This window comes from Balaenoptera musculus, chromosome 17 (assembly GCF_009873245.2).
Source record: "Balaenoptera musculus isolate JJ_BM4_2016_0621 chromosome 17, mBalMus1.pri.v3, whole genome shotgun sequence".
Taxonomy (NCBI): domain Eukaryota; kingdom Metazoa; phylum Chordata; class Mammalia; order Artiodactyla; family Balaenopteridae; genus Balaenoptera; species Balaenoptera musculus.
In genome coordinates, this window is record NC_045801.1 from 52,240,056 (window position 1) to 52,305,279 (window position 65,224).

Sequence of the window (65,224 nt, forward strand, 5' to 3'; positions counted from 1 at the left end):
TTCCATTGGTCTGCTCTGTATAACAGGGGGATGACCTTTCATGGTTCCATGTTATCGGACTTCTGGATAGGTTCTACCAGTGGGTATCAGTAGGAGTTTAGAGGATGGAATAAAGGGAGAAGCCACAATATTTCTCCTCCTCTCTCTACTTCAAGCAAGGACTCAGGTAGTGGCTGTGTCTCTCCAAAAAATAACCAGATCCTCCTAGTCAGGACAACGTTTAGTTTAAACTCCAGCTTTCAGCTTGATGGTCGTGGCTCCTGGGCTCCAGGAACATTTCCTCCTCCTGAGGAAATTGAGAGCTTCCTGCTCTTGCTAATCTCTTGGTTGCCTGTCCACTTTCGTTTTTCAACATCTTCCATTACTTGTATAATCAATTCCAAACATTTAATACCCTCTGCTTGAAATACTGGGTGGTTCTGTTTTCCTAATGGAACCTGACTGATACTGTCATATTTTTTAAATGCCAGCACCACTGAATTATGTGTTTGTGTATGGGGCCCTCCCACACCCTCCAGTATAAGCCGATAACAGATCAAGAACTACCTCCATAAGGACAGTTATTCTCAGAAGTCCCTGTTAACATACAAGTCCTTTGTGTAACAAGTCCTTTTTTCTAGGTCATATGTTCCATAAGGAACTCGGGGTTGACTTATGATTCATCTGATCTCATTGAGTCACAATCCCAGAATTTCTGCAACTCTCACTCCATGAGCACAGCTAAGACAAACTGGCCCTCTCCCCATCCAAAGGGGCTTGTAATGAAAACACACTCATTTGAAACAAGAAACTTTAATGTACCCACTTTCTTGCACCGGGTGACCTATGGAGGTGGAGTGGTGAAGCAAGGACAGGTCGGGAAAAAAGACACCTCTCAGCCCATGACAGGAGTTGGGGGGAACTCTGCTTGTTATCATTCCTCTCTAGGAAGGTAGAGGTGAGTTCCTAGCCACATCAGAGAAATCTCCAATTACTTCAATAAAGAATGCATTCCATTTACCGACAATGAGTATTTGTTATACATCAATCATGGTGCAAAGTGTAAGGGTGCAGATAATAATGAGGCATGTAAGCAAAATTGTGACGTAGTTCAAGTTCATCTCGGTTATCCAAACACTCAGACCATTGACTCTTTTATATCATGTTGACATTCCGCTGTCAGTCTTTATTCCCACCAAAACCTGTCATGTAAAAATCAGTTATACTAAAGTGTAAATGATTTAAAAAATTATCCTCTGAGGGGAATTTACATTTCAGTGGGTATCAAAAACCTCAACATAAGGGATTTAATCTTCTTCAGTAAATGTAAAATAAGAACAACTTGTGATACTTATCCAAGTGCCTGGACGGCTTTCTAGCCTCTGAAATGAGCCCACTATTCCTTGGTCTACATTTTCTGCAGCTCCACTCAGAGGTATTAAAAACCTTTTACAAAATATTGCATTTCACTGCCACCTATGATAAAATGTGTATAGGCAAAGCCACATTTTCAATAACCTTGTGTTAGAAATAAAGAACCTCCCCGTGAACAGTCCAGTGAGTATTTCAAAATGTAACCTTGCTTTTCACTTTCCCCTCCTTGCCCCACCTCCTCTCAGGGGACAAGGCAGCCCAGTGCAGGACATCACAATCCAAGCTGAGAGAAGAGGGCATCCATGCCTGTGGGGGTGAGAGATCGGAAGTGGTGATGGGATACTGGTTACACACAGAAGAAGTGGCCAAAGAAGTAAATGTATTGAGGATAATGGGAGCCAGGTTTCTCACTGTTGGAGAAGGGGATTAGAAATATGGAAATGGAGAACTAGAATGAACCCTGTAGTATTGGATTGAAATTAGAGATATGAGTGTGAAATTGTGATTTTTTTAAATATAGATGTTGTACATGTGAGTACACATTGTGCGTGTGTGTTTGTGTGTGCATTCCTGACCTCTGTTCACTGAGAGGATCCAGGAGTAGCAGTGTTCCAATAGCCATGCACTCGTCTAGCACCCAGATGTTAGTTTTTTCAATACTATTTTCCACTAAAAGAAACCAGGGTTCCTTGGAGAAATGTTAGATTCCAGGGCAAGGGAAGGTGCAGAATGAGCTGAGCCAGGAACATCACACTGCTGTCAGAAAGTAAGAACGTGGGGATGAAGTGTCAAAAGGGCACAGAAGCCAGCTTGGAGGTGCTCCTCCTGGCCAATTAAGAAAAATATGCATGGGAGAATAGATGGTAATAGTCATAACAGTCTTACAGCCCACTGAATAAAACAGGGATCCCTTAAATCCATAGTAGAAACAAATGAATAAATTGGAGGTTTAATCAGAAACAGGATATTTACATAGTCTCAAACCACATCCCCACACAAATATTTGTTAATTACAAAGGAAAAAAGAGTAACTTTGCAGTGGAGAAGCCTAGCAGACACCATTTTAATCAAGTGCTGAAGTGAATATACTCCATTAGAGGACAAATCAATGTGCCTGATAGGATCCAGCATTGCTTTTGTGATCTTCCTGCCGACAATGCAAAATTTGGATCTAATCACAAGGAAATCTCGAACAAACCCAAATTGAGGGGCATTCTGTAAAATAACTAGGCTATCATCTTCAAAAGCATCAAAATCATAAACAGCAAAGAAAGACTGAGGACCAGTGCCCGACCAAAGGAAACACAACTAAATGAACGAGTTACCCTCGAATGGCATAGTCAGTGATAATAAAACAAGGTTAACCTCATGGTTGTTTTAGCTGTACTATGGCTCTGTAGGATAATGTCCTAACTTGTGAAAATATACACTGAAGTTTGTGGGATGATGCATTAACAGGTTGGCAACTTACTCTCAAATAATTTAGCGGAAAAAATTGTGTTTGCAATTTCTCTGTGAGTTTGAAATTGTTTTCTAAATAAAAAGTGTAAAAATGTAATCTCATTCTGTATCTTGCATATACAAGTTCAAAGTTTGTCTTGTAATCTTTATTGTGGTTGAATCCAAGTTAAGTTAAAATACAAAATGCTTAACAAATATAAATCCAATACAGGTGGGAAACAAAAGATTATCCATGCTAGTATTTACAACTCTTTAATCTTTTCAAAAGATAACAACTTAGACTTTAGATAACACTTAGACAATTTTGCCTCTAATTATCAGACAATCTTCAAGGAAATCAGTGCTGTGTAGACGTTTCTAGTCTACTAAAGTCCAATCTGTAGCATAGAACTGATGGAATACTGTAGCAGAAACCATAAATTACAAAGTGGTAATGCTCATACACAGTAATTAGAATCCCCATCCTACATGCTATTTACTTTCTCTGAGAAAACAGACTTCTTTCTCTGACTAGGATACTTCACAACATGTCTTTCCAAACTAAAGAAATTCATTCAACACTGGTATTTTTAAAACCAGTGAGAACTTCTCGTTACACAGGTAGATTTAACAAGTATTCCTTTAAGAAGAAACAATGTTAAAGGGATAACTTGCGCTTTACTTGTTACACGAACTTACAGTGCACTTGATTGCAAGCAGCAAGATAATTACCAAAGACACAAAATAAAGTTTTTTAAATATTCAATTAATTAAATATTTGCTACTTGTCAATCTCCTGCAAGGCCTCAAGCTAGATACTGTGAAGGGGAAACAAAAACCAAAGGAGCTTTCATCTTCAGGAACTCATCTTAATGCAATCATATCTATCATTATTACACAATTGACTGATAATCAGTGATCCTATCAAGAACTATCACAGGGAATTCCATGGTGGTCCAGTGGTTAAGACTCGGTGCTTTCACTACTATGGGCCCAGGTTCGATCCCTGGTCAGGGAACTAAGATCGCACAAGCCGTGTGGTGCAGTCAAAAAAAAAAAAAAAGAAGACGATCACAGAATACTTCCAATTATTAAAATCTACATTCAGGGGAAGAGAAGTGTCTTAATAAATCATCAAAATTAAGGAAACTCAGTTAAACTTTTCTCAGAAGATGACAGAAGTGTAGCATGTGTTCAAGTCTTAAACGTGATTATTAAGTTAATGCTTAGTGTCACTGTATTTGTACCAGAAAGAGCAGAAGGACCTCCCCCATCCTCCTTCACCAAAAACAAACAAAAATATACAAGAGATAATAGGTTAGAGTGAATATCTAGAGCCAACTTACAAAATTAAGAGATGGAGGGACACGTGTGTAAGGGGAGAGGGGTGTTGCCATGGAAATGGTTTGAAGGGCTTGTGACTGATTATATCTATGAAACTCAAGTAATTTTTCCCCATCAATTGACAAAACAATGACCTTCACAGGACTGCTCCCTGCTCTGTTGCCAAAACACAGGACAAAATTAGCCAACCTGTGCCTCATGCCCATGGGCAGCTCTGCCTGCACTGGTAATTTGCAATCTGTTTCAAACCATGCTAATGCCATAAATTGACAACCACTGTGTCTGATCAATTATTAGCCACTTTATCATTAACATCACCAAGTGAATGAGATGTATGGCATAAGTCATTAAAGTTTAAATAGTCATTTATATCCTGGGGAATTCCTCACCAAAATTGTATTGACTCTTTTTGAGCTGTGGAATAGATGCTTTAATTCGCTATATCCCACCCCAACCCCCATAACTCTCCTCTTGTTCATTTTATTAGAGGTATCCTGCAGTGAGAATCAGCAACATGATCCAAACGAAAATTCACTTTAAAAGGAAATAGTATCTACTTTTATGAATTGGAATGATATCAAGATATTAAGCGGAATCACTTGTTTAGGAAAAGGTACCACAATCCTATCATTCTGGGAATGAATTTAAGTTTTTCACCAAACATCACTGAGAGACGTGACTGATCAGTCTTTATGGCAAGGGAAGATTTTTAATACATTCTGAGGTTTGCAATGCCCACCACGTTGCCACGCAGGTTGAAGTAGATGTATTCCATGCATTTTAAAACACACCAGTGTTTACTGCTTATATACCCAAGTATATACTGCTTATATACTGCAAATCTGAGACAGATGACTTAAGTTAGTTTGATTAAAAAGATCTGATCTTCTTTGTGTTGAAGCTGATAGCAAAATGGCACCCCATAAATTAGAATTCTAGGAAAGAACTGTTAGTATGGATGTTTGTGTTTGTTTTGTTTTGTTTTGTTTTCTCTCCACAGACACGTTTGGGGTGGTCTACTGGTGACAACTTTTAATGGAAAGAGGCTCTCACTTTTCGGCCCTTCAGAGGCTGTGGTGGACGGTGATTGCTCAACAAAAAAGCCGCTGCTTTGCCCTCCCCTGTACACAAGAGGGTGCGGAATGTGGCCAGCTGTTGAAGAAAAGAGAAGAGTTAGTTTTAGCGTAGAAAGTCACACCAATGTTAATGAATTGCCCTGCACAGAAAGTTAAGAAACTTATAAGCTTTCTTCTACCAGGAACTAAATGTATTTCAATGAAAATTTTCTAAGTTATGGGTCATACATCATAAAGCAACTCTTCTGCTAGATTCTTATCACTATACAAATACCTATGGGTTCAAAAATTAAGTATATAAGCTTTCTTCATTTGAAGATCAAAGTAATAAGAGGAAACAACATTTAGAATGTGGTTTAAAGAGTACATAGCTAGAAATCAGAGAATGTCCCCTGCAAAGGCATAATGGGACAGTGGAAAGGGTTTTCCAAGCTGGGTCCCAGTCCTGGTTCTGCCACTAGTGAGCTGTGTGACCTTGGGAAAATCATTTATTGTCTCTAGTTTCCTCATCTATAAAGTGAAACATTGGATTAGATTACCTCAGTAGGTGTCATCCAGCTCTTGGAATTACACTGAATACTCACCAGCACACCAATATAACATGGCCCAAATTTTCAAGGGGACCATGTGGTACTCATCCTACAGAATTTTCATCTTTTATGCACTGTTTTCCTTAAACAGTGATTTTTCTCTCACCATATGTGTGCCTTGTCAGCAACTAACTCTGGGAAAAGACTAGGAGTCTTCAACCACTTATAATACTTCAATACAATTTAAGCGATATAGGCATATTTCTCAACACAAGGGCTTACTTTTTCTTATCTCACACACACACACACACACACACACAATGCTTAATTATCTTATAAACTTCATATAGTACACAAAGTGTCAAGAAGAAAATAGAAATTATGAGAAATCACATCACAAAATATAACCACTGTTAACATTATGGAGTATACCCTTCTAGATGTTTCCTTATGTACAAGCACTATATGCACATGCACCAGTACACACGCTTGACATGTTTTATTGCAAAATAAGCTCAACTATATTTACTCTTCTGAAACCTTATTTTATCACTTAATATATATCCTTCACATGTCAATAGATATATCTATGTCACTATTTTTAATTGCTGAAAAGTTTTCTATTATAAGCTTGTTTTATAAATTATTTAGCAATTCCTTTGTGATTTAATATTATTTTTTAAGACTAAGCACAGGTCTATAGTAGTAAAATGAAGACTGGGTAAATTACCTGAATAATTCTACTGTCTCAAAAACGTTCACTAAAAACATATTGCCACACAAGTAAGTTTTTGGTGTCTGTTTTGCTGTTTTGAGTGAGTACAAAGTATTAAATTGTTGAGAATGAGAGCCTTCATTCTCTAAGTTTTGTTAGTCACCTAATCAAAGAGTCAAAGAAATTCAGACTAGGACACATATATTAGGTTTCCATCATCATCATTTACCTGAAGCCTAAAATATTTCTCTTAACAGTACTAGCCAGGATGGGAGACAGAGGTGATGCAAGTCCTTCATAATAAATAGGCAATAGTTTATAACCGCACTCTATGGAGATATGTTCAGGTATCATATACAAGCAGCTGTGTATTTCCACAAGTCATATTTTGAGGTGTCTTTTCAAAGAGTATAGATATGGGAAGAATAAGACAAATATTTACAACTTGCTATTACTCATGTTTCATTAGACCAGATCATTATGGCTAAAGCCAGACGAGACATATATAATTCTCTGGTAAAGTCAAGTAGCAGAGGCTAGTGAAATCTAATCTCCACAGCCACAGAGAAGATGTCCAGCCTTCTGCAGATCATGACGATCCAGGTCTATCTGGAGTGGCCACTCCAGGTGACTGTGCTGGAATCCCAAGTCCTGAATCAGGGCACTGATTTACCGGCCTCACCGAACACAACTAGCCTCCCAGGGAAACTGCCTATTCCTCTGAAGATCTTGGCTTTATTTATCCCCCTATCCCCCTTTGACTCCTCTGCAAATTGATCATGGCTCCCTACCTCTGCAACACCTTAGCCTCATCCGTCTGGAACTAGAACTTACTCTAGATCTTTCTCTGACCAGCCTGCTCATTTTGGTAAGAGTCTCTGAACCTGTCCTGATGTCTCATCAAACCCCTTCCCTTTTTGGTGCTGGATCGTCCTCCTGTTCCCTTAGCCCAGCTAGGTGGACCCTGATCTGCTAGGCTCTGCTTAGATTGGCCCCTATCAGTGTCATGCCCTCACCAGGCCTCTGGCTTCCTTTAGGCAGAAAATCTGTCCCCTTGTCACTAAGGCTGACTCAGTACCTACACAGTTCCTGGCAAGAATCTCCCCAGCTCAGCGTGAAGGCTCTTTTGCTGTTTTCTTTGGCTCTACTACTGAAAGTTTAAATTTCTTCTGTAGTGACCCCAGTAAGCAGAAATATCCTTTTCTAATGTTTTGTAAACAGCTTTGATTAGCCACTCTCATGCTCAAATGTCTTTACTAGCTCTCCACTGCCTGCCGAAGTTGAGTAATAATAAAAATAAGCTCTCTCTTACAGAACATGGCGGGCCACATATTATGCTAAGTGTTTTACATTACATATCACATTTAATCCTCCAAACAAGCCTATCAATAATATACCATTATACCCATTTTAAACATGAGGAACTCGAGGGAGAGTTAGGAAATTTCAATAAATAAGCCATCTGGCAAATAAGCCATGCACTAACCACAGCACTACACTGTATCTGTAAGTGTTTTTCTTTTTTCTTTCTTTTTTTTTTTTTCCATTTTCCCCTAATCTCTTCTTATTTGCTTCTTATTATGGAAACTGGCAGATATACAGAAGGGTAGATAGAGTAACATAATAAACCATCACCCAGCTTCAACAGTCATCAACACGTGGCCAATTCTCTTTCATCCACACCCTCACCCATTCTCTCTCACCACCTCCGAATCCTGCCCAAACTATTATTTTGAAGCACATTCCAAATATCACATCATTTCAGGTGTAAACATTTCAAAATATATCTCTAAAATATATAACATTTCAAACCCTATAAGGCTCTAAAACAAAGTTGTTAGCATGGCTTCCAAGCCTCATGACCACCCAATTCCAACTAATCCTTCTAGATTATTTCCTATTATTCCACACACAGGTCCCACTCTAGGTCAGTTTTGTGAAGGGGGGTCCAAGAGCATCTGAATGAAAAGATTTTGAGGTGATTCTTAAAACTTGAGATTCCTGGACCCCCCCTCAGGCTTTTGAATCAGAGTTTCTAACAAGGCCCAAGGATCCACATTTTGGTAAGCTTCATCAGGTGATTCTTGCATACTCTCTATTTTGACAACCACAGGTACAAAGTTGCCCACATATTTTTTGCACTTCTCTTTTTTGCCTTTACGTATGCTATTCCTTCTTGAAATTCCCCTTTCCTTTATACCCCCAACCTGTCCCCACTTTTTGAACCAACCTAAATGTAAGCTCTTTCATGAAGTCTCTTCCTGATTGTTCCACTGAAAACTAGTCTCTCCCCTTCTGAACTTCCCTTACACCTTATATTCTCTTACAGTACCAAGCAAAGCCACTGTGTTACAGTTTTTTATGCATTTATTTTATCCCCTCTGTTACATTATAAACTATGGGAGGACAAGGGCCTTTTTAACACTTGTTTATACCTCTTGCATCACGCCTTGCAAAAATTGGCAATTATTAAACAATTCTAGAATTGACTTATACTGTCTTCTAAAATTTAAAACTTTAATTTCAAAGATAATTAGACAGTTTTACATAGTAAGTCAAAATTAATATTCAAGTGAATGAATTCTTTCCTCAATTCACACATAGTCTGAAGATACAGAAGTTAGGGAAATTTTCCTAGATTGTTAATTATCATTAATTACAAAATAAAAAATTTTACTATTAAAGAAGGACATTAGATTTTTGACTCCAGATATACTGGACTAAGACTCTGCAGACAACCTTCCTGTAGAAAAAGACAAGTGTAAAACCCAGACACAATACAAAAAAACAACTAGCTGCAGGTACTAAAGAGTGAACATAAGTAAAGGGATTCAGATGGGGAGTTCATGTTCACTTGGAGAGATGGGAGCCCTCACGTGAGTTCCTGTCTCTCCAGTTTTTCACTTGGACAAGGTGGAGTCTGCAAGGTGCATAGAGCTGCTATGGGGCATACCTGTCTTGCAAGGAAAGAGCCAGAGAGAGGATCCCCAAACTCATACCCAAGAACCACACATGTACTGAGACTGAAGCTACTGCACAAGAAGGAAAATCTGCAACTCAAGCCCAGCCAAGAAAATTACCTGCCAACACAAAGGAAGCAGTACTGATCAGAGAAAAATAACAGATCCAGAATCTCCACAACTTAATGTTCATAACATCTAGAATGCAATAGAAAATTACTCAATATATAAAGACTCAAGAAAATGGAATACATGCTTAAAGAAAGAAAAATCAACAAAGTGAGACTCAAGATTACCCAAATTTGGAACTTACAAGGATTGTAAAGTGGCTACTTCAACTACCTGTGGGTTATATGAAGTTAAACAAAGCATACATTTTAGTGCATGAGAAATCTCAGCAGAGTAATGGGAAGTCTCAGCAGAGAAATAGAAATAATAAAAAAGAATCAAGTATAAATTTTAGATCTAAAAAATGTAATTTCTAAAACAAAAATTCACTGGATAAAATTAACAGACAAACTGACACGACAGAGAAAGAGCAAATGAACTTGAATATAGGTCAATAGAAATTATCCACAGTGAAGAACAGAGATTTTTTAAAAGATTTCAAACTAATAGAGCCTCGGAAGGAACCTGTTAGATGTTATTAAAAGGTCAAATGTTTGCATAATTAGAATATCATATATGAAAGCAACCTAAGTGTCATCAACAGATGAATGGATAAAGAAGATGTGGTGTGTGTGTGTGTGTGTGTGTGTGTGTGTGTGTGTGATGGAATATTACTTAGCCAGAAAAAAAGAATGAAATTTTGCCATTTGCAACAACATGAATAGACCTGGAGGGTATTAGCTTAGTAAAATAAGTCAGAGAAAGACAAATACTATATGTTTTCACTAATATGTGTAATCTACAAAATAAAACAAATGAACAAGTATAGCAAAGCAGAAACAGACTCAAGATAAGAGAACAAAGTAGTGGTTACCGGAAGGGAGAGGGGTTGGGGAAGGGCAATATAGGGGTAGGGGATTAGAGGTACAAACTACCAGGTATAAAATAAAGAAGTTACAAGGATGTAATGTACAGCACAGGGGAATATAGCCAATATTTTGTAATAACTTTATGTAGAGTATAATCAATAAAAATAATAAATCACTATGTTGTATACCTGAAACTGATATAATATTGTAAGTCAACTGTACTTCAAATAAAAAAAAGAATATCAGAAGGAATGAAAATGGGACACAACACACATAAAAATTAACTCATAAATAATAGAACACTTAAATGTAAAAGCTAAAACTATTACTTAAAGTAGGAAAAAATATTTTGTGGTATATAGTTAGGCAAAGATTTCTTATCAGGAAACCAAAAGCACAAGTGATAAAAGATAAATTGATAAAATGACCTTCATCTAGATTAAGAACTTTTTAACTTTTGCTCTTCAAAGGATATAGTGAAAAAAAAAGAGAGGCAAACCACAGACTGAGAGAAAATACTGTCAGAGTGTTTTGAATGCTCCCTCTTGGAAAAGGCCTTTAACTCCAAACCTGGAGGAGCAGGAGTGTTTATGTACTATATGATTCCATTTAAATAAAATTTTAAAAAGATAACATTCTAGTGACAGCATCTCAGTGGTTGCCTGGGGCCATGGGTGAGGAAGAAGATGGGGTACAGAGGGGCACAAGGAAACTTTTTCAGCCAAGGGATCCATTCTATATCTTGATTGTAGTGGTTGTTACAATAACCAAAATCATCAGCTGCACACTAAAATTCATGAATTTTATTGTATGCAAATATCGTAATAAACAAAAAAGAAAAAAATTTCTTTAAAAAGGAGTACAGAATTAAAGTCAAGTATTCTACACATCAAATTTCAGCAGGTCAGTAAGCCACTTTTGATAATCTGGCATAAGCCAAAGAGATTGGCATGAGAAGTCAGCCTTCCAAAGAATGACAGATCTGTTATCGGAAGTAGCAAAAAACAGTGTATCTGTTTACTGGCCTGGCAGTTAAATCAAGCATTCCTGTAAATGACTCTTTTTCTTTGGGGAGAAAAATAGGCTTGTACCAAGAAAAAGAAAATGAAAACCATCTGATTTGCCCTTTAGGTCAAACAATGACTTGGCAAGAAATAGCAGCAGGAAAAAAACCTAGAAAAAAACTGGCACCAACTTACTAAAAAGAGGATTTAATCTTCACAGACAGTGACATTATATGGTGGAATTGAAAAATAAATAAAAATACTATTTTCCAGTGGTTTCTAAAATAAAGAGCTGCTTAAATTGAGATTAAAAATTATCTTTTGAAAAGTAATCCTTAAATCAATGGTATACACAAAAGACATTTTCATTTTACTTTATATAAAAGAGTTAAGCAACTAAATAATCTTATCAACCCTTTCATGCTTTGGATTTTTAAAATATGCTTTTTATTTTAGAACAGTTTTGGATTTACAGAATTCTTACAAAGATAGAATAATTAGTTCTCGGATACCCCACACTCAGTTTCCCCTTTTATTTTTTTTCATTCACTTTTAAGGACGCACACAAAAGTTTCCCGTTATTAACATCTTGCATTAGTATGGTACTTTTTTCACAATTCGTGAACCAATATTAATATGTTATCATTAACTGAAGTCCATCCTTTATTCAGGTTTCCTTTGTATTTACCTAACATCTTTTTCTGTTCCAGGATCCTATCAAGGAATGGCATCATATTTAGCTGTCTTGTCTCCTTGAGCATTTCGTGATTATGACAGTTTCTCAGACTTACCTTGTTTTTGATGACCTTGACAGTTTTGAGGACTACTGATCATGTATATTGAGAATGTCTCTCAACTGGGCATTTTCTGATGTTTTTCTCATGGTTCAAATGGGATTTGACTCTTAAAATAACTTTTGCTTCATTCTTTAAATCTTAAAATCACCATAATAATTTGGATTATTACGATATTATAATCATCATAATAATTTGGATTATTAAGATATTATAATCATCATAATAATTGGGATTATTACTCAGATAATCATTTCAATCTGGTTAAAAATAAAATGTCTCAAAGTGTTCCTGCTACAGTAGATTTAAGTGAATTCCTCAAAGTGAATTACCACTCACACTAAACCTCTAAAATACAGCTATTATTTTATAAACTCTTAACTGCATAAAAACCACATTAATAATTAACATTAATGAATTAAGCTTCAAATAAGATACAGTAGTGAATTCACAGCTAGGCAGTCAGTCACTCCTAAACTTGCAGGGAGTTATTTTTGATTCGGTTAACTTTATGTATTTTAAGTAACTAAATATATATTTTGATATATATTGTTTTCCAAATCACAGGTGGATTGAAAAAAAATTATTTTCCAACTGGCTTTAAGGAATAAAGAAATTCTTGAAATACGAGGGAAAACATGATTCCCTTAATATTACTAACTTGATGTTGTAATGTATTAACTCTTACTATTAACCTATTCAAATTTAATAAAAGAATGTAAAAGTAAACAGTTTAGCACGTGAAGGGGAGGAAAATTAACCCCATTAATAAAGCCACTGAATCTGTGACAGGTCATTTTTCTCATGATGCAACTCACCTTATTTCTGATGGAAAAAATTCACAGGAATTTCTGTGTCAGTCAAGCTCCGGATTTCTACCCAGGCTTTTATAAAATGTTTTAATAAGTATGCCCCAGATTATTATTTGGCTTTCATTCTAAAGACAAGGTCGACAGAAGTTGGATGTGTTCAACACCCCAAGGGGAAAAGTTACCTGATATGATATGACCTTCGTAAAGGTGAACCAGCTCTAGTCTTTGATTGGAGGAAAGATATAAATCGCTAGGCAGGTGGGCCAGCTCAGGATAGGAGTACTTTATTAGATGCAAAAATTACTAGGCTATGTTCTTACTAAGAATTTCGCAGCATATAATTCGAAACGGAAAACAAAACAAAACCCGTTAGGTACAGCATCCCAGAGCACAGAGCATCCACCCGGCAGATTCGTCAGTCACAGGACGGATTCACAGCTCTGACCAGAGTCTCTGGGCATCAAAGACATTCCGAGACTGACTGACCGACTGACCATGGGGGCTCTGTAAGCATTTATCAGAAGAACCAGTGAGGAAATGTCTTCACAAGAAGAGCACAGGCAGCCACCCACAGCCTCTTAGCAAATGCTTAAAGCCCCTCAGGCAGCTTCACAACAGTTTTGTCAATAAAAGCCAAAAGATCAGATGGACTTCTAAAATTTAACAAGTACACACATGTCTTAGGGTGCTGTTCTCGCCGTTCCCCTTCTAAATGTGAGATCTGTAGGAGAGGCAGGTCCAGGGACTGAGGTCAAAAAGGAGACTATCATCTTTTGAGAGAAGCCTCTCTCCTGATTTTCCCATTTGTATCCCAGACTGTTAATATCTCAGACCTCACAAAAGAAAATAAAAACAAACAAGTATAGTCCTTAAAGTGGCACTTCACTTCCATCCGTGTCTGTTTGCACATTGCATTTCTAGGAAATGGGAAAGAAATCATCTAATCATAGAAGGTCAAAAAGAAAGGGACATAAATCTCATCTGGTCCAACCACCCATCTGATTAATGAAGAGAAAGGTAAAGCCTTAATTTCAGGCTTCACAACAGCAGAAATTAAGGGCAGGGTTTGAAGAAAAACACACACACACACACACACACAAGATTAAGCCCAGTTTCCTCTAGTGAATCAGGATTAATATGGAAAAAGTGATATACCTGTTGAGAGCTGATGTTTATAGGTTGTTTTAAAACGATCCATGTGACGCTCTCTAGAAGAGGTGGGACTGTAAGGGAACCAGGATACGTCCAATAATCCCAGCATGGAGGAAGCAGAGATAATGGGTCAAAATTTGTGAATCGAGTTTGTTTACCCTGAGGAAGAAAAGAGAATTCCCACAAATTACAATGGGAAAGTTTTACACAGACCTCAAAAAAACATACACCCATTGAAATATTATTTCACTGGAATTCTGTAATTCATGGAATTATTTAGTATCTGCTTTTCATATCTTAAAAAAAAAAGAATCTGCCTTAATCTAAATATTTAAGATGAAGTAGCGCATCACCTAGATTTATTTAAGAAGCTCAAGATTTATTTTTTAATGTAAGTGGTCTTTAAAATGTGTTGCAACTAAAGGCTTCCTCTGCAAAACTCCAGTAAAAGAAACTAATTATGCAAAAATAGATGTAATAGTGATTGTTTTAGATAACTTAAGACCCCTTCATAATTTTCAAGAGATAAGTGGTAATAAGCTACTTCTGTTCTATTGGTCAAATATGTTCCAAACCTGCTTCCAAGCCGGCAGCATATGCTATGTCAAAGTCTGAATTTTTAGAAGAAGATAAGAGAATTCAGGAGAAACCAAGGAATATATTAGTCACTAGTAAATAGTAATTAATTTTACCTTTTCTTTAATGGAATCCAAAATGTCAGTAATCTTTTGCAGTTGGGGATTATGCTCACCAATCTGAAAACACAAAATTTCAGAAGAAATGGTTACTGTAGAACATCAGGTCTGAATCACTCCATTTCAGTCACTATTTTTAAATTCTTTTTTTTTTAAAAAAAACCTAAGCCAGCCCAGAACAAACAAACAGTGATTGTTCTATAGTGAGGCTCTCTTTCACCTGGCAGCCTTATCACACCAGAAAAATCTAAACAACAAGATAATATTACAGGGCTCCTTGGCTGAACTATAACTTCTATTCCAAAACTAGCAGTAACAGCTTCATATTTGTCAGCTTTATGAATGTTCAGGGTACAGATTCTCTTGAGAGAAACTTTGCTTAGGAAACTCTTACATAACACCTGCACTATTAAACCATATGTGACTTTCAGACCTTAGATCCAAACCGACTATTGGTGACAATCAAAACATTAGATGAAAACATCTCCCACTTTCAGCTTAAAATGACTTGAGGTCCTGAATCAAGGGAATATATCATCATGAGGAGACTCCTTCAGAAAAATATATGTACTTCTTTTCATATATTTGGGGTGTTCTGAATCTATCTGAAGGTTTTAAGTCCTTGGGATTCAAGTATAATGCCTTGCCCCACTTGGATCTCACTGCCACCACCAGACTTGGGGGCCGAAAAAAGGAGCTGCTGCTATGCATGCCAGTCTCTGCTCTGCCCCATGCTTCCCCCTGTCCCAGTGCAACGACTTACAACATCAACATCACACAGAGTCAGGGGCATATCGAAAATGCACACCCTAAAGAATGTGGTCGCAGTGGGAGTTGAGCGGCCCAGCCCACCCACAGGTGTTCTGACTGTGATACCTCCTGTGAATATCAGACAAAGAAAAATACAACAGAATCTTTTAAAATGGTCAGTGTGTTTGGGACAAAACACTATTGTGGTCAAACTAGTGTTTCAAGAATCAGGAACTTGAATTTTACCCTACCCTGTATCTCCAAATATTGAGCAGTCAGGAAGAGCCTATTATAAAGATTTTCTTCTCAAGATCTCAGTTGTTACTTCTGCTACTATTGTTGCTGCATCTGCGTTTGCTATTCACAAAAAAATGATCAATGGACAATGAGACGTATCATAAGACAATGTTCCTAGGGTAGTTCTGGGCCCTTAGATGAACCATAAACTAATATACAAAACTTTAAAATTCACTTCAAAAGGAAAACATTAAACCTAGAACTAGTTTACTATTAAAAAATGGTAAAAAAGTGAGTAGAGTAAGCAAATTACTAACAATTTAAAAAAAAGTTAAGTTTAATAGTGTAATGCATATGTTCCTAGTTGGTCTTTGCAGCATATAACAAATGACAGAAATCCTTTTACTAAGTTATTAAAATTTTCTCAGACTTTAAAATTAACTCTGGGGCTTCCCTGGTGGCGCAGTGGTTGAGAATCTGCCTGCCAATGCAGGGGACACGGGTTCGAGCCCTGGTCTGGGAAGATCCCACATGCCGCGGAGCGGCTGGGCCCGTGAGCCACAATTACTGAGCCTGCGCATCTGGAGCCTGTGCTCTGCAACAAGAGAGGTCGCGATAGTGAGAGGCCCGCGCACCGCGATGAAGAGTGGCCCCCACTTGCCACAACTAGAGAAAGCCCTCGCACAGAAACGAAGACCCAACACAGCCAAAATAAATAAATTAATTAATATTAAAAAAAAAAAAATGGTAGACTGTCTACCCCATGATTGAAACTCTACCCAACATGGTTGACTAGTTATTCAAAATGAAATTAGTGATTCTCACCTGCAAAAATACACCCAAGACAGCTAGTCCATCTGGCTCATGAGCTGCCTCAACAAAGCTGGGGTATTTGTCTGAATTCCAGTGAACAACGTGGAGCTGAAAGGGAGGAACACAACATAATTCAAATGTTTTTTTTTAAACACCCTTAAAAAATAAATGCAAATAAAACATTTATATAGATCGTCTGGTATTGTGCACTTATATGTATAATGTCCAGAATCCTCCTCTTTACTTTTGTCTAAAAACTAAAGTACACAGGCGAAGGACCATGTCACTTTGGTCTGTGGTGTTCTGTGCTGAAGTCCACATCACTAGAAGGCTCTGGAGCATCCTGTCAAGCCTCTCTAGCCCTAACAATCTCCAACCATTGCTCCCAAGTGACTCAGGGATCCCCCATGTCCGCAGATGGGACTGCAATTGTGCAGCCTTCAATTAGACCCCAGCTGGCGGCTGAGTCCAATGCACGAGTGCAGGGTCATAGGCAAGTGGAGAAGTCACCCTCCACACAGTAGGTATTCGGGGACAATCCTGCTGCTGAGGACAGTGCCAGTTGTTCCTGAAACTGCCAGTCAAATGTTCATCACTGGAGGTTAAGACTTTTTATGGCTTGAAAATGCAAATTCTCCTTAGGGGTAATTATTTTTAGTGGTATTTACACATTTTCTAATTTCTAAGAATATGTTCAGATCCTCTGTTGAGAGCAAGTTTTAATAGGGAAAAAGAGGCTTCAGGGTCTTGTAAACAGAGGCATCTGAGGAAGAAAATGAGAGGCAGCTGGTGTTACTGATGAGAGGGAAGAAAGAAGGAAGAGACAAGGAGTTGGAGAACCCGGAACTCTAGAAAACAGGCTTCACCCACTTCACAACTTCCAAAGGTGTCCTAAATGTCCTACAATAGTAAACAATGCAGTATCCCAAACTCACAAACAAGTGTGAAGGGTTGTAGAATAACAATAAGGCAGAAGACCATTCTTAGAGGGTCTTCATTCCTGGTTAAGGGAAGGACAAACTGAGATAGAATCCAGAGGGCAATGCAGGTACCCAAATGACTTGGCCAAGATCATGACTCGGCCATGTTGTCCAAGGACCCTCCATGAAGGATGGACTTCAAATAAGATCTCTTTCAAATGAGTCCTTTTGGCACCTCGGGGAGGAAACACTTATTTATGAAGGGTTTCATGCACAAATCACCTTTCTGGCTGTTACAGAGAGAATTTAATACATTCAAATGAATGTTTTTACCCCTTCCTTTAAATATAACTTCACATCTTACAGGCAACTAATATGGGAGGATTTCTAGATAAATAAGAGTTACCATAAACTGGGAACTATAAAACTATAAAATAGTGCACCATTCACAAACAATCAAGGAAGACTGTGGCATATCCAGGTGGAAAATACAAAAGCGGATTCTTCTGGTGCCATGTTCTATGTTGATGTCAGATAGCTGGGAGAGGCACAAAGCCTGAAAATATTGGATGATGAAACAAAATTCATTTGGCTCACATGAGACAGATGATATTCCACTGTAAGGGAGAGGTAGGAAAGTATGCTAAAGTTGTTTTAAGTGGCTCCTTGCCAACATAGTTCACTTAGTAAGAGATGACACCAAGGAGATAGAAAGATGTGAAATGCCCTCTCTATGTTCACAACTCCAACGGATTAGAAAATGAATGTGTAACTAAAGAGACATAAATCTATCTGTATATCCTTCCACTGGTTAAAAACAACAATTGTTTGAAATATTATAGGAGACTAAAGCAAGAAAAATGTTTTGTTTTTTTTAAACAAGTCCTTCTCTCTGCCACACACTTTGCTTAACTGGCAGCAGTATCTTCAGAGCAACTGATATCAACTTTATTAGCATTTGTATTTGAACTAAAACTCAAACAAACAACAAACTCACATTTCCTAACAGTGACAGCCACAGTGATTTGAACTGAATGACAAGAAGTTATAGTAGCCACTGCAAAAATGGAAATAAGATTCTTCCCTATTGGAAAGCAATTTCTAAATAATAGTATTATTCAACTTTAGTATTTTTTTTAAATTTATTTATTTATTTATTTATTTTTGGCTGTGTTGGGTCTTTATTTCTGTGCGAGGGCTTTCTCTAGTTGTGGCAAGCGGGGGCCACTCTTCATCGCGGTGCGCGGGCCTCTCACTATCGCGGCCTCTCTTGTTGCGGAGCACAGGCTCCAATCGCGCAGGCTCAGTAGTTGTGGCTCACGGGTCTAGTTGCTCCGCGGCATGTGGGATCTTCCCAGACCAGGGCTCGAACCCGTGTCCCCTGCATTGGCAGGCAGATTCTCAACCACTGCGCCACCAGGGAAGCCCTCAACTTTAGTATTTTTAAATTGCATACTATTGCTACATAAAATGTGCTCATTAATGTTGAAATCGTAATTTTACTATCAACTACACATTTAATATGCTCATTATGTATTTGGCATAAATTGTAATCAGATAAAGTTCCAAATATGCAGTGAACTATTAGCCTACTTTTTGTAGATAGATGACTCTCGGGATAAAGTCTTTCATGATTTAGATTACTTTAATCTCTGTAATGTCACAAATCATTAGATTAGGCTCCAAATTAAATTTTTAAAGGTTACAGCTTTGAATGTTTTTCTTCCTTTCATTTTTTCTTCATATTTTTATTTTTTAAGAGGACACAACTTGATGGTAGTCCTGAAGTTAGGTACAAAGGCAGCTGGAAAAATTAAACAACCCCTAGGAATCACTTCGATAGCCAAGCACAAAGGGATCCTTTTGAACCTGAAACCGAATGCAAATGACTCCCAAATACCTTCATCTCCCACCCTGACCTCTTCTTTAAACTCCAGGTTTGTATCCAGTAGCCTACTTGAACACGAGACTAGAATATCTATAGTTGTCTCTCCAACTTAACATGTCCAAACAGACAGTTCATTCCTGTCTGCAGCCTGCTCCTCCCTGGACTTTCCCATCTCAGCAAATGGCACAACCATTCTCATGGTTGCTCAAGCCAAAATCTTAAGAGTGTTTCTAGATTCCTCTTTTTCCTTCCTTCAATCTTGACATCCTTCTCCTTGGCAAGTCCCATGGATTTTACCCCCCAAACATATGGATTCGTCTAGCTCTCTTCATCTCCACCACCCCACAGTACAAATCACCATCATCGCTCATGTGAACACGTTCATAGCCTTCTAGTTTGTCTCCCTGCTTCTTCAATGTTTGCCCAAACTCTTAGCCACGGAGCCCCTAGTTATATTTTATAAAATATAAAGCAGAACATGCCATTGCCCTGCTCGAAACCCTCCATTGTCTTTGTCCTGCTACATGAAGATAAACTCCAAACTGCTCACCAAGCCCCCCAAAGCCCAACGTGGTATGGCCTCTGCAGGCCTCTCTGGAACATGGCTAATAATTTCTCCTCTCTCATTAATTCCAATCCTAGAAGCCAATGTCTTTCTCTTCTAGAACATGCCAACCTCATTTCTGCCTGAGACCACCTGTACCTACTGTTCCCACTTACCAGAAAGATCTCCCTAGGTCTCCTCAGAGTGGCTTCTTCTGGTCATTCAGTCTCAATTCACTGATCATCTCAAAGAGGCCTTTCTTAAGCACCCAGTCACTCTACCAGATCATATGGTATTGTTCCTATCAAAGAACTTACCACGTCCAATTTATTTATTTGTTTATTGTCGACCTCAAACACCCACCAACCCTGAGGTCTGACCCAGACTTCCTCTTCTTCCAGTTACATTCCTATCTCAAGCCAGAAACACTGACTCCTTCCCTCCCTCACCCTCAACCCCAAGTAATCACCAAAGCCCACTGAAGTGGCACTTCCAGCTAGCCAGCCCTCCAGCTGCACTATGTCCTATTACCTGGAACATTCCCGAAAGCCTCCTGACTGGTTCCCTTTATCCATTCCTGCTTCAATCCAATCTATTCTCAAACTATAGCTTGAATGATATTTTTAAAACACGTGTATGATCACTTCCTGATTCAAAGCCAATCAGTGGCTTCTTGTTGCACTTAGAATAAAGTTTGCAATACTTACGTGACTTACCTTAGTAAGATCAGATGCCTCTAGCCTCCCAACTTTACCCCTGACAACTCTCCCCTTTTTACTTCATGATCTAATCACACTGGCCATTCTGTTCTTCAAATATGTGATAATATGTTATACTCTTCCCCACCCCCAGTCCTCACACATGATTCTATGCAGGTGCTCTCCCCTTTGCCTGGCTCACTCCTGCTCCTCCTTCAGGTTTGGGTAAAGCCTTTTCCATGAGGAAGTGTTTCCTGACCCATCCCTCCTCCTTCCCAGCACTCCCTTCAGGATGAGCACGAGTAAGTTGGGCCAAGATGGGGACATGCTAGGACCTCAATGAATTCTTAAAAGAATGAATGAATGCATATATGCATGAACAAATGAAATAAATAGCCTTAAACATACATTAAAGAACAGTGTGAAATTCCAGTCAACGCTTCATCTTCTTCAGGAAGGAAAACCTACAAAGATGGCCCTTGCTCTGCAAGTAAGGACTCTGCACCTCTGACTAATTTCAGGATATGAGGGCCCTTTCCAGGAAACCACTTGCCAACTCAGAGTCAACCTCTCTGAGAGTATACTTTCAAGTTTATGAAGTTAGAAGGTGTAAACATAAAGTAATGTGACCAATTTTCCTAAGTGGCTTAGGAAAATTACAGTTCAGTGATCCAAAGCCAGTTCTTAATCTGCACAAAACTTTTGAAATTTAAAACATGTCAAATTTAGAACACAAAACTTTAGAAAGCAAACATGAAAACTATTCAGTAGGTGATATAAACTGAGACACTGTACAGGTTCAGGAGTCCTGCTTTGTGCATTCTTGGCATCTTTTGTCCACTTTGGATGTAGATTTTATTCCTCCACCCCAAGGACAGAGCAGGTCCCATACCCTAAGCACTCGGCCTCAAGCAAAAGTGTTTTAGTAGGCAAAAGGACGTTTTGGTTGATAGTCTCAGAGAGCAGATGTATAAGTCAACAGAAAAATAAAACTGGAAAGAAGTCTGTTTGCTGAATCTCTCTGAGCAGCAGGGCTATAAAAGAGTGTCTCAACTCCACAGCTCCGTAATCACAAGAAACATGAAGAAAAACTGTACTTGCCTGGTAACATTTGCTCTGTCTTGCCTAGACGACTCACAAGCTACATTATATATTTTCACATAAGTAGCTTTGGTTGAGTCATACAATAATTCACTTTCCTCTCATGGTAAAGCTGGGTGTTAGCAATATTTAACTGTATTAAAACTTGAAGTATATTATGCTTTGTCCTTTAACCAGAGGATTAGAAAAAGTAGAATATTATTAATGAATATGATTATAAGGAAAAGAAGTTAACTCCCCAATGGAAAAAAACAAGTCAATGAACACTTCATCCTATTCTGCTTTACCAACGACCTGAATAATTACAGACTCCATTTTAATACCTGGGGTTGTAGAGGTAATGTAGAGTTTAGGAGAGTTTGTGACTTTACTTTTTTTTCCCTAAGAGGAACTTGGCCACTTACTATTAACTATATCATATGGACTTTACGTGATCTTAGTATATATTTGTGTCTGGACCAAATGTGTACACAGTTGGGCCTAAACCAAATGTTTCTTTCTCTCCCTTCTCACTGGCTTTTCAGGAAATACATCAGAGTTTATAATTGGTATCAGACAGACATGGGTTTCAAGCCATCTCAACTGCTTCCTAGCTGGATAAGTTACTTAGTCTCTCTAAGTCTCCAGTTTATTCATTTCTAAAATGGGCACAAAAACCCTAATCTCTAAGACTCAGAAGGGCCAAACGTGTGGCTCTCATGTTGATAAACTCTCATGCTGAAAGAATAAAGCAATTTCAGCCACTGAGATACCTAATCTGGCATAAAGAGAGTTGTCTTCTGTGTCCCCAAAATCCCGTCACATAGAAAAACTCTGAATGATGAATACAAGTCTGATGGCTCACCTCTGCGGCATATCTCACGCCGTCCACCACGTGTTCAGAGCCATGATCATCGGTGGACCCCCAGTGAAGGTGAAACTGTCGTAACCTGTAGCTTCCGGTGAGAGGACCCCCACGCAGAACTAAACATCAATACATTTTAAATTGTCAGCAAGAAAAAAAAAATTTACACATCCTGTCACAACCCACAGCATCTCCCTGGATCACTCAACATCTCCATGTCCTCCAAGGAATTTTTTATAAATGTCATTCAGATGGCTGACAGGAATACAACTTTTAAATATATGAGGAGTAAAAACAAACATTTTAAAAGGTTAAAGAGTCCACAATACCGATTTTTATGGAATATCTTGGAAATTAAAACAGACACACTGGTTAAAAGTAGCAGAAACTGGGAGTTTGTAGAGGTAAAGAATTGCTCTGTTTAATGGAGGATGTCAGCCTCTCTAAATAAAAATGTGATGTGCTAAGAGCTCCATCTTGAATATGGTAGAGCAGCCTAGCAATACGGTCAGAGAATAGGCTTCAGCGTTAGGAGAACGCTGAACGCTCTATTTACTAACTGTGTCATCTTGCACAAATCCTTTAACTTTGAAACCTCAGCTCTCCTGTCTATAACCTCCAGAGAGTAACGTTACCTCCTCCTGATGCTGTTGTGAAAACAGAAGAAAAATTGAACACAAAGCACTTATCATGGGCTTCCCTGGTGGCGCAGTGGTTGGGAGTCTGCCTGCCAATGCAGGGAACACGGGTTCGAGCCCTGGTCTGGGAAGATCCCATATGCTGCTGAGCAACTAAGCCCGTGAGCCACAACTACTGAGCCTGCGCGTCTGGAGCCTGTGCTCCGCAACAAGAGAGGCCACGATAGTGAGAGGCCCACGCGCCGCGATAGTGAGAGGCCCGCACACCGCGATGAAGAGCGGCCCCCACTTGCCGCAACTAGAGAAAGCGCTCGCACAGAAACGAAGACCCAACACAGCTATAAATAATAAATAAATAAATAAATAAATAAATAAAAATAAAAAGACAAAACTGTAGTTCCCAGAGGCTCTCATTATTAAAAAAAAAAAAAAAAAAAAAAAAAAAAAAGCACTTATCACTGCCTGGCAGAAAGTCAGCATGCTGGACACGTTAGCTATTATTACTATTTTATTGCTGTTATGATTACTACAAAAACTGGCAAAGTAAGCATGTCTTTTATACTTGAATTCTATGTTCTTGGGGAAACATGAAATACAGGACAAAATTAACTCTTTTAAAATAATCCATCATATCTTTGTCACTTTGGCAGAGTATATTTTAGTACTTTGCCTCAACACATATGATCTCTAAAATCGTGGCAATAGAATCATATCTTAAGTATACAGAAAAGCTTTTTAGTAGAAAACATAGTCCTAAACTGTCTCCTCCCAATTAATCTTTATTGAGCATGTTTTAAAGGATATGTGAAGATATGGAAGCATCGCATGCTGATTACATCAAAAGCACTGCTAATCTCTCATTGACATTCCAACAGGATTAAGTGTTGGATTGGTATGGTGCAGCCTTAAACAATAGTTTGATTTAAATTACCCTCATCTTCAGAAGATATATATATATATATATATATATAATCTCAAAATTTGTCAAGAATGATCCACCTTATATAAGAAGCAAAAGATGTTAAGAGGTATCGCATGCAGTTTTCTACAAACAACAACAAAAAAAAGGACAAGATAATACATTTGTCTAAGGCACACTCCTCTTTGAGCTATACTGTAGGAGAAAGAATGATCCAGACTGCCATCTGTATTGACCAGTACAACTGAACTCATTTCTCCCTTACTTGGTTTGACTCGGCTGAAGTTGAACATCAGTAATTAAGAGTTGGTATAGTAGTTGGAATCAGCAGACGTGGGAATAGTCCCAGCTTGGCTACTAAACTATGCCACTTTTCAAAACTCATTTAAGCCTCTATGGGCTTCAGCTTTCTTGTCTATATTTGTGATTGTTTGTCTCTGTTTAATTAGGAGATTGGACTGGATGTTCTTTAACTTCTACAATTCCTGAAACTGCCTAAGGAAAAAAAAAAATGGGAGCGTATGTAATAAAATCTTTTGTAAGGTTGAATGGTTGGGGCTTCCTTTAGACTCATCTGCATCCAGATTTCTTTACAATGAATAAAGATAGCTATGTTCAGAGCCCTCTGAAAAATAAAAGAGAAGGGAGAATCACTTACACCAGACTCTAGGGCTCGCTCTTCTGTTACTCTGTCACGAACAGATAATTGTACTGTTTCTTCTCCCACGGAACAATGTTCACGAGGGCAGAGACCGTCTGCTCGGGTCTCTGTTGTACCCATCCCATCACCTAGCACAGTAACCATCACAGAGGAGATGCACAATAAATATTTGATGAAGGAATGAATAAAATATTTGATTTGTATTTGAACAAACAGTTTCAAAGATGATTCACAGATAAATTAATTTAAAAGGCACATTTCCCTGACTCCATATAGCATGGATGCAGTGGCATTCCAAACAAAAAGAAATCAACAGCTCTATTGTCTCTTTTTCCCTTGCTATTGTATAATAAGACCTGAGCTGAACCATGAAGTCATTCCTTCACAGATAAAAAGCAGATTAGAGAGCTTGAGTGATAGATGTGGAATTGACTTTGGGAGAAGATGCAAACAAGCTGGCTCAGGAGAAAGAAAGTGATACCAAAAAACACACACATTATTAGGGAAACATCCAAGAGTACTGGTTGATCTCTGGAAAACCTCCTCTGAATCCAGGGTTTAAAGCCAGATTAGCACGGCTCTGCTTAGTTAAGCAACAGAGATTGCCTTACTCTTTACATATCTGGACTTTGAGTGTTTTAACTAAAATATCCACCCTGGGACTATGATGAGCAAATGTTTAATCATGAAGACCATTCTCTTGGAGCAGTGCTCTACCAAAGGAACACAGAATGGGAAAAAATGAGTCACAATACCAAGGTTAATCACCAGCGTTGAGATGGTCTATAATAAAACAACTAAACAGCTAAACTATGAGATAAAATGATTAATGGTGACAAAAATTATTTTTTAATGAGGATAATTTAGTGTTTTCAAGAGCCAAATTATTCATCTTACCTTCCAACCTAGATGAATAAATATATATTGTTTCCATCTTATGTTTGAAACCTAGTAATTATTTCTCCAAAATCACACTTAGCATATATATATATAATACTTCATATATCCCTCTATTAAGATTTTTTAAAAAGTCTATTCCAAATAAAACTCTCATATAAGAGGTCTACAGAGATCAAGAAACCAGAGTTAATTTTTTTTTTTTTTAAACAAATGCCCTTGGTATTGGGTTTTTTTTTTCTTAAAGGTGTAGGCTTATTTATTCATTTATTTTTGGTTGTGTTGGGTCTTCGTTTCTGTGCGAGGGCTTTCTCTAGTTGCGGCAAGTGGGGGCCACTCTTCATCGCGGTGCGCGGGCCTCTCGCTATCGCAGCCTCTCTTGTTGCGGAGCACAGGCTCCAGACGCTCAGGCTCAGTAGTTGTGGCTCACGGGCCCAGTTGCTCCGTGGCATGTGGGATCTTCCCAGACCAGGGCTTGAACCCGTGTCCCCTGCATTGGCAGGCAGATTCTCAACCACTGCGCCACCAGGGAAGCCCCAGAGTTAATTTTAAAGTCTGAGAAAATTTTAATAACTTAGTAAAAGGATTTCTGTCATTTGCTATATGCTGCAAAGACCAACTAGGAACATATGCATTACACTATTAAACTTAACTTTTTTTTTAATTGTTAGTAATTTGCTTACTCTACTCACTTTCTGAAACTACACTGTAGTCAGTTGCCTAAAATGATAAGCAAGGCTGGCAAAACAAAATCAGAAAAAAATTCATTTAAAAAGCAAAACACTTGGCTGTTCACACATTTACTGTCTATCTCACTAGGATACAAACTCCTTTAAGGCAGGATTGATCTCATTCTCTTGTATACCCAGTGCCTAGGACAGTGCCCGGATCAATAAATGTTACTAACATAAAGTAAGAAAGAGACCTCACCTGTAGAAACACTCCCCCACAAACTTCAGTTTGTAAGGATGCTACTGAAGTGACCTGGGCATCGCTAAAGAGTATATAGTCTTAGGACCTGTGAATCTAATAAAAGTCAGGGACTGATCACTGTATGGTAAACAGTTCTCTGAAGTAAAACTAAATGAACATCACATCTATGTTTTGCTTGGAATCTAGGAAAAGAAGAAACAAAGAGCACAAATCTGCCAGGATTATAGTGAGAGAGAGAGAGAAAGAGAGAATGAAGATAGGAATGGTCCTAGCTACTGGGGCTTGAATTCTTTTCAGAGCCAGGACAGTCTTCATTAGTCTGGCTTCTGGCTTCCTTTGCTCTGAGCATATGCACATCAAGTTACTCTCTGATCACTCATTCATTCAACAATTGTTAAGAGCTTATAATGGGCCAGCAACTGTGTTCAATGTTAAGTACACAATGAGCAAGTCCATCCCTATCCTCAAGAAACTTACAGAAGGAAACATAATTATAATCAAGTTTTATAATACATCATTGTCAGATTACCAATTTAGTTTCCTGTATATCTTGGCTTGGTGCGGGGTGGGGGGGTGGATCACAGAACTAAGGTATGCTTACCCCCCATCTTTTTCTGGTTTTTTTCTTTTTTAATATATAATTTAAGATCTTGTACATTTGGTTAACTTCAGGCAGTTACCTAGAACTAGATAACAGGATTATAACTAAGAAATTGACAATTTTTAGAGATGAAAATTAAAGAACAGTCACTGAATCCATCAAGTTACTAGCATTCCTAGTAGGCCTTTCTTAGCAAGAAAGCAACTCCTTTCCTTTTGACATCTTTTTAAAATTTCAGCACAACATATTTTATCCACAGAAAGGACATAGACCATTATTATTTATTATTATTTTTATTACTAGTTATTAGTAGTTATTGAGTATTTACTATATGCCAGGAACTATTTCATTTATTAAAACTTAAAAATTAGTACCACAGCCTTTAAAATTTAAATGTTCAAACAATGAATAATCCAGCAATGTTTAAACTATTTAGGTGTCAAATGGTAAACATTAATTGATTTCTGGTGGTTTGTAATTTTATCGGGACTTCACCTACATATACTAATGCATTCTGTACCCTAATGCCATACCATGGTGTTTTCCATATCCTCCAAGAAACATCATACCAAAAAAATGCTTTTAACTGAAACATACGTTTATTGAGTACCCTCTGTGTGCCAGGCACCATGCTAGGTAAAGGAGTAAGACACAGCTGTTGCTCACAGGGAGCCTTTAGCTGAGTGGAAAGAACCAACTGGCAGTCACAATGCAGTGTGGGAAGTTCTGTAAGAGGACAGGCCTGGGATGCCACAGGAGGGGTGATGGGGCCAGTCAGGTGTGATTCCCAGAGAGGTGGGGCCTTGTCTGGGTTCCGAAAAACCAGAAGCTAGGGGGAGAACACTCTTGTCTGCTACAGCCAATAGGAGTTGTCTCTAATGAATTTCTTCTTGTGTGAATTTCACATCTACCTGTCACTTTTTAAAGGACTATTAAAATTCTGAAGAGTGGCTCCCCACAGGTTAACCACTGGTTGTGCAGCTGCCCAGCCAAAGAAGCCCTGCCAGGACCATGAGGAAAGTTTCACGCCTGTGGTCTCTTGACTGGTGGGATTGAGAGTTAACCTTGGTAAGAATGGCTTCTTTATAAAATGGAGAATGTTTTACTCAAGTTAAAATGGCTTGTTACAGAAGTATCTTTGTGTTTTTTATAGTTTGTACCAAAGAAAAAGGAAAACCAGCAACAATTTATTTTAGCCATAGCAGTTTCTACGTTTTAATTAATTTAATCCCCCAAATCACCGTGAAACATTCTCTTCATTTATCTTGAGACAAAAGAACGAGAATCATGACCTATATTTATGTAGCTTCTGTCTCAGAGGAATACTAAGTACTTTATGGATATTTTCAATTAACTCTGGTAATTTCATTGTGATCTAGATAGAAATGAGACCTTTGCTTATGGGAGAGGGCACACACTACCCATCACAGACGCAGCGTCAAATCTGGAAACACAGACAAACTAATTCCACTGATTAACCCAAAGTAGAGGGAAAATGAGAGGAAGAGAGAGGGAAAGAGAGAGAGAGGGAGAGAGAGAAGACCAGGATCATCACTGAGCAAATTAAAGTAAGGTTTTTTATGAGAAAGTTTTAGATGAAGTACAATCTAATCATTTCTTATTCTAAAAGTAGGAATGGATAGCCTCAGTTTTTTGTTTGAGAGATCATAAACAGTATCAAATTACCATTATGGGTGGTATAAACTTTGTACTTAGAAACCTCGGACTACTTTTATAATGTACCCATCACATCAACCATATCTATTAATACAGATTCATAAAACTGAGGGACTGAAGGAAAGACAATTTAATATATGTAAAAAGTGAGGTTACTTCTCCACTCACCCAAAAGTTGAAATGTATCATGTGTTAATCTTTCCTTATGCATTTTTTAAATTGCTCTGATGAAAGCGGATCACTTTTATGAATTTAACAAATATGAGGAAGAAATGTAATGGGCTTATAATTTTTGCTAACAATATAGCACTACATAAACACAAGATATTATTACTAAACTAAATCTGAACTTAATGAATAAGTGAAGACTTTCTTCCAATTAAGGATTTTTTAAATTTATTTTTCATTAATAGAGTAAATACAGCATTATCCTAATATTAGACTTAAAATAAAAATAATTTGTCTGAAGCCTTAAAAAGTGTTCCAAAATATGATTCTCTCTGATCTTCTCTTTAATCTTACTTTTAAACTTGATATGATCTATTCTTTGGGCAGGAGGTATACTTGAATAAGGATTAAATGTTCATTTTAAAAGGAAATGTTCTTTTCTACTTCATTCAGTTTTTAAATTAACAAATAAACTAGCTTTTTTTTTTTGGTTGGTCTATTATTTATTCACTGTGTGAAAGACATTATTCCATGAACTAATCAAACAAAACTTTTATTACAAGTTCTAGCAAAGTACTAATAAGGAACACACAGTGCATAGGTAGTTCAAATATGAAAGATAAGAATGTGCCATCCAATCAACCAAGCTCCTCACCGCAACCGAGAAAAAAAAAGAAAAGCCAACCTGATTTGTCCTCTGTGTCATCAAAGTCAACATTGAAGGAATGGCCACTATTACTGATGATTTTAGCTGAGCTTGTGTCATACTTGATACTAAGAGGTCGTAGGGAAGAATCATATTTCACTTCTTTGGTTTTAATCTCAATTGGAGATTGTTGATCTCCATCAGCAATAGGGAAAAATTCATTCCAATGAATAGGACCTTTAACATATAGGATCAAAAGAAAAGGACTGAATAAGTTATTTCATTCAACAAATACTTGTTGAGCGCAATGCACTGTACTTGACATTGAAGAAAATACAAAGATTAATAAAATACGATCTTTACCCTCAGCACTTTAACATCTAATTGTTTTGTTTTGTTTTACAAGACCAGCTGCTTTTATTATAGGTATGGAAACTTCCCGGTTTGCCTTAATTCATCTTCAGAATTAAACTCACCCTTGTAGACAAAAGAGCATGCAAGTTTTATAAAGTACTTCACAAATGCCTTCTACTGAACTAAAAACAACAGTATAATTCATCATTGAAAACAATAAGATTCAGTCTCAGCTCCAAGAATGAGCTGTGATAGCTCCACAGGTCAGGTTTATGGGCTGAAAGAACTAACGGAGCTGAGAAAGCTGTGTAGCGAAAAAGGGTGTAGTTCTTTAAAATGCTCTCCCTACTTCTATCACTCACTGTATCTTCACATGTCACCCAGTCCTCAGCTCAATTTCCTGTGAATGTGCAACAGGCAAACTAAGGAAATATGTAAAATTTTCACATATAAAATGACTGCACCATGTCAGGAAATGTAATATTGTTGGTTTTCTGCAGCAGAGTCAGGCAACAATTTATTTCTCTCTTTCTATATTTCGGAAGGTCCTTCCAGGGTTGTTTTGCCAATATTACATTTGAATTCCAATACAAGGTACAATTGTCATCCCGGTCCTCATTCACAAAGTCAAAATCGCATTAAGTTCCCGAATCAAACACGTTTGATAAACTGAGGTGAAGCGATAAACTGACAATTCCCTTGTCTACTCTCATTTCTCTGGGAGACTCATTCAAGTTCTGCCTCTCAAAATCAACAGCAAGGTTGCAGCTTCAAGTAAGCTCCAAGCCAGTCTACAGACTTTACAGGTTAGAGGTTCTTATTTCCTCCTCTACTCTGCCTGCAATTTACACCACCTCCACCAGGTCTGTAGAGCATGGCTGCTGACTAAGCTTTTCCCTACTCCACTAACCAACTAACTTGATTTCTCTAAAAGTCGAGTACTAACTAAAATGACACAGCATGACAATGAATTAAGCATTTGTTACTAACAACAAATATGTTTTAAAGATAAGATTTAGAATGAAATTTCAAGAAATGCAAATATATCACAATTATCAACAGCTTCAATCACTAAATCTAACGCTCGTTATTACTCTTCTTTGCAAAAGAGAAAGCATAAATTCTTTCCTTTACATATGCTTCAGGTATAAAAAAGTCATAGCATGAATACATAACCACACACATAACTTAGAAATTGCTCTCTTATGAATCATACACTTTGGACTTGAAAGCAACTTGAACATCAAAAGTCCTTCGTTACATCTTATTACAGAAAAGGCATTGCATTTCCTTATTTACTAAGTACTTTCATTTACCTTTCTAACACTCTTTTTGTATACAATCTCGTCCTTTTTTCATGTGAAAAAAATGTTCTATTTCACTGCCCACAAGTATAAGTTAACCTAATGAGAATCGGATTTCAAGTATGCAACACATACGTCATAATATATTAACTTTTTTCTAATCAGGAAAGAGCATCTTTCTCCTCTTAATTCCTTTATGCTCCTATTTCCAGTCCTTTATAACCAGAACTATTTTTAAAAGCAGAGGCAAGCCAAAATAAGATAAAAATAATAGCACTTTGAGTTAGTCAATATTATCTATTAACCATGACGGTAGGTTCATTTCCCTTGCCTTTTACGTGCAACGTTAAACCCATTTAAACATAGTTATAGAGATATACAGAAGTTCTTCCATTGATTCAGGAACTTTCTGAATATCCATAGAGATAGGTAGTTTTCAGTGATTGTCACATTTCCTGAACTAAACTAATAAAACTGTCAAAGGTTTGTGGAAGAAGTTGTAAGCTGTTTGTGAAGGTGGTAACAACTTCCAATGCCTCACTTCTTGATGTTCCATTTTATCATTGCTACTGTTCCCAGCTAAAGTTTCCTTTTATCTGCTCATTCACTGCTCTTGCCAGTCTAAACTGAAAACAAGCAACAAAACTTGCCCAGTCAGGATACAACACATTTCCAATAGGATTTTGCCAAGGTTGATTTACTTAAAGGTGTGGTCCTCAGAAAGCTATTGAATCTAAAAGCAGGGAATGGTCCTACAATTCTTAGTTGAAATAAAAAATCACTCCTTGTTATGGCTTTTCTAAGATGAATTTTTTTTTTTTTTTACGTTTTCAAATTTTCATTTTTTTCTTCGGTTTTCTCCAATTTTATTGAGATATAATTGGCATACAGCACTATGTAAGTTTAAGGTGTACAGCATAATGATGTGACTTACATACCCCATGATATGATTACCACAATAAGTTTAGTGAACATCAATCATCTCATATAGATACAAAATTAAAGAAATAGAAAAAATAGCAGTTAAAAGAGAGAACAAGCCGAGATTAACCAAGATGGCGGAGTAGAAGGACGTGCTCTCACTCCCTCTTGCGAGAGCACCAGAATCACCACTGGCTGCTGGACAATCATTGACAGGAAGACCCTGGACTTCACCAAGGAGGATACCCCGCGTCCAAGGACAGAGGAGAAGCCACAGTGAGACGGTAGGAGGGGCGCAATCAGAGTAAAATCAAATCCCATAACTGCTGGGTGGGTGACTCACAGACTGGCGAACACTTATACCACAGAATTCCACCCACTGGAGTGAAGGTTCTGAGCCCCACGTCAGGCTTCCCAACCTGGGGGTCCGGCAACGGGAGGAGGAATTCCTAGAGAATCAGACTTTGAAGCCTAGAGGGAATTGATTGCAGGACTTTGACAGGACTGGGGGAAACAGAGACCCCACTCTTGGAGGGCACACACAAAGTAATGTGTGCATCGGGACCCAGGGGAAGGAGCAGTGACCCTGGGGGAGACTGAACCGGACCTACCTGCTGGTGTTGGGGGGTCTCCTGCAGAGGCGAGTGGTGGCTCTGTTTCACCGTGGGGATAAGGACACTGGCAGCAGAGGCTCTGGGAAGTTCTCCTTGGCGTGAGCCCTCCCAGAGTCTGCCATTGACCCCACCAAAGAGCACCGGTAGGCTCCAGTGTTGGGTTGCCTCAGGCAAAACAACCAACAGGGAGGGAACCCAGCCCCACCCATCAACAGTCAAGTGGATTAAGGTTTTACTGAGCTCTGACCGCCACAGCAACAGGGAGGGAACCCAGCCCCACCCATCAACAGTCAAGTGGATTAAGGTTTTACTGAGCTCTGACCGCCACAGCAACAGTCAGCTCTACCCACCACCAGAGCCTCCCATCAAGCCTCTTAGATAGCCTCAACCACCAGAGGGCAGACAACAGAAGCAAGAAAAACTACGATCCTGCAGCCTGTGGACCAAAAACCACAGTTACAGAAAGATAGAGAAGATGAAAAGGCAGAGGGCTATGCACCAGATGAAGGAACAAGAAAAAACCCCAGAAAAACAACTAAATGAAGTGGAGATAGGCAACCTTCCAGAAAAAGAATTCAGAATAATGATAGTGAAGATGATCCAGGACCTCGGAATAAGAATGGAGGCAAAGATTGAGAAGATGCAAGAAATGATTAACAAAGACCTAGAAGAATTAAAGAACAAACAAACAGAGATCACCAATACAATAACTGAAATGAAAACTACACTAGAAGGAATCAATAGCAGAATAACTGAGGCAGAAGAACGGATAAGTGACCTGGAAGACAGAATGGTGGAATTCACTGCTGCAGAACAGACTAAAGAAAAAAGAATGAAAAGAAATGAAGACAGCCTAAGAGACCTCTGGGACAACATTAAACGCAACAACATTCGCATTATAGGGGTCCCAGAAGGAGAAGAGAGAGAGAAAGGACCAGAGAAAATATTTGAAGAGATTATAGTCGAAAACTTCCCTAACATGGGAAAGGAAATAGCCACCCAAGTCCAGGAAGCGCAGAGAGTCCCATACAGAATAAACCCAAGGAGAAACACGCCGAGACACATAGTAATCAAAGTGGCAAAAATTAAAGACAAAGAAAAATTATTGAAAGCAGCAAGGGAAAAACGACAAATAACATACAAGGGAACTCCCATAAGGTTAACAGCTGATTTCTCAGCAGAAACTCTGCAAGCCAGAAGGGAGTGGCATGATATACTTAAAGTGATGAAAGGGAAGAACCTACAACCAAGATTACTCTACCCGGCAAGGATCTCATTTAGATTTGATGGAGAAATCAAAAGCTTTGCAGACAAGCAAAAGCTAAGAGAATTCAGCACCACCAAACCAGCTCTACAACAAATGCTAAAGGAACTTCTCTAAGTGGGAAACACAAGAGAAGAAAAGGACCTACAAAGACAAACCCAAAACAATTAAGAAAATGGTCATAGGAACATACATATCGGTAATTACCTTAAACGTGAATGGATTAAATGCCCCAACCAAAAGACATAGACTGGCTGAATGGATACAAAAACAAGACCCATATATATGCTGTCTACAAGAGACCCACTTTAGACCTAGGGACACATACAGACTGAAAGTGAGGGGATGGAAAAAGATATTCCATGCAAATGGAAATCAAAAGAAAGCTGGAGTAGCTATACTCATATCAGATAAAATAGACTTTAAAATAAAGAATGTTACAAGAGACAAGGAAGGACACTACATAATGATCCAGGGATCAATCCAAGAAGAAGATATAACAATTATAAATATATATGCACCCAACATAGGAGCACCTCAATACATAAGGCAACTGCTAACAGCTATAAAAGAGGAAATAGACAGTAACACAATAATAGTGGGGGACTTTAACACCTCACTTACACCAATGGACAGATCATCCAAAATGAAAATAAATAAGGAAACAGAAGCTTTAAATGACACAATAGACCAGATAGATTTAATTGATATATATAGGACATTCCATCCAAAAACAGCAGATTACACGTTCTTCTCAAGTGCGCACGGAACATTCTCCAGGATAGATCACATCTTGGGTCACAAATCAAGCCTCAGTAAATTTAAGAAAATTGAAATCATATCAAGCATCTTTTCTGACCACAACGCTATGAGATTAGAAATGAATTACAGGGAAAAAAACGTAAAAAGGACAAACACATGGAGGCTAAACAATACGTTACTAAATAACCAAGAGATCACTGAAGAAATCAAAGAGGAAATCAAAAAATACCTAGAGACAAATGACAATGAAAACACGACAACCCAAAACCTATGGGATGCAGCAAAAGCGGTTCTAAGAGGGAAGTTTATAGCTATACAAGCCTACCTAAAGAAACAAGAAAAATCTCAAGTAAACAATCTAACCTTACACCTAAAGAAACTAGAGAAAGAAGAACAAACAAAACCCAAAGTTAGCAGAAGGAAAGAAATCATAAAGATCAGAGCAGAAATAAATGAAATAGAAACAAAGAAAACAATAGCAAAGATCAATAAAACTAAAAGTTGGTTCTTTGAGAAGATAAACAAAATTGATAAGCCATTAGCCAGACTCATCAAGAAAAAGAGGGAGAGGACTCAAATCAATAAAATCAGAAATGAAAAAGGAGAAGTTACAACAGACACCACAGAAATACAAAGCATCCTAAGAGACTACTACAAGCAACTTTATGCCAATAAAATGGACAACCTGGAAGAAATGGACAAATTCTTAGAAAGGTATAACCTTCCCAGACTGAATCAGGAAGAAACAGAAAATATGAACAGACCAATCACAAGTAATGAAATTGAAACTGTGATTAAAAATCTTCCAACAAACAAAAGTCCAGGACCAGATGGCTTCACAGGTGAATTCTATCAAACATTTAGAGAAGAGCTAACACCCATCCTTCTCAAACTCTTCCAAAAAATTGCAGAGGAAGGAACTCTCCCAAACTCATTCTATGAGGCCACCATCACCCTGATACCAAACCAGACAAAGACACTACAAAAAAAGAAAATTACAGACCAATATCACTGATGAATATAGATGCAAAAATCCTCAACAAAATACTAGCAAACAGAATCCAACAACACATTAAAAGGATCATACACCACGATCAAGTGGGATTTATCCCAGGGATGCAAGGATTCTTCAATATACGCAAATCAATCAATGTGATACACCATATTAACAAATTGAAGAATAAAAACCATATGATCATCTCAATAGATGCAGAAAAAGCTTTTGACAAATTCAACACCCATTTCTGATAAAAACTCTCCAGAAAGTGGGCATAGAGGGAACCTACCTCAACATAATAAAGGCCATATATGACAAACCCACAGCAAACATCATTCTCAATGGTGAAAAACTGAAAGCATTTCCTCTAAGATCAGGAACGAGACAAGGATGTCCACTCTCACCACTATTATTCAACATAGTTCTGGAAGTCCTAGCCACGGCAATCAGAGAAGAAAAAGAAATAAAAGGAATACAAATTGGAAAAGAAGAAGTAAAACTGTCACTGTTTGCGGATGACATGATACTATACATAGAGAATCCTAAAACTGCCACCAGAAAACTGCTAGAGCTGATTAATGAATATGGTAAAGTTGCAGGATACAAAATTAATGCACAGAAATCTCTTGCATTCCTATACACTAATGATGAAAAATCTGAAAGAGAAATTATGGAAACACTCCCATTTACCATTGCAACAAAAAGAATAAAATACCTAGGAATAAACCTACCTAGGGAGACGAAAGACCTGTATGCAGAAAACTATAAGACACTGATGAAAGAAATTAAAGATGATACCAACAGATGGAGAGATATACCATGTTCTTGGATTGGAAGAATCAACATCGTGAAAATGAGTATACTACCCAAAGCAATCTACAGATTCAATGCAATCCCTATCAAATTACCAATGGCATTTTTTACGGAGCTAGAACAAATCATCTTAAAATTTGTATGGAGACACAAAAGCCCCCGAATAGCCAAAGCAGTCTTGAGGGAAAAAATGGAGCTGGAGGAATCAGACTCCCTGACTTCAGACTATACTACAAAGCTACAGTAATCAAGACAGTATGGTACTGGCACAAAAACAGAACCATAGATCAATGGAACAAGATAGAAAGCCCAGAGATTAACCCACGCACCTATGGTCAACTAATCTATGACAAAGGAGGCAAAGATATACAATGGAGAAAAGACAGTCTCTTCAATAAGTGGTGCTGGGAAAACTGGACAGCTACATGTAAAAGAATGAAATTAGAATACTCCCTAACACCATACACAAAAATAAACTCAAAATGGATTAGAGACCTAAATATAAGACTGGACACTATAAAACTCTTAGAGGAAAACATAGGAAGAACACTCTTTGACATAAATCACAGCAAGATCTTTTTTGATCCACCTCCTAGAGTAATGGAAATAAAAACAAAAATAAACAAATGGGACCTAATGAAACTTCAAAGCTTTTGCACAGCAAAGGAAACCATAAACAAGACGAAAAGACAACCCTCAGAATGGGAGAAAATATTTGCAAATGAATCAACGGACAAAGGATTAATCTCCAAATATATAAACAGCTCATTCAGCTCAATATCAAAGAAACAAACACCCCAATCCAAAAATGGGCAGAAGACCTAAATAGACATTTCTCCAAAGAAGACATACAGATGGCCACGAAGCACATGAAAAGATGCTCAACATCACTAATTATTAGAGAAATGCAAATCAAAACTACAATGAGGTATCACCTCACTCCTGTTAGAATGGGCATCATCAGAAAATCTACAAACAACAAATGCTGGAGAGGGTGTGGAGAAAAGGGAACCCTCTTGCACTGTTGGTGGGAATGTAAATTGATACAGCCACTATGGAGAACAGTATGGAGGTTCCTTAAAAAACTAAAAATAGAATTACCATATGACCCAGCAATCCCACTACTGGGCATATACCCAGAGAAAACCGTAATTCAAAAAGACACATGCACCCGATTGTTCATTGCAGCACTATTTACAATAGCCAGGTCATGGAAGCAACCTAAATGCCCATCAACAGACGAATGGATAAAGAAGTTGTGGTACATATATACAATGGAATATTACTCAGCCATAAAAAGGAACGAAATTGAGTCATTTGTTGAGACATGGATGGATCTAGAGACTGTCATACAGAGTGAAGTAAGTCAGAAAGAGAAAAACAAATATCGTATATTAATGCATGTATGCGGAACCTAGAAAAATGGTACAGATGAGCCAGTTTGCAGGGCAGAAGTTGAGACACAAATGTAGAGAATGGTCATATGGACACCAAGGGGGGAAAACTGCGGTGAGGTGGGGATGGTGGTGTGCTGGATTGGGCAATTGGGATTGACATGTATACACTGATGTGTATGAAACTGATGCCTAATAAGAACCTGCAGTATAAAAAAACAAACAAAACAACTAATACTAAACTTTCATTGGGTTATTTGTATGGAAATATGTTAATATAAATGTTTCAGACATTACATGAAATTTCTAAAAATCTTATATTTGTATTTGTATGGAAATATGTATGGAAATATGTTAATATAAATGTTTCAGACATTACATGAAATTTCTAAAAATCTTATATTTGTATTTGTATGGAAATATGTATGGAAATATGTTAATATAAATGTTTCAGACATTACATGAAATTTCTAAAAATCTTATATGTTCTGGTATAATGTTATAAGTAATAATCCTAGTTATTACTTTAAAATGTATATCTCAGAAATAACTAATTTTCTTGTCAACTGCATTATTATGAACTTTCATCAAATCTTTAACCGTGGTCATTTTTAAGTCTTTTGTCATTTACAGACAGTTCTGGGTGTACTCTGATGATTTTGCAAATATGTTCCTATAAAAGGGTTTCATCTTCAAGAAATTCATGGAAAGACTCTGACAAGTACAGGTTTCTGGTAACTGACTGTACTGCTGAACTGAATGAATAAGCATTTTCAGAACTCTAATGAAAAACTGATGAACTCATAAAAGTGCTAACAAAAGATCAAGATGAAAAAAAAATTAATTACATGGGACTGAGTGAACTGATGAGGATGAGTATAATTTTTGTGACTTTCTGTCTGAATTTAAAAAAAAAAAAAAATCCCACAAGGACTCAGAGGCAAAGAATATACAAATCAATTTTCACTGCAAAGTAAAGGAGCTGTTACAGTGGAGGATTACTGGACTGAATGTCAATATTATGACATAGTATGAGTGTGTTTCATGTTTGGTAATTGCAATCATTGTTGCTTTTGTTGTGGTCATCCATGTACAATGCTTGGTGTCAGTCTATTTATGTCTTGTAAAAATAAAATACAGTGTGTGTGTGTGTGAATAAAAAAAAAAAAAACAAAAAAAAAAAAAAAAAAGAAAGTATGGCTTTATAGCCCCAAAAAAAAAAAAAAAAGAAAAAATATTTTTTCCTTGTGATGAGAACTCTTAGGATTTACTCTCTTGACAACTTTTATATATAACATACAGCCGTGTTTATTATATGTAGCATGTTGTGCATTAAATCACTAGTACTTATTTATTTTATAACTGGAAGTGTGTACCTTTGGACCACTTTCATCCAATTCCCCCTTCCCACCCAGAGTGATCCCACTCTGGTAATCATAAACCTGATCTCTTCTTCTCTAGGTTTGTTTGTTTGTTTTTGAAGCATAATTTACCTACGTTAGTACCTAGTGCACAACACAGTGATTCAATATTTTTATACACTTCAAAATGATCATCATGATAAGTCTACTTACCATCTGTCACCATACAAAGATATTACATAACTTTTTACTTTAGGTAAAAAGTTTACATAACTTTATTCCCCACACTGTACATTTCATCCTCATGATTCATTTATTTTGTAACTGGAAGTTTGTACCTCTTAATCTCCCTCACATATTTCTAAGATGGATTTTTAAAATTTCAGATGCACTTCATTGGAGCCAATATTTTCTAACATATTAAAGAGTAATCAATACTCATTGATTGAAAATACGCTTCTCCTTCCTAATCATAGTGAGGGCACTGTTAACACCCAGTGACTATTAAATAACAATAACAGAAATTATTCCAGCAGAGAGGGAAATTAAAAAGAAATTTGTTTTGTAGGTTTTTTCCCCAAACATAAATTGAAAATTAGCAAAATGTAAGATTATAATTGTAGTCTCAAAGAGAAATCCATCTAAATTATACCTTTTATTATTAAAACTCTAACTTTCACTTGCTACCATTTTTTAACTGGCAAGTTAGTCATAGCCTCAAAAAGGCTACAATTAGAAATGAAACTTTTGTTTCTTTGTGAAAGTAAGCTTTCTATAAAATTAACTATACAGTACTGCTGAATAATATGCATGTTAATCCAAGAAAGTATTATTATTATTACTATCATTATTCTCAGACCTAATTTTGACAGTGATTCACTGTAAGGCTTTCGTGGTGTCACTTTGCAAACATTTCAAATAATGGTTATTTGAAAATAATCAGTTCAGTTTAATACAAAGACAAGAAAAATGGTTTACTTTTGATAATTTAGGATATACAAGAAGAAAAGTATACATCTTATTATTACTGTTAGTTGTATCAATAAACACATTTTTACCAACGTGTTACAATGTCAATGATCCTTTGCTAATTCCTCAGTCTCTGAAAGGATGTGTAGAAGGAGAAGGAGAAAGCATGCAGACGTAGCTTAAAATATAACTTCATTTCTAAGAAAGAACCTAAAATCTTGCTAAAACCAGCAGTACCAGTCAACCAACTGCAAGTTGCTGTGGGAATATTTTATAGTTAACAGATATTAAGAAAGTTGCGGTACATTGGTTGACAAGAAGGCAACGTAAATCTTCAATGTTGAAATTCAAGTCATTAAAATTTCTTAAGTATCTTTTCAAATATTTTCCATGATTTGTTTCCCCGTAGAGATAATGAGCTTAGAAGACTGAAAGCAAATTTGTCCTCAATTCATTGAAGTATGTCCTCAGATTTCTAAACTCGGTGCCTTTGATTGATAAATAGTTACTACTAGAGAAAGTTTTCGGCTTTTCAAATGAAAGCGAGGGGACATATCTGAAGATTTCGGGGTCTGGGGTATCGTGACAGGGCTAACGCACGCCAACTCACCCCCACTATCAACAGCCTCCGAGACGCTTTCCCTGTCCACGCAGGACTAAGCCTTCCCTCCGCTTCCTGCGTTTGGCTCCGGGGAGCGCTGCTCATTCGAAAGACAAACCGAAAAGTTTCTCGCCAAGTGTGGATTGGCAGAGTGCGGTCGGCGGACTCCGGGAACCGGGCGGTCCCCCTCGGCGCAGAGCCCCCTCCCTCACCCCTCCCATTCGCGGAAGGCGCTCACCATTGTGCTCGCCGTATCCCCAGCTGAACCTCGCCATGGTCCCTCGGGGTTGCAGGCAGAAGAAGTGGCGGGGCAGCGAGCAGAAGGAGGGAGCGGGCCGGGCGAGCGAGCTTGCGTGGGGAAGGCGGGGGCCCAGCTTAGGGCGGGGGCCGCGGGGGACCCGGAGAGCCCTTGAACCCCGGGGCCAGGGCGCTCTCGGCCTCGTCCGCCAGGGGGCAGTGGCGGGCAGGGAAGGCGCCCGCGAGGGAGGGCGAAGGGGCTGGGGGTGGGGGCGCTCGGAGCCGGGCTGAGTCCTGCGGTGCGAGTCCTCTCACTGTTTGAACTCGGGAAAGAGATAGTGCTTGATAGGTAGGCGGGGAGATGGAGAGGGAGGGAGAGAGGGAGGAGGGAAAGAAAGCGAGAAGGGCTTCCAGAGGGGCTTTCCTGCCTTCTGAGAAGCGGTCATCCTAGAGAGGCAAGTGTTGCCTAGCGGGCCCTCCGGGGAATGAATGAGCCACCCAGGCCGGGAGCCGCCAGGCTGGGAGGTGAGGATCCGGCTGGAGAAGTGAGGAGGGCGGGGATGGTCGTGGTGGCGGTGACTGCAAAGACAATACAGCGCAATAATGACAATGATAAGAGCCACAAAAAGAATTCTGCTGCTATTTATTAAGGACTTACCACAGGCCAGGGTCTTAGCCAAGACGTTTACCCGCATTTTCCCATTAGATCCTCACAACAGTCTTTTGTGGAAGACACTATAAGTTCCCGATAGTTAGGAAACAAGGGAATGAGGCTTCAAAACTAAGTAACCGGCCCCAGATCAACGCAGCTACTTGGAGCCTAGAGGTCCCTCTTAAAGAGGAACCGATCTCCACCCGCCCATTCTTGCTGCCTCCTTCCCGTAACGCTCACCCTCTGCGGGCCTGTGGCTTGGGGAGTGAGCGACCCAAGCCTGGTTACTGATACTCGGCCCTGAAATTCTGTTGCCCTTTTGACCCTGCAGGGATGCTTGGTAGGCTTCCTGCCCTAGACGGACGACGGAACTGACTGCAGAGCCTTGAATTTCTGTCCTCGTGTGGGTGTTCTGGGCTCCCAAAGAAAAATAAACTGTGTGACCTGCCAGGATTATAATTACTGTTCCAGCCGTGTACAGGTTTGAGTTAAATCTATGTGAACTTTCAAACTGAATTGTGCAGTGTTACTTATAGACAAACTAATGCAAAGAGCTTCTTAATTGGCATGAGCCTTCCATAAAAGACTTAAGAGTGGCTGTTTAAATATCTTTCATTTTCTCTTGCCATCCACATCGCAGCTACATAATGTGGTAGTTGCAAGTCCCAGGAAGTCCCTCTTTGGGTAACCACTGCATTGTTCAGGGACCACTAAATAAGGATCAATTTGACTATTCTTCTTTAGACCTGACCTAAATACCCCATAGTGAGCCTGTAGCTCCTTCTGCTTATATAGATCTTAATGAGGTTAGAATGAAACAGAAGAAATGCTGCACTTCATATAGCATTAAATACAATAAACTTTATGCTTCTCTTGCACCTAGGAGAAGGCCTAGGCTTCCATATTCCACATTCTGTGGCACAACTGGGTTCATTTATGCCAAGAATATAATAGGAACCAAACTTTTAAGAGTAAGGTCTGATCTATATTCATTTTCACCACAGAAGACAATATGCATATATATATTTATATACACACACATATATGGGTGTATATAAAATATATAAATACAATACATGTAAGATACATAAGACATATATAAGTACCTTAAATTTATTTAAGAATGTTATCTTGAAAAGTTAAGTCTGGGTTACTTAGCTAAGCACCCTTATTCTCCACTAAGTCTATAGATATAGTTGGGGATACATGTATGCACTGTATGAATGCAGTGAAAGAGATCGCGAAAGCTCAGAATTCCATGAGCCATTTTCTCACGGTGTCCTTGTCTCAGATCAACTGTCTCATATTTTATAAACCCAAGGAACCTCTCTGTAAGGAGCTTAGTATACCCATTTTCAGTAACTCAGATGATTAGCACATCAAAGTGAATAATGCTCTAAGTAAATGTCAGTTCCTAATGCTCAAGAATAGTTCTTGAAGGAATGAATAAATGAATGAATGGACCAAAACTGTTAAAGAGGTTCCGATTAGTGGGTTTCAAATCCTTCCCAAATTGTTACTTTTACTGCTTGGGTACAGTTTCCTCTGGCTTGAATGTATTGTATAGTCTATCCAATTTTCCAAAAGAGCAACCTAACTATTGGAAACAATCAAATAACCATTTATAGAAACTGGTTAGATAATCTGTAGAGCATCCACACAATGGGCTACTAACAAGATTTGAAAAGAATGAAGAAAATCTCCATGAACAGAGATGGGGTGAGTCCTGCGACAGATTTGGTGGAAAAAAAGGGGGAAAAAAAGCAAAGGTGCAAAAGAGTGTATATAATATGCTACATTTTTTATAATTTTAAAAAAGAGAAATAAGAATTTGTATACATACTTGCAGATTTTCTCCAAAAAAATTATGGAGGATAAACCACAAGTTAACAAAAATGGTTCCTTATAGAGGATGGTTGGGGATGGGGTCTATAGGGATGAAAGTGAGATTTCTCAGTATATCTTTTTAATTTTCTAATCATAAATGTTTTATATTTTCAAAAAAATTAAAGAGGATTTAAAAAACACTAAAATTTAATTTAGGCAGAAACAAATGAACTTAACTGTATATTAATGTGATAATATAACCACACAGAAAAAAAAAATATGTTTTGAATAGAGTACTCTGGCTATATATCCTTAATAGAGTATATTACATATTAAGAAGAACTGCAAAACAATCTTGAACTTTACTGCTAGATTTAATTTTGGTAGTAATATCAGTGTTGTCATTGTGAAACCATTTTTGTGTATACTTCTTATATTAAGAAAGAACAATGAGTAAATATATTGATAACCTCTGGAACCAATGATTTTCACTCTGGTTTATACAAATATGAAATGGCAAAAGCTAAGATGAACACTGTCGTACTAGATTTGAATATTCTGTTCACTGAAAGATGCTAAAAGCAGTAACACCCCAATGCCAGTGAAGCTAAAAAAACAAACTTTATGGCTCCTCACTTATGGACTTCTTATAAGGCCCTATACTTAATTTTATATTTGTAATTTTGTATTCCTCTTTTAAAAAAAAAAGACAATTCCAAAATTATATTAGCTTCAGGCTCCACAGATCTGCATCTACCTCTTGCTGTGGGACACCTGGCCCCCAGATTTTGATTTCTGAACTCCTTTACCCTTTACAAGGAATCAGAGCCCCTTGGAGAAGTGGCTGGTTTCAGAAATGGAACAAGGAAAGATCAAGGTGAGAGCCTAGAACATATTTTTTATGCCAGAAAGCTAGAAAGTGATCAAAAACTAATGAATCAAGAGAATGAGACACAAGCCACAGAATGGGAGAAAACGCTTTCAAAAGACACATATAATAAAGGGCTGTTATACAGCCTTTATACAAAATACTCTTAACCTTAACAATAAGAAAATAACTTGATTTTTTAAAATGTGCCAAAGAACTTAACAGGCACCTCACCAAAGAAGATATACAGATGGCAAATAAGCATATAAAAGATGTTCCACATCATATGTCATCAGGGAAATGCAGATTAAAATGAGATACCACCTATTCAGAATTGGTGAAAATCCAGAACACTGACAACACCAAATGCTGGCAACAATCTAGAGCAATAAGAGCTCTCATTTACTGTGGTGGGGATGCAAAATGGTAAGAAGACAGTTTGGCAATTTCTTACAAAACTAAGCATACTCTTACCGTACGATCCAGCTATTACACTACTTGGGATTTACCCAAATGAGTGGAAAACTTGTGTCCACACAAAAACCTGCACATGGATGTTTATTGCAGCTTGACTTATAATTGCCAAAACTTGGAAGCAACCAAGATGTCTCCTTCAGTAGGTGAATAGATAATTAAATTGTGGTATATCCAGACAACAGGATATTATTATTATTAAAAAGAAATGAGCTATCATCATGAAAAGACGTGGAGGTAACTTAACTGCATATTTCTAAGTGAAAGGAGCCTATCTGAAATGGCTACATAGTGTATGATTCCAACTATATGACATTCTGAAAATGACAAAACTATGGAGACAGTAAAAAGATCAATGGTTGCTGAGGGGGTGCTGAGACGAACAGGCAGAGCACAGAGGATTTTCAGGGCAGTGAAACTATTCTGTATGATACTATTATGATGAATAAATGTTATTATAAATTTGTTCAAATCCATAGAATGTAAAACACCAAGAATGGACCCTAATGTAAACTATGGACGCTGGGTGATTATGATGTGTCAATGTAGGTTCATTATTGGTAGCAAAGGTACCCTCTGGTGGGAGAATGTTGATAACGGTTGAGGCTATGCATGTGCGCTGGTAGCGGGTATTTGGAAACTCTCTGTACCTTCCTCTCAATTTTGCTGTGAACCTAAAACTGCCACCCAAAAATAAATTATATAAAAAAAAAACCAGACCCATAAAATAGACCCATAAAAAAACTAATGGGGTCATGTAAAACACATACACACACACACCTCCCACAGGAGCTAGCTTACAGGAAGTCCCACTGCCAGATTTGGGACAATTTGGCCACCAGAAAGAATAATGATAATAATACATTAATCCTCTCCCTCAAATATCTATGAATCCATAGTGGTACAGAATGAGAGAGAGAGTGAACTTCTTTATGAGAGAATACAGATGAAATGACAGAATTTTAAACAACCATTTTTGCAAGGACAGTATTTCAGGCAAGAATCAGTAATGGGCGCTAAAACTTCTGGGTGAAAGGTTTGGCTATTAGTGAATAAAATATTCACACAGTCTAGGATTAAGAGACAAAAGATACATAACAACAAAACATAATGTGTGACCCTCAATTAGATCCTAGATTGGGGGAAAAGCTGTAATAGATGCTTTGGGGACAATTGGAGAAATATAAGCATGGACAGCATGTGGTATTATTGAAATGATGTTAATTTGCATAGGTGCGATGATGGTACTGAGAATACTTTAGAAGATGAATGTTAAAGCTATAAGGCCGAAGTACCTTGATGTCTGCAACTGATTCTCAAATGTCTCAGTCAATAACTGGTGACGCTAGTTGAGGCATGTTTGGGGGCTCATGATGCCATTCTTAGAATTTTTCTGTGGGTTTTCGTTTTTTCAAAAGAATTTGGGGGGCCAAATCAATGAACCCTCAAACCAATGGACCTATTAACTTGCTAAGTAACGTTTTATAACTTTGTGTGGACTTTCTCCTTAACAAGGAGCCTCTGACTCTGGGATCATAGCCATCAAGTGTAAACAAGTAAAGTGAGATTAACACTGGCCAGAGAACCCAGGATATGGTCATCAACTCCATTTCACTCTTGAACCAGTTAGATCCAGTACAAGCTTCCTTCGCAGAAAAACATGCTTAGGTCACCTCTCCTCAATGAATCAGATACTGTATGTATGAGAGGCACTTGTAAATTACAACTCTAGCCATACAAATATTCAATTAAGTATAGTAACATATTAAAAAAATATCAAGGTATGAATTAAAATTCTTTTGTTAGGGGACATACACAGATTCTTCCTCAGAAATACACTTTTTTTTTTCCCCAGGGACTCTTTTTACAAATTCTACATGTGAACTGAAGTGGTTGTTTTCATCTGACTTTTACCCAGCAGGAAACTGACATGAGCAAGGTTCCTCATTCCTCAGTTACCTACAGAAGCAAGCCTCACTGTCAGGAACACGGCCCCCGTCTGCAGAGTCCCACATCCGAGGTGCTCTCACTTTGTACCCATTTCCTTCATTCATCAAGTCCTGTGATTTGCACAGCTGGGACTGATTAACCACAAGACTTGTCATTTGATTCATTTGATGTCTTGTGGAGAGTGTTAACTTTATGGAGCTGATACTATATGTGATTTCAATTTCTTTAATTTCCCATTGCTAAAGTTATGCTGGGTTAGAATTGAACAAGGCAAGCTCTCCAGATTACAATGAGGCCCAAAGGGGCTTAAAGGTCTTGCTCAAGGGACAGAGGTTTCACGCTAGGATGAGAATTCTCGTACCAGAATTGGAAAGGTGACTACAAGGAATCACCTCTTAAGTCACTTCTCAGATTAAAACTTTCAGAAACTAGAGCAAAACATTTTGTCCCATATTGTCAGACAAGAGCACATTGCTAAAACCCTGCCTGCTATATTTTTGTTCTTTTGTTTAATCTCACACTGTTTTCTACAGTAACAGAAATGTATACATACCCTATTTTATAGTACTTTGTCTTATTTGAACATATTATAAGAGTAGATAAAGTGTGAAAAAGGAGAGAGCTAAGATTACTTAAAAGAAAATGAAGCTGTATAAACATCAGAACAGTGTTGAAAAGTCCAGATAATTCATGCCAAAATAATAATTCAAAATAATTAACTAAAAGAATTTAGTTAATTGTTCCTTGGTTTGGAATGAACAAGTCAATGTCACTCTATTCCTGCCAACTCTCTGAAATATAATGACAGAGAGAAATTAGGGTGCTGACAGACATTCTGTCATCAGCTCTTCTAAAGTTTATTTATCCTTTTCTGTCCTCTAGGAAAGGACAGTCTATTCTATCAAGAACGATTCCCATATCCCCATCTCAGCAACAAGGAAGGCTTCATACATCCTCACTCCAATAAGTTCCCTACCTGGATCCCACCATTCCGCCACTGAAAGCTTGATGCACTAGCCTTGGACACCTAGCAAAACCTCCCACTCCCATCAAAAACATACCATTAGGGCTTCCCTGGTGGCGCAGTGGTTGAGAATCTGCCTGCTAATGCAGGGGACACGGGTTCGAGCCCTGGTCTGGGAAGATCCCACATGCCACGGAGCAGCTGGGCCCGTGAGCCACAACTACTGAGCCTGCGCGTCTGGAGCCTGTGCCCCGCAACGGGAGGGGCCGCGATAGTGAAAGGCCCGCGCACCGCGATGAAGAGCGGTCCCCGCACCGCGATCAAGAGTGGCCCCCGCTTGCCGCAACTAGAGAAAGCCCTCGCACGAACCGAAGACCCAACACAGTCAAAAATAAATAAATAAATAAATATATTAAAAAAAAAAAAAAAAAAACATACCATTATATCCTTTATTAACCAACGCTACCAACTCCACTCCTTCTTTGTCGTTGCCATCAGCATACTAATGTGTTCTAGAATTTTCTCTCTTTAGGAAAAAGTTTCTTGCAGAACATACATACAGCTCCCATTTGCTACCCACCTGTCCTCTCTGGTGTTCCTTGAGTTTTTCTCTCTATACTTAACTATATTAGTAAGGTTTCTCCAGAGACATAGGACCACACACCGTGCACGCACTTGTGTGTGTGTGTGTGTGTGTGTGTGTGTGTGTGTGTATGTTATAAAGATATTTATTATAAGGAACTGGCTCACACAATTATGGAAGCTGACAAGTCCCAAAATCTGCAGGATGAGCCAGCAAGCTGGGGACCCTGGAGTGTCAATGGTGCAGATCCAGCCTGAAGGCCAACAGGCTTGAGACCCAGGAAGAGCCGGTGTTTCAGTTCCAGTCCGAGGGCCATAAAAAGTTAATGTCACAGTTCATAGGCAGTCGGGCAGGAGGAATTCTGTCTTACTTGGGAAAGGGTCAGCCTTTTTGTTTTATTCAGGTCTTCAGTTGAAGGATGAGACCCACACACATTAAGAAGGACAATCTGCTTCACTCAGTCTACTGATTTCAATGTCAATTTTATTCAAAAACACCCTTGCAGAAAAGATCCAGGATAATGTTTGACCAAATATCCTGGCACCCTGTGGCCCAGTCGAGTTGAGACATGAAACTAACCATCACACAAACCTTTAAATTTGGGGGGCTTGGGGCTTTCCACTAGGATCTCTCCTCTCTCTACACTCTCTTCCTAGGTACTTCTATCACTTTCTAGGATGTAATCTACATAGTTCGGCTATCTCTTCCAGCATTATCCAAGTTTTACATATTCAACTATTTACATTAAAAAAAAAAAAGTAGGAATTCCCTGGTGGTGCAGTGGTTAAGAATCTGCCTGCCAATGCAGGGGACACGGGTTCGAGCCCTGGTCCGGGAAGATCCCACATGCCGCAGAGCAACTAAGTCCATGTGCCACAACTACTGAGCCTGCGCTCTAGAGCCCGGGAGACACAATTACTTAAGCCCCCGTGCCTAGAGCACATGCTCCGCAAAGAAAAGAAGCCACCGCGATGCGAAGCCCACGCGCAGCAACGCTGCCAAAAATTAATTAATTTTTTTAAAAAGTAAAAAGAAAAGTGAAATTTGTTTAAATTATGTATCTTATTTAACCCGATATATCCAAAATATTGTTTCAACATGAATTAATAGAAAAAAATTAATGTGTGCCAATTATCAATTTATAATTAAATTGATTAATATTGAATTAAATATCATTATGAAATTCAGCATTAATTACTGCTCTGTGATAAAGGAGCTTTAAGAATTTCTTTGCAGCAAGCACAATGTTAATGTTTTTTCAGTAGAGGGACATTGCAGGAAGGGAGACTGTTTTCCTGGTTCTGGCGTGCTACATTTTTTGTTTTCTTCTTGCTCCTCTTGGGCTGCTGGCAGGAACACATGTGGGTGGACTTGCAGGGGCACCCTAGTCCAGCCTCACACCCAGAGTGTGCAGTCCCTTGGCAAGCTCACAGCCTCAGCCCCAGCCCAGTGACCGTCTCACTGCACTTCCTGAATCAGGCACCACATACCCCAGCTCTCATGCCACCCTGCTGGCAAGCAGATGCCCCAGCTCCCTGTGCACACCAGCCCACCAGCCTCAGGCAGCCTGCACCATGATGGTATCTGCCGTGGTGCTCTTGACCCAGACCTGTGCATTCTAGGCTGTGCATCACCCTGCCAGAGAGCTGGTGCCCCATGCTCGGAGTCCCTTTGCAACCTGCATGCCAGACTTATCCCACTGTACCCTGGAGGGGCATTGTCTGCTTGCCTGGCAACCCTGGACCAGCTCCTATCTGGGCCACCCTTTCAACTCCTCTGCCATCTAGTGGGCTGCAACCACACTTCTCCAGATATATGAAATCCTAACCTTGGAAAGGAGGCCAACTACCAAGTTTGTCCTTCCTTCAGAACTCTCCCTTAGCCTAAGGGTATGCCTTAGCATTCTCCTTTACATCTTATTCCCTGTTAGAGTTAATAATTCTTTACAGTAAACTTATCTTGTACAAGTTATTGTGTGATTTCTGTCTCTTGGTTGGACCTTAACTGACACAGTATATCTTTTACATTCTTTTTTTCTTACTAAGTGTTCTAAATCTGGTTTGTATTTTACTGTTACAGAATATCTCAATTCTGGCCAGCCCCTTACAAGTGACTGATGGCTGTATGTGGTCAATGGCTACTACACTGGGCAGCACAGTTCTAGATCTCCCGAACTCATTCAACTTCTGCAACTTCAGGTGTCCAGAATGGAATTATTTATTCCTCTCCCCATCCCAATCTCCTTCTCAAAAATTTTCCTATCTCATTAAATGGCACCACCACACACTTGGTTGCACAAGTCAGAAGCTTAATACTCATACTTCCTGCTGGTCTCTTTCTCCCCTCACCTCTAAATTTTGTTGATTTTGACTCCTAAACAATCAGTTAATATGACAAAACCAGAAAATAAAGAAAACTATACTTTAAGCATTAAATCCAAATCCAAAAGATGTATAATTTTATAAAAGTTCTTATGCCATTCCTTCCTAATCAAAATTTCAGTTTCTTAAAAAGTATCAACATTCCATATTAATTAGGATGCAGTGAGATAGGCATGTTCATATTCTGTTGGTAGAAACGTAAAATATATGATATTTCTGGAAACGAGTTGTTAACTTAAATCAAGTATTTTAAGTATTTGTAATCTTAGATCTTATTCCTAGTCATGCTTTCCAAGAAAATATTAGGAGATTGCTCAAAGGTTTATGTAGAGGGATGTTCATCACAGTGTATTTATAACAGAAGAAATCAAGAAACAATGGAAATGCTAATGATAAGAAGAGAGTTGAAATAACATCGAACATCAAAAAGATGTAACTTTAGAAAGATATTAAATATATTTTTAAATATACTTAGTATATATGTTTACATTTATAGATTATACACTTTTATCTAAAGAAAAATTCCAATTTTTAATAAACAACAGAGTATATTTGCTTAGAAAAAAAGGTTGCCAAGAAATATATTTTTAAAAATCTAAGTGGTGGAATTTATTCATTGTTCAAAAATATTTGTCAGGTTCCCTCTATGTGCCAGACACTGTTTTAGGTACAGGGGATATAGCAGCTGCACTAGCCAGCTTCCAAGATAGTCTTCAATGATCCTCATCTGGTATTCAGCTCCTTTTGTAGCCTCCTTCTTCACTGAATAGAACCAGCACGTGTGATTTTAAAAATACAGTGGGGGACTTCCCTGGTGGCGCAGTGGTTAAGAATCCACCTGCCAATGCAGGGGACACGGGTTTGAGCCCTGGTCCAGGAAGATCCCACATGCTGCGGAGCAACTAAGCCCATGTGCCACAACTACTGAGCCTGCGCTCTAAAGCCTGCGAGCCACAACTACTGAGCCCATGAGCCACAACTAATGAGCCCGTGTGCCACAACTACTGAAGCCCACATGCCTTGAGCCCGTGCTCCGCAACAAGAGAAGCCACCACAATGAGAAGCTCATGCACCACAGCGAAGAGTAGCCCCTGCTCACCACAATTAGAGAAAACCCGCGCATAGCAACAAAGACCCAATGCAGCCAAAAATAAATAAATTTTTAGAAAAATAAATAAAAAAATAAAAATACAGTGGAAGCGATAGTGTGTAACTTCTGAGTCTAGAGCATAAAAGACACAGTTTCTCCCTTGATTTCTTGGATCATTCAGTTTGGGGGTAGCCAGCTTCCACAGCTGAGGATACTCAAATAGCCCTGTGAAGAGACTGTCCTGGAGAGGATTTGGGGTATCCTGGCCATAGCCAGCACCCACCTGCAGCCACGTGAGTTGCTTTGCAAGAAAACCCTCCAGCCCCAGGCAAGCCTTCAGATGACTGCAGCCTCGGTCAACATTTAACTGAATCTCATGAAAGACCCTGAGCCAGAACCATCAAGTCAAGCCACTCACAAATTCCATACCCACTGAAATCATGAGAAAATAAATGATGAGTGTTATTTGGAGCAAATAAATTTGGGGGTGAGTTGTTATGCATTAGAGAACAAATATAGCAGTAAACAAAACCAGATAAAAATGCTCTGCTTCTATGGAACCTACATTCTAGCAGGAGGAGACAGATAATAAGCAAAGTAAATACATATATGGGATGCTATATGGTGATAATGGGATAGCGGAGAAGGAGGGCAGGGATGTAGGAGGACTTGGAATTTTACAGAGGTAGTCGTGGAAGCCCCCCACTGAAAAAAAATGGCATTTGAGAGAAGACCTGAAAGAGGTAAGGGAGGAGCTTTGCAGCTATTTACGGGGAGAGTGCTCCAAAAGAAGGGTCGAGAAGCAAGAGCACGCCTGGCATGATTACAGAAAAGTAAGAAAGCAGTGGGGGCGGTGGCGAGGGTTGTCAAATAGGGCTTTGCAGGCCATCGTAAGTACTTTGGCTTTATTCTGAGTGATGTGGGAAACACTGGAGGTTTTGAGCTGAGGAATGACATAATCTGATTAACATCTTAGCAGGATTCCTCCCACTGCTGTGTTGAGTAGAGATTAAAGCAGGGGAACAAGTTAGGAAGCTATTACAGTAAATACAAATGAAAGAAAGACGGTGATGAGTTAAATCAAAATGCAATAATTGCTGGTTGTTCACATCCTTCTTTATACTTTTCTGAATTTTCCAAATTTCTACAATGACTCTTCATGACTTTTCTAATCCAAAAGGAAAACAATGTTCATGAAATACCTTACAGTCCTCAGTATTTTCTGTTGTATTTATCATAATATAGATGCCGATGTAATTCTTAGTAGGATTTCAATACAACAGAGTTGCTGTAAAACATCACAAAAAAAGAGAGTCAAAAACTGTCAGCTTTAGTCTGTATAGACTCTGAACATAGTATCAACTGAAAAACAACTCAAAATCATTTTTGAGCTTTAGACAACTTGAGTGTTTACATTATCAGCTAAACTTGATAATTACAAAGCACAGCAGCCTTTCATTTTGTTTTAAACACTGCTGAAATTTGGAGTGTCAAATGTTAATTTAATAGCTCACTGCCTCCTTTGCAGTTACGAATTTTCTGAGTTTTAAACATGCACCTGCTAAATATTTCCCAGTTCCTATAATTTTTAACCACTACTTACATTTTAACCTAGCATCACAAAAAATGTGAAAGGACCTCATGCACTCTTTGAATATTTTTATTGCCTTTGTGATATGGATTTGACCGTTTTCACCTTCAGATATTTCATGTGTAAGCTGTCCTTTATGACTGTAATCAGTTCAGGTTCAGGATTTCTAGGCATTTGGCCAGATTACTCTGGATAAAATCTGCTTAATTAAATTAAAAACATATTTGCCAAGCATTTATCACTTCCAAGTAACAGTACTACAAGAAGATAAAAAGAAGTGTTCTTGTAGGTATTTTTTAGTCATGCTAAAGATGATAGAGCTTTAAAGTCATTTTTACTGTATTGGCTACAATCTCTTCCTGCTTTTTATACTTCAAGGAATTTTATTTCATTCAGCAAATGTTTATGTCACACCTCTCATGCACTGGAAATATGGAATCCTGGATGGAAATAACAAAGGTGAGTAATGGATCCGGCCCCTGAAAAGTGCATGGACTAGTTGAGAGACCAGTAATATGATATTTGAATTTAAATTATAGAAAATAAATAATAAAAATATAAAGCCTGTGACCTACCTCCTACAGCTTTATAATAACCTGAGGAAGTGAGTCGTTTTTCCTACACTGCAAAGAGTTAATCATCTCTTTTCATTTACTGGTTCTATTTTCCAGATATTTCCAGGAATTTGACCTAAACAGAAAGGTTGAAGGTCCTGTCTGCTCTGCTCTGCTCTGCTTTATTATATAGAATATGTTATAGATGTTTATTCTTAGTCTGAAAATAAATGCTTCTGTCACTGAAGGGTTAAAGGAAGAAAAGAATCTCCATTTCTATAATCAATCATGAAAATTTTCATGATAATTGGCTCTTCACAAGAAATGCAGATTTCGCTGAAGGGTAGCTTTACTATTTACTTGGCCCACAAAGAAAGTATACAGAAAGGCAGAATGTATATCATTTTTACTGACTGTTCTTCACGAATTGGATACACAAAGGAGCCATAGCAGGGACACAAACATCCCAGGTTCTCCATGTCTTCATTACCCCTCATCATTTATTTCCTGGACCATTGCCTCCCTGCCTAAAACCATCCCTTCTTCCGAACTATTTTTATGCTGCCAACTGAATTGGTTCCATACACAAAGCCATAAAACTCGTGTGTGTGTGTGTGTCTGTGTGTGTGTGTGTGTGTGTGTGTGTTGGGTGACACAGAGGAAAAGGGACTCCTTCAGTCCCCATAGAATAAAATCCCAAACTCTGTTATTTGCTTGTCTTCCTTTTTTCTCTTCCTTCCTCATTCCTTCCTTCAAAATTCAGTCTAAAAGACATTAGGTCTTAATAAAGGAGGGAAGGTGGCAGCAGGCTAGGGAAGGTCACAGCCTGAGCAGGGTGAGGAAGCCATATCTTCAGATGGCAGCAGCCAGAGCAAATTTTGCAAGCCCATTAGGAGTTAGGAGGGAACCTGCATAGGGTGGAGGTGGGGGGACTGGCAACAGTGAAGGAAGATTTGTTACAAGCAGGAAGATGAATCAAATGAGTACATATATTTAGAATAATAGGAGTCCGTTTTCTCATTGATGGAGAAAGAAATTACAAATATGGAAAGGTAGAAAACTAAAATAAATCCTATGGTATTCAACTGGAACTGGAATAATTGGAATTGGAAATATTGGCATGAACTCATGGTTTGCACATACAGAAATACATACAGTTGGTGAGGTGTGTGAATGTATATAGGTAGGTAGCTAGACAGACAAATGGTATAAACATACATGCATATATTGCCTAGCTCTGCCCACTGAGAAGACGTGGAAGCATCAACAACCCAGATTTTGGTTTCTAAATATTAATCTCCTCTAAAAGGAACCAGGGCTCCATGGAGATTTGACTGATTCTAGGACTAGAAAAGTGTAGGTCCTAGATGAACCTGGAATGCTTTGTTGTGCAAGAAAGTACGGAGGTAGTCAAGGAATGGTGGGGACAAGTAAAAAGGATATACATGAAGGAGCACTCACTTGTCAAATATGGGGCAATGTGAACATCAAAATAAATTATGAAAATAATATCCATTGAATAATATCCACTGAATAAAATAGCATCTCATGAGCCCATACTTAAATAAATAAATAAATAAATAAAGGAGAAAGTTTTTACTTACAATGGAATGTCAACTGATGACTGTAGAAGGAATGATGGAAATAAAGAAATTATAATTTCACAGTCATCATAGTAATAATTAATTCATCCAAGAAACATCAATGTGTACCAAAACCAGCATATAAAACTTTCATGAGGAATGGGATACTTACATAATTCCAAATACCTCCTCACAAAATACTTATTGATTAAAATGAGGAAAAGAGTAACTTTATAAAGAAAGCTGGTGGGTATCATCTTAATTAAGTGACCAGAAGTTACATCCCCTATAATGGGACAAGTCAAAATCATGTACCACCTTATAGGATGCAATGAGAAGATCACAGTATCACTTCTGTGCTATTTCTCCCCCACCAAGAAAAAAAGTATGCATTCTTAATTTTATGATAAAGAAACAACAAAAAAAACCCAATTAAGAACATTCTACCTGGGGGAATTCCCTGGCAGTCCAGTGGTTAGGACTCCACACTCTCACTGCAGAGGGCCTGGCTTTGATCCCTGGTTGGGGAACAGGGATCCTGCGAGCCACACAGTGCAGCCAAAAAAAAAAAAAAATTCTGTCTAATAACTGGACTATTATTGTCAAAAGTGTCAAGCCAAGAGAACCAAGGCAAGATTGAGGTGCTGTTCCAGATAAGAGTTGACTAAAGAAACATGGTAACTACCTGGCAAGGCTATCATTCAGATTTGATGGGGAGAGAAAGAGTTTCACTGACAAGCAAAAGCTAAAAGAGTTCAGCACCACTGAAACAGCTTTACAAGAAATGTTAAAAGGACTTCTCGGAGCAGAAAAGAAAAAGCCACAACTAGAAATATGAAAATTATGAGAGGAAAAATCTAATTGATAAAGGCAAATATACAGTAAAGGTAGTAGATCAACCACTTATAAAGATAGTAGGTAGATTAAAAGACAAAAGTAGAAAATCATGTTATATCCCCAATAAGTACTTAAGGGATACACAAAACGGAAGATGTAAAATATTATATCAAGAATGTTAAATGTGGTGGTGAGGGGAGTAAAAATGCAGGGCTGTTAAAATGAGTTGGAACTTAACAGATCATCAACTTAAAAATAATCATGTATATACATATGATATACATATGTATAAATATGTTATATATATATATATATATATATATATATATATATTGCCACATATAAACCTCATGATAACCAGCAACCAAAACTCTATGATAGATACACACACACACAAAAGAGAAAGGAATCCAAACAACACTAAAGACAGTCAACAAATCACAAGGAAAGAGAAAAAAAAAACTATAAAAACAACCAGTAAACAATTAACAAAATGGCAACAAGTACATGCCTATCAATAATTACTTTAAATGGAAATGGACTAAATTCTCCAATCAAAGGACACAGAGTGGCTGAATGGATACAAAAATAAGACCCATATATATGCTGTCTACAAGAGACTCACTTCAGATCTAAGGACACAGACAGACTGGAAGTGAGGAGACAGAAAAAATATATTCCATGCAAATGGAAACAAAAAGAAAGCCAGGGTAGCAATACTTGTAACAGATAAAACAAACCTTAAAATAAAGACTGTAGCAAGAGACAAAGAAGGACATCATATAATGATAAAGGGATCAATCCCAACAAGAAGATTTAACAATTGTAAATACATAAGCACCCAACATAGGAGCACCTAAATGCATAAAGCAAATATCAACAAACATAAAGGGAGAAACTAACTATAAGAAAGAGAAATTAAGAAAAAATTCCATTTACCATTGTATCCAAAAGAATACCTATATTTCATTGTTAGTGTCTAGAAATGCAACAGATTTCCACATATTAATTTTGAATCCTACAACTTTACTGAATTCATTGATGAGTTCTAATAGTGCGGTGGCATTTTTAGGATTTTCTATATATAATATCATGTCATCTGAGAACAGTGACAGTTTTACTTCCTCTTTTTCCAATTTGGATGCATTTTATTTCTTTTTCTTATCTGATTGTTGTGGCTAAGACTTCCAATACTATGTTGAATAAATATGGAGAGAGTGGGCATCCTTGTCTTTCTCCTGATCTCAGAGGAAATGCTTTCAGCTTTTCACATTGAGTATGATGTTAGCTTTAGGCTTGTCACATATGGCCTTTATTATGTTGAGGTAGAGTCTCTCTATACCCACTTTGTTGAGAGTTTTTATCATAAATGGATGTCGAATTTTGTCAAAAGCTTTTTCTTTATCTACTAAAATGATCATATGATTTTTATTTTTCAATTTGTTAATGTGGTGTATCACATTGATTTGTGAATATTGACCCATCCTGCATCCTTGGGATAAGTCCCACTTGATTATGGTATATGATCCTTTTAATATATTGTTGAATTCGGTTTGCTAATATTTTGTTGAGGACTTTTGCATCTTTGTTCATCAGTGATAGTGACCTATAGTTTTTTTTTTTGGAGTGTCTTTGTCTGGTTTTGGTATCAGGGTGATGCTGGCCTCATAGAATGAGTTCAGAAACACTCTTTCCTCTGGAATTTTTGGAAATAGTTTAAGGATAGGCATTAACTCTTGTTTAAATGTTTGGTAGAATTCACCTGTGAAGCCATCTGTTCTTGAACTTTTGTTTGTATGGGAGGTTTCTTTTTTTAAAATTACTGATTCAATTTCATTGGTAATTGATCTGTTAATAATTTCTATTTCTTCCTGATTCAGTCTTAGGATATTGTACTTTTCTAGGAATTTGTTTATTTCTTCTAGGTTGTTCATTTTATTGGCATTGTTCATAGTAATTCTTTATGATCCTTTTAATTTCCGTGGTGTTGACTGTAACTTCTCCTTTTTCATTTCTGATTTGATTTATTTGGGACCTCTCTTTTTTTCTTTATCAGGCTAGTTTATCAATTCTGATTATCTTTTTAAAGAACAAACTCTTAGTTTTATGGATTTTTTTGTTGTTGTTTTTTCAGTCTCTATTTCATCATTTTTACTCTGATTCTTATTATTTGTTTTCTTCTACTAACTTTGAGTTTTTTGTTTGTTTGTTTCCTGAGGTAGGCTTGTATTGCTATACACTTCCCTCTTAAAACGGCTTTTGCTGCATCCCATAGATATTGGATCATATGTGTTTTTGTTTTCATTTGTCTCCAGGTATTTTTTGATTTCCTCTTGATTTCTTCAGTGACCCATTGGTTGTTTAGTAGCATGTTGTTTAGCCTCCATGTGTTTTTGGTTTTTTGTATTTTTTTTCTTGTAGTTGATTTCTAGTCTCATAGTGTTGTAGCCAGAAAAGATGCTTGATATCATTCCTAAATTTATTAAGACTTGTTTTGTGGCCTAGCACGTGGTCTATTCTCGAGAATATTCCATGTGCACCTGAAAAAATGTGTATTCTGCTGATTTGGGATGGAATATTCTATAGTCTATTAAGTCCATCTGGTCTAATGTATCATTTAGGGTCAGTGTTTCCTTATTGATTTTCTTATTGATATAAGTGGTGTGTTAAAATCCCCTACTGCTATTTTGTTACTCTTAGTTTCTCCCTTTTGGAGAGAATGTGGAGAAAGGGAAAACTTTGTGGACAGTTTCTGGGTATGTAAATTGGCACAGCTACAATAAAAAACAATATGGAGCTTCCTCAAAAAATTTAAAATAGAACTACCATATAATCCAGCCATTCCAATTCTGGGTATTTTTCCAAAGAAAACAAAAACAGTAATTCAAAAAGATATATGTACCCCAATGTTCATAGCAGGACTATTTACAACAGCCAAGATATAGAAGTAACCTAAGTATCCATCAATAGATGAATGGATAAAGAAGATGTGGCGCATACACACACACACACACACACACACACACACACACACACACACACACACAATGGAATATCACTCAGCCATAAAAAAAAGAATGAAATTTTGCCATTTGTGACAACATGGATGGACCTAGAGGGTATTATAGTACGTGAAATAAGTCAGACAGAGAAAGACAAACACCATATGATTTCACTTATATGTAGAATCTAAAAAATAATACAAATGAACAAACATAACAAAACAGAAACAGAGTTGTAGAGAAAAAACAAGTGGTTGCCAGAGGGGAGTGGGGGGGGGGATGAGTAAAATAGGTGAGGGAGAATTAAGACATACAAATAAATGAGCCATGAGCATGATATGTACAGCATGAAGAATATAGTCAATAATAATGTAGTATCTTTGTATGGTGACAGATGGTAATTAGACTTATTGTGGTGATCATTTCTGTAATGTATAGAAATATGAAATCACTAAGTTGTGCACCAAGAAATAAATAGTGTTGTAGGTCAACTATACTTCAGTAAACAAACAAACTTATAGAAAAAGAGACCAGATGTGTGGTTACCAGAGGCAAGGTGGGGGAAGGGGGAATTGGATGAATGTGATGAAAAGGTACGCACTTCCAGTTATAAAATAAACAAGTACTAGGGATGTCATGTACAACTCGATTAATATAATTAACACTGCTGTACATTATATGAGCATTCTTAAGGGAGTAAATCCTGAGTTCTCATCACGGAAAAAAACTTTTTTTTTTTTCATTTTCTTTTATTTTGTATACATTGAATACATGAGATGATGGATGTTCATTAAACTTATTGTGGTAATCATTTCATAATGTAAGTAAGATCACTTTGCTGTACCTCAAACTTATACAGCACTATAATGTCATATATCTGGATAAACTGGAAGAAAAAAAGGTATAACTAAATGTAACACTTTATCCTGAATAGGATCCTTTTACTATAAAAGACATTATAGGGATCATTGACAGTTTGAATGGTGACTGTGAAGTAGAAAGAATCAGTGTTCATGTCCTGATTTTTGATGGCTGTATTGTTATGTGGGAGAATATCCTTATTTGTAGGAAATACACACTAACGTATGTGGGGTAAAAGGTCCTCTTGTCAGTAACTTACTCTCAAATGGTTCAGAAAAAACCATTTGTGATTTGTCTGTAAGTTTGAAACTCTTCTAAAATAAAAAAAAATAAACCTTTCCTGGTTGTCAAGGCCCTTCATTAGCTCATCTTACCAGCCTCATCTTCAACAGCATCTCCACACCCCGACTCCTCCATCCATATTGGACCTCTCCCACTCCTACAAGCATAGCATGTCCATTTCTGGGTCTCTGGCTTGCTTGTGTCATGCTCTATTCCTATAAGGCTTTATAGCTCCACTTTTGCCTGTTAAAATTCTTGAGTGTAAGAAATATCATAACACATATTCTTGAATGCATACATAACAGAAATATCATAAAACTTAAATTTTTAAATCAAATTCAATCTGGCTCCAAATTTTCACTCTATAATTTGATGTAAAAATTTCTTCTCAGTCTCAAGTATACGGGAAGCGGGTGGCTTACCCCGCACACAGAAAAGAAAAACTTTCTCTAGTTTTCAGTTCATCACAATGGCTGCTGTAATGCTTAATATCAAAATCCACATTTCACTTGAAGGTGGAAAGCTCCATCCATTCTGTGACATTTGCTAGTGTAGGGATCTTATGTTACTACTCCCCAGGCCATGGTGGCATGTGCCACAGGGTCTTAAGTCTCAATCACTTGCAGAAAAACCCTCACCACCTTCTCCCCAACCACTTCCTTGGTCTCCAGAAGCTCATCTTTTCCCCAAGCATTAGGTTATTTCTTCTTTCCATTCCCTAAGGAAGACTCAGGTGGGAATGTCTTTATACCTGGAAACTTCCATTTTCAGCCTAGAAACATAAAAATCATCGATAACCATTAGAGGCAAGGAAACTCAAACTCATTTTGTAAAGGTTTAGCTACCTTAGAATACTGGGAGGAAAAGTGGTTTCATCCTTTTAAGCCTCCTATTGCTTTGAGTATAAAACACGAATACTTCGACCAATTATACCACCACGCTGCTCATCCTCTAAGATGAGTTGGTAAAGTTTTTTAAAGTTTTATTAAGTTGGTAAAGGGCCAGGTAGTAAATATTTTAGGCTTTGTAGGCTATGTGGTCTCTGTCTCAACTACTCAACTCTGCTGTTGTAGCATGAAAGCAGCCATAAATAGTATGTAAATGTGTGGCTGTGTTCCAATGAAACTGTGCTTACTGACACTGAAATGTGAATTTAATAAAATGTTCATGTGTCGCAACATATTGTCCCTATTTTGATTTTTTTCCTCCATTTTAAAATGTAAAACCATTCGTAGCTCACGGGCTGTACAAAAATAAGCAGTGGGCTGAATCTGGCCTGTAGGCTGTAGTTTGCCGATTTCTTCTCTAAGACAATCAGATGAGAACTTTTAACACGAATGTTTCCAGAATTCCGAATTATTTCCTTCCATAAATAGCTCATTTTTGTGCATTTATCATAGTCCTTACCACTTTCTGTCAAAAAGGATCATTTCATATGCATACGTCTATCTCAAATGACTGTCCTCTTTACAAGAAAGTACTTCCTTTGAGGTCTCACAGAGCCTAGGTGTTCAAACTATTTCAGTTGAATGAAACTGAGTAGTGGGGCAAATAAGGTTGATGAATGAAACAAGTCTATCATGGAGCATCATCAACACAATGCTGGCTTTGTTCTGGGAGAGGGTTGAGTTTTGTTGCAGATGATTTGTAATTATTTTTGTGGGCTCTCATTTTCTTCTCCCTAATTATATTTGTTAACTTGCTGAATTGCTTCCAAGACCGTTCTTTGAGGACTGAACCTGTATAAAGGACTCTGCATTGCTGAGTCTCAACAGGAAAGCTAAGGTTTCCAAAAAAACGTTTCTTTATTTATGATTTTATTCATCTTTAAGGTTTTTAGAAAAACTGGAAGTATGAGATTGGCATGAATTTTTAAAGATTAGAAATCTTGAAGCTATTTGGTTCATAGAAAATTAGAAAACTGTCTTTTAGAAAATTACGTGCTTCTTTCTTTTCTCTTAGTAATACCTTATGCTTTCATGTTTTGTATTTCACTAACTCTGCACAATAATCCTGTGAAGTAGGCTGAACAGGAGTAGAGTTAAGACTCTTCAAGGTACAAGTCGTTTAAAAAAAATAACCCAACAGGGACTTCCCTGGCAGTCCAGTGGTTAGGACTTCGCCTTCCAATGAAGGGGGTATAGGTTTGATCTCTGGTCGGGGAGTTAAGATCCTACAGGCCTCGCAGCCAAAAAACCAAAACATAAAACAGAAGAAATATTGTAATAAATTCAATAAAGACTTTAAAAATGGTCCACACAAAAAAAAAAAAAAATTAAAAAAAGTAAATAACCCACCCAATAATAATAAAAAAAAGCAATGTTTTCGTTCAGATAATTGAGAAGACAAGGGATGGATCTTTCTTCCATCTATGGCTGAATCCAAGGACTCCAATGATATCACCAAGGTCCTGTGTTCTGTTGTTCAGCTCTGTGTTCTTTTGCATTGCTCTTATTCTTTCCCACTGCAGACAGGCTTCCCTCAAGTTGCTGGAGGAGACGGCAACTAGCAGCCTCAATTTCACATCATCCCAGCAAAAGGATACTAAAAGCAAGAAGTGCCCCCACTAGCTCTGGCTGGAAAATCTTTAGAAGAGGACTGTAATTATTCATTCAACCAGGATCACTTAATGGGAGAAGAGTGGTTTCCCAGAAAGGGATGCTGAGCAGATAATGAATGTTCTCTGAAGTGCGTATTTACTGAGCGGCCATCTACATATGGGAAAGGGAGGCACAGAGAAATGAAGTAACTTTTCCACAGTCATGCTGTTGGTAGGTAACAGAAGTAAACAGAAATCATGCCTTCTCACTCATACCTCATACAGTGCCTCTGCTCTTGCCTGTATAATCATGTTATTTCCGTGGTGTAAGTATCTCTATCTCACCATTTCGAAATGAAAGCTAGGCCCGTTAAGTTTTCATAAAGACTATAATGTCATTCCATTGCATCTATTTCTTTGTCTTCTGCATCTACATCAATAACTTCACATTCAAGGAACCATAATTATACTCACCTTATTAGCTTCAGTATTCCTGGATAACTCTGGCCTTGTGAAAGAATCTAATGGTTTTCTGTCGCTTTGATGTTACTTTGGTCTTGCCGCCACACATTATGGGCATTTTATAATGCATTATTTATTTATTTATTTATTTATTTTGCTTTGTTGGGTCTTCGTTTCTGTGCGAGGGCTTTCTCTAGTTGCGGCGAGCGGGGGCCACTCTTCATCGCGGTGCGCGGGCCTCTCACTATCACGGCCTCTGTTGTTGCGGAGCACAGGCTCCAGACGCGCAGGCTCAGTAGTTGTGGCTCACGGGCCCAGTTGCTCCGCGGCATGTGGGATCTTCCCAGACCAGGGCTCGAACCCGTGTCCCCTGCATTAGCAGGCAGACTCTCAACCACTGCGCCACCAGGGAAGCCCTATAATGCATTTTAAGGTGCTTTTAAAAGTCACTCTTTAGAAAAAATACAGAGTTTTAATAAAATTACATTGACAAGTAATTATTCCTCATTCCTTAACGTATTCCCTAATTCTTTGTGATAGACATAAACAATAAAATGATTTACTGTAAACGTGGTTCATATTTCTATAAGCAGGCAAGTGGCTGATTTGGCGGGAAGAGGACTTGACAGAGGGCCAGCCCACGTGGATTCTAGTTTGGCTTTGTCAATTACTAGTTGTGTGGATACCGAAAATGGCTTAGACTCTGAGCCTCAGCATTCTCACTTGCAAAAGGGGAATGGTACTTTGGCCTTATTTTGATACTTAGAGCAGAACTCATGTACCGTTACAAAAATGATATAAAAATGTCAGTACTTCTACATTTGTTTAAAAGCTGGCTTTCCCTAAGACCGTAATAAAATGAGGGAACAAGTGAAAACTGTTACCTTAGTGGAAAGATCCTCTTGGAAGAAGTGATTCGATTTTCTAGAAAACTCAACCCAGAACACCTTAACTGGGAAATATACACACACAGACATAAAACTGGAAGGCAAAAATGTTTCTTCTAAGATTTTCTAAGTTCCCTGATTCTTGTTTTACAACTTACTGATATTTTCTTGTGCCTCTGCTGTGCTGTCAGAAATTCTCATTTTGAAGCAAGGAAACTTCAATGAGAAAAGCATTTCAACTTTTGGCTTACTACAAATTTTTCCTCGGGAGATTATAGGTCTAGATCTGTTCCAGACATTAGGTTCTTTGTTCCTCCAACCAAACCTGGGACGCCACTCAGAGGTGCGCAGCGCCACCTCCTGGGAGCGCGGACAGAGCCAGCCAGCAGTAAGCGGCTGAGGGCCGACTACCTGTGTTACGGTCTGTGTGGCTCTGGTGACTCAGACACTTCGGGTGGT

At 38.1% G+C, this 65,224-nt stretch overlaps 1 protein-coding gene across 2 annotated transcripts; it reads right to left on the bottom strand.

Moving 5' to 3' along the window:
- Positions 1–2,974: 2,974 nt before the first annotated feature.
- CA13 (carbonic anhydrase 13) lies at positions 2,975–41,499 on the bottom strand. 2 transcript variants are annotated; one of them, XR_005016976.1, is made up of 8 exons: positions 41,380–41,499; positions 29,827–30,024; positions 22,648–22,766; positions 16,665–16,760; positions 14,850–14,912; positions 14,161–14,316; positions 13,372–13,509; positions 5,212–5,289 (listed from the first exon to the last, which is right to left on the bottom strand). XR_005016976.1 is itself a non-coding variant. In XM_036829852.1 (7 exons), the coding sequence occupies exons 1-7, from the start codon at positions 41,414–41,416 to the stop codon at positions 5,170–5,172; spliced, it is 789 nt and encodes a 262-aa protein (XP_036685747.1). In that variant the 5' UTR covers positions 41,417–41,499; the 3' UTR covers positions 2,975–5,169. The 2 variants fall into 2 exon arrangements, 1 of the variants encoding a protein (XP_036685747.1); XM_036829852.1 differs by lacking the exon at positions 13,372–13,509 and having other exon boundaries at positions 2,975–5,289.
- Positions 41,500–65,224: the final 23,725 nt, after the last annotated feature.

Excerpts from the sequence above, each read along its gene's own strand:
- CA13 (XM_036829852.1), bottom strand. The coding sequence starts at position 41,416 with ATGGCGAGGTTCAGCTGGGGATACGGCGAGCACAATG. Across the intron at positions 14,317-14,849 it reads TGGATTCCATTAAAGAAAAG|GGTAAACAAACTCGATTCAC; the intron begins GTAAAATTAATT and ends TTTCTTCCTCAG. Across the intron at positions 5,290-14,160 it reads TAAACATCAGCTCTCAACAG|CTGGCCACATTCCGCACCCT; the intron begins GTATATCACTTT and ends TTTCTTCAACAG.